Below are 72089 nucleotides of genomic sequence, written 5' to 3' on the forward strand. Positions count from 1 at the left end.
CACAGCCAAGACATTTACATTAATAGAGTCAAAATATGGACTATTTCCACCACTGCAAATATCCCTAATGTCACCATCTTATAGCTGCGCCTACATCTGTCTCTCACTCCTGGCAATTATGAATCTGTTCTACCTTTCTATATTTTTGCCATTTAAAAAATATTATATAAATGGATGTAACCTTTTGGGACTGGCTATTTTCACTCAATACATTTCTCTGGAGAGACATCCAGGTTGCTGTGTGTATTAATAGTTCCTTCCTTTTTATTGCCGAATATTATTCAGTGGTATGGATGTAACATAGTTTGGTGTGAAGGTCACCTGAATTCTTCACAGTATTTTGCCCTTAGGAATGAACTGGCTAGAAATAGTCTGCAAAATTTTGTGTGAACCAATGAGTCATATGGCAATTGCATGTTTAGTGTTTTAGAAATTGCTAAACAGTTTTCCAGAGTGGCTGCACCTTTTCTCATTCCCAGGAGCAATTTATGCATAATCCAAATTCACTTAATCCACACAAGCATTTGTTGTTAGTATTTTTTTGTTGTTTATTTTAAATAGGAAGAGAGTTGTATCATATTATCTCTTTGTGGTTTTAATTAGCATTACCCTAATGACTAATGATATTGAACATCATTATCATGTGCTTATTTGTATTTCTATTTCATCATTGTTAAAATGCCCACATGTATTTACCCATTTTCTAATTGCATTATTTAATTCTTTATACTAGTTTGGATATGCAGTTTGTAAATATTCACTCCTAGGCTGTACTTTTTGTTGTTATTGTTGTTGTTTTGTTTTGTTTATTTTCTAAATATGGTATTTGGCATAGCAAAGATTTCTTACATTTTTAATGAAATTAAGTTTATTAATTTTCTTTATGAATTCTTTGCCTTGTAGGAGTTCCCAAAGATTTTCTCAACAATCTTTTGTATTTATATGTGGTGCCGGGGATTGAACTCAGTGCCTTTTGGATGTGAGGAAAGCACTCTATCAATTGAGCTATATCCCCAGCCCCTAAAGACTTTCTCTTTGGATTGTTTCCCTCACAAAGTTTTGTAGTTTTTACATTTTATACTTACATCTGTGATCCACTTTGAGTTCATATTTATTTGACAATTTTATAAAATATTAAATTTTATATAATTTCATGTGATAGTAGTTGAACTTTTTAAATTAATTTTCCTTTAAGATATCCAGTTCTACAACAACATGTGTTTGAAAAAAAAAATTCCTTTCTTATATTGAATTACTTTTGAACCTTTGCCAAACTTTTGGATATATTTACTTGGTGTACTTCTGGGTTCTTTATTCTGTTCCACTGATCTGTGTATGTCTCCTTCCACAAAAAACACAAAACACACAATCTTGAAGACTATAACACTGTAATATGATTTCATATTAAGTAGACATTTCTCATACTTACATCATTTTTTAAAAATTAATTTGGCTATTCTAATTCTTTTTTTTTCAAAAAGTTTACCTATTCTAGTTTATGTGCCTTACAACATAAATTTTAAAATAATCTTGTCATTACTTACAAAAAGCACTGCTGGCATTTGGAAAGGGATTTTGTTAAGTAAATCTGTATATGAATTTTTGAAAAATGGACATCTTTACTGTTGTAAATCTTCCAGTACATATGAACTTGAAATGGTCTTCATTTATTTAAATCTTCGATTTTTTTCATCAGTGTTTTATAATTTTCAGTGTATAATCATTGTATAAATTTATTGTATTTGCATCCATTACATATTTACAAGTGTGAACCTTTCTAAGTAGTTTTATCTTTTCAATTTCAGGGTCCATGCATTAATAAATACTCTTATAGAATATTGTTGAACATCTGTCCTGTGACCTTGCTGAACTCAATTAATTTCAGGAGTTTTTGTGTAGATGTCTTGGTATGTTCTATTGTAGAAAATCATGTCATCTGCAAAGAGGGAGCGTTTCATTCTTCCTGTTCAAGCTATATGGCTTTTTTCTTGTCCCACTGTCCTGAATAGAATTTCATTCTGGACCCTCCACTAGGCCTTTTCTGGGACCACCTAGTGGGTGGTTGAGAAGCATCTACATAGCCATTTGAGGGTAGAAAATTTTTTCCTCACTAAGCCTTTGCTTAGTGATGAGGCCACCATTTTTCCTGTGATACTTGACTGGAGTAGATATGAAAAAACCTGTAAAATCTTTGTGTCTTGTTTAGACTGTCTCCCTTTCACTGTACTTTTTTTGCCTAAAGAAAACAAACTTTTTGGGGGGATGCTTTCTTGTCTGTGCTGTCAGCTTTCCCAGCGCAAAAAGACAAGAAGGAAATCCAGGGAACTTGCCTCCATGTTACTCCTAGGTCCTGAAGTCCCTAGTCAGCCTCAAGCTTTCAGAGTCTTCATGGGTTTGTTTTATGTATAGTTCAGGACATTTGTTGATACCTAGTATTCTTAGTGGGAAAGAATAGGGAAAAAAATATTTATCCCATATCTTCCTAGAATAGGTATCACAGAATTAAGAATATTTTGAAGATACATTTCTAGAAACATATAGTTTTATTTTCTCATTACTTTTTCTCAAAGATGAGTCCAAGTAAACATAACCCATTTGGCAGATAATTTAGTGATGTAAGTACATAAAACAGAGTGATTAATATTACTCATCAGTACTGCTTATTATAGAATATTTTGAGTACAAGAGTTTCAGTAAGTGCTTATCTAAAGATTAAAAACCCATTACATGTACAAAATGTGTTTCTTGCATAAAGTATTATTCTTTGCACCCATTAGATAGGAAAATGTTTGATAATTTAAAATTTATAGACAAAAGGCAATTGAATTTAAAAGCATAATAATCAAAATGGAATTCTGTCTTTTGAGACTTTTTACAAATTAATAATGAACTTGTGGTTGGTCTTTTCATCAATATAACAAGGTATATGTTGACTCTTATATAGTAATTGCTTTATAATGTAAACTCATGTTATCAGAAATCTGCATTGCTTTAAAAAATTATTGCAACCATTGTTAATATCACAATTTTCCAGCACATATACTTATCTTTTAATAAAATTATAATTTCAATGTTCATTAAGAGATAAGAAAATATATATTAACAAAAAATGTCATGTTACTGTCACTGCAGAGACATCAATACTGAACCAAATTCTCTGAACCGCTAATATAAGCAGAGCTACAATATCCTATATTATATGTGATTGATTGCATCTTCTGTTCATGTTGACATATATCCTTCCAAGACCACTTTAATTTTATTTCTGAAGTTGGCAAATGGGTACATGAATAACTTTTTTCAAAATCTTTGAATTCTGCACCTCCTTTTTTACTTTTTATTCACATTGCATATGGAAAAGCTAATTTCCTTCCAGGAGTTAATTGTAACAACACAGGTTTACCCAAGAGGGAGGAGGAATGATATAATAACCAATAGAAACCACTGTTCCTATGCTGTAGCTATGAAAATCTCTGATACCTACATTCACATAAAGAGGAAAACTTTTAATGTGCCCTGAGGAAACATTAAAAATAGAACAAGAGTCAGGATAAAAGCACTGCAGAGGAAAAGAGAAGAAAAAAAAGATGATCAGAAGTGAAAACACACTTGGTCACCTGCAAGGAAAGAGAGGGGGGGGAGTGGTCCCATATATAAGCCTGGAAAGGAAACCAGAAATCAAGTTCCTGAGCTGCTGAGAGGAGATGGGAAAGGAGAAGAAAGTGGTTCTGAGGAGAGGGTAACAATAATGAGGATATATCCAGATACCCTAGAGTGACAGGTACACAGAATTTACTCGTTGGGGCAAATTTCTTCCTGGGATTATCCCAGGGTATAGGTGGCAAGGATACAGTTCTCACTCCTAGGAGAACCATTGAAAAAGATTATTTTTGTATCCATGTCTCCTGGTCAGGTATGTTAGAGGTCTCTCAATGTGATTGATATTCTTGGCCACGCCCCTCCCAATCCAGCTCTGGCTTTCTCCAAGTCCCCACACCATGCAATGACACAGGATTCCTTGATGTGAGGGTCAGGAACAAATTTCAGTAGAACTTATTGTTCTGACTCAGAAAAATACCATGTTTTTAGTTAGTTACTCAATAACTTTACCAGGTGATATTTAAAAAATGGCTGATTGAGGAAGGCTGAATTTTACCAGTGGAGCACCCTACCCCATTCCATGTTTCTAGTGGTGAAAAGTGGGGAGCCTGGCTTTTACCAGCCCTACTCAACCAAGGAGGATAAACTTCTAGGAAAAAGGAGGATACAAGGTCAGAATTCTCCAGAGTTTGGGAGGACTTTAACTACAATGGAGACAAAATAAAAGCAGACTTAAAAATCAGTAATAATAGTCAGTGGCCTGTGTTTCTCACACTCTTAAATATGAAAACATTGTGAAGATAAAGAACACAAATAGGCATATAAGGGGTTTTATCATTTGTACATGGTCTGTCTCCCACGAGTTCATGTATCAGGAGCTTGGTCCTCAGTGTGGAGATGTTAAGAAGGGTGGGACCTTTCAGAGGTGGGCTGAGTGGGTGTGTTTTAGGTTATTGTGTTATGTGCTCAGAAGGGACCAATGTAGTTCTCTGGGACACTGATTAGTTATCATGAGGGGGTCGTTATAACTGGCCCCTTATTTGTCTTTCTGGCTTCCTATCTTATCACGTGATCTCTCCCTCACAAATGAGCTACTGCCATGAAGTTATCTGCCATGAGCCAGTGCCATTGCTATTCTCTCAAACCTCTAAAACCATAAACCAAATAAATATCTTTTCTTTTTAAAGCATCTAACCTCAGGGATTTTTTTAATAGCAATGAAAAGTGTATTAACACAAGATGCTATCTCATACTTTATGTTAGCTGAAAGTCTTGAGTTTTTAAGTAAGCACTTAGCATCCACCCACCAATTGAAGCATACTTCTTGAACATCCCTATTTATGAATGTCAGATTCCAGATAAAATTGAACTAGAAGAAAGAAATTAACAGTGATTTATCCCAACTTGAAATATGTAGTCTAGTATATTGGGAGGTACAAATACATATAAGGTATAGATTTTCATGTACTGAATTTTGGGGAAAATTGGAGAATCCCTTATATATTTAGCATACTGGTTTCATTTCTCATCAGTGAACTGGGTGGTAAACAAGATTTTAATTTGTGACACATCTATATTCTAAAATTGTGAAAAAAATTGAAACTAACTTTTTTTTTATAAAATAAAACAAAGAGACCAAGAGCACATCTCTTAGTATGTGGTCCCTATTATTCCTTGAAGAGGCATGGTTGGTTATAGCACATCAAATTCACTGTGCATTTGTACTCCATGAGAGGGACACCAGGATCCTGTAGTTTCTTTTTTGAGGAGCAAGCCTATCATTGATCTGAAGAGGGATGTTAGACATTCTGAACTCAGATACAAATCTGTATTATTTTAGATGGCTCTTCGTAGTGTGGGAAGTTACAGGAAGGGCAGTCTGTTTCAGCAGCTCATTTCTCAATGACGAGTTTTTTGAAATTATCCATCAGACATCATTTATACATTCCTTCCATCCCCTCATCAAACATACTATTTTGTATTACATCCACATGTTTATTAACTTCTTATATAAAGTAGGAAGAGAATTATTGGTCTCATCCCACCTCTGCTCCCTGCATGAACCAAGTGGACTCTTGAGTTTGTGTCTAGTAATTCAAACATCATATTCCCAGCTGTTAAACATGCAAGACCCACACCAATTCTTGCCTGAGCAATGGCTGAAAGGTAGGCTTTGCCTTCTGGGGAAGTAGCTCCTGATGAAAAACTAAGGTGAAAATAAATTTAGTCCATCCACATTGAAAAGCCACATCATTTTCTTCCCATTGCTCTCAAGATTCTGTTTTCTGAGCCCCTGGTACACACATCCCTTCTACAAAAATCAAAGTCAGTGCTTTACACATTGGATCATGATAGGAGCTAAGATAGACATATAGTTGGAGCTTTATTTTCTATGCTACATAGAGGGCACTTGGTTTTAAGGTTCAGGCTTCTTTTGTTGGTGAAACAGAATTTTTCGCTATGACCAAATTTCAGAGACTCCACATACTACTGAGAAGGTAACTGAAAGATGGCTTAAGCAATATCATCATATTATACAATGGATGTATTGGACTCCTCTCTCCCAGCTAACTGAAATCTTATATCTTTTGTCCAGCATCTCCCCAATCCCACCTCTCCTCCTCAGTCCATGGCAAAGACCCTTCTACCCTCCATTGCTATGAGTTCAACTTTTGTAGATCTCACATATAAGTAAGATCATGTGGACTTGCCTTTATGCGCCTGGTTTATTTCACTTAACATAATATTCTCCAAGCCCTTCTAAGACATTGTAAATGAAAGGATTTCTTTCTTCTCCGTACTCCCAGGTCACTTAACTTCTCTTTTCATCCTATTGGACTCTATCTGATAAGTAAAGAAGCTTACATTGGAATAGTATATACTAAAGATTATGAGAAGGAACCCCAACATTCCAGTTGCTCTAGATGAGATAACCAATTTCTGACTGAAGGCAACTTGAATTTTCCAGTTGAACATTCATCTGGAGACCTCTGTGAAGGTGAGTCTTGTTGATACCAGATTTTAAGAAATACTGCCTTACTGAGCCCAGAAAATACACAGAAATAAAGAATTGGCTAACACCGTTAAGTTTGGATATAGCATGTTATATAATAAAAGCTAACTGATATAGGAGGTTATATGAAGAGGAAGTGGAAAAATTAAACAATAAGGGAAAGCAATCAAGGAAAGTAGTGTTGATTAATGTATTTCTGCTGCATCCAACTGAAGCTCAATCATGCTTGAAACTCCAACAGAGAATGCCAAATATGCCTCCAAATTATCCCATCTGTGAAAATAGAAAGTGAATAATTTTTCCATCAAGTCCCATTGGTTATTGTTTGGGGATACTACCTACCTGAAAGATTAACTCCTCAGTGCATTTGTCCTCTCCAGAAAGAACAGAATCAATGAAACACTCAAACAGAGAATCATAAGTGGTAGTAGGACTGGCTTGAACTTGTAGGGAGAGACAGCTGAGCATCACCTGGAGATTTTGCAGGTGTGGTCCCAGGGGAATATTCAAAGAAGGATTGCTTTTATTTCAGCTTATTCATTGCTAAAGAAGACATAAAGTATCTGAGACCATTTTTCTTGTTCCACAATGATTCTGATGTAGAAACACAGAACTGAACTGAGAAAGATACAACTTTATGAGAACAGATACATTCAAATGTGGAGGGAGGATTATTAATCTGGATGGGCAAGAGGCAAGACCAGAAGGATTTTTTATAGTATTTCCTTGTACCCTCAGATCACATAGTTCTCATTCAACCTATCACTAGAAAACTGAAAAATGATTGTACAACAGCATGTGCAGCACTGGCAAATCAAGCCTAGCCCAAAAGAATCAGAGACATATACACAGTCTTTTGTTGCAGCATAAAAATCTCTGTTTAGCAATTCCTGTAATGTTGGCTTAGTGGGGATAAATTCTCACAGATTTTGTTTGTCTGGAAATGTTTTTATTTATCCTTAACTTTGGAAGATGCCTTTACTAGATAAAAGATTACTGTTGGGCATTTTTTTCTTCATCACTTAGAATACACTATCTCACTCTCCCCTGGCTTGCAGGGTTTCTTCTAATAAATCCACCATAGTTGTAATTGAGTCCCTTTTGTATGTGATGTTTCTTATCTCTTGATGTTCTCTTTGACTTTTGTTATTTTTATTTTTATGTGTCTTGGTGACTCTTCTGGGGTTGGATTTGGAGACCTCTGTGATTCCTATACCTACATGTTGGCATCATCTTACAGATTAGGGAAATTTTCAGTCATTTTTTCAAAAATATACTTTCTGGCCCTTTTTCTTCACTGTTTTGAATGTCTATTATGACGAGGTCAAGTCTCTTGATGCTATCCAATAATAACCAATATTTCTTACTTCTTTTAAGTTTATTATACATTTTGTACCTCTGATTTTATAATTTCAAAATTTTTATCTTCAAGCTTTCTGAGTCTTTCCTCTGCTTGATAGAGTCTGCTAATGAAACTTTATATAGAATTTTTCAGGTCAATCTTTGTTTACTTCATCTCTAAGATTTGTATTTTTAATTTTTTTTCTTTAATTGTTACTACTTCTGACTCAAATTTCTCATTGAGTTTTGTTATTTTCTAAATTTCTTTTTGTTTTCTGTATAGTTGTATAGTTCACTAAGTTACTTTACAAGTATTAGTCTGAATTCTTTGTCACTTCCCCCAGCTCCCTTTCTTCAGACTGCATTCTTACAGCTTTGTTAGTGACTTTTGGAGATGTCATGATCTCCTGCGTCTTGGTACTCTGTGTGTCCTTGTGCTGCTATCTGCATTTAAGGAGACAATCCACTTTTTCCAGCTTTTGCAGTTGTTCAATAACAGAGATAGAACTTGACTATTTAGGCTAGCTTGTGATTCTAGACGGTTCAGCTAGTACTGACCTTGGAGAGGCAGAGCTTACTTTCAGATTCTTTGATGGTTCTTATCTTTGTAATGAGTTCAGGAGGGGGAACTGCTAGATGTGCACTGGAATCACCTCAAGTCATATAGGACCACCATATTTATATCCTGGCCAGGTGGTACTACTATTTGAGTTGAGCCATTGGACAGGGTCACAGGAGGCGCCTCATGGATAGGTACAGTCACTGATTACAATGATGAGGGCAGCTACCATGCTAACTAGAAATACATGGTTGAGATTTGTATCTCTGCTAAGTTGAAGTGTTTGGGTTGCCTTTGAGGCTGGGTTGAGCCCTGTTTAAACACTTAGGTAGAGTACAGCTAGGCCATGCTCTTAGTCCAAATTTGCTGTGCTAGTCGTCTCCCTCCTTGGGTGGGGACCCATGATGGGGTTCAAGGGTGGTTCTTTCTAGGGTTTCAATCCAGGTAGAACATCCCTCTACTTCTTATAATAAGAAACTCAGATTCTAAGTGGTCTGTGTTACTAGCTGGTACCTCTGATCAGACACCATTGTTGTCAAATACATAGAGTTACACCAAGATCTGTATGTTAGTTGTTATGGGCTTTACCTTCTTGCTTTGTTTTTACCTGACTCTATCTGTGCCATTTTCCACCATGTTCCTCTTGAAGCAAAACTGATGTAAGCCTGCTAGGAACCATCTCAGAATGCTACGGAAGGTAGATGTCTACCTGTGTTTCTCTTTTCCCTCTGTAGTAACTGTAGTCCCCAAGAAATCCTTTGTCTAGCACTGTACTGACTTGAGGGAGGTGGAGGGGAAGTGTGATCAAATTAAGAAAATTTATCTTGCTCTTTCAATGTAGTTTTTATTCCGTTTGGCAGAAAAACAGAGATGACTAAAGTTTATTCCAAGTTTGAATAGATTTCACCGAAGTATTCTGGTTTGTCAATAACTGTTACTTGAAATTTCGGTGGAAGGTGGTGAAACCCGGAACCTCCTATTCTGAAATCTTGTTAACATCCTGTTTTCACATTTGTAAAGGGATATACCATTATCCACCTCATAATACTAAAGTACTCACATGTACAAAAAACTATGACAATTCCTGGAACATAGTAAATGTTAAAGAAATATTAGCTCTTTGGTACAATAGTTGGTACCCCATTAAGTTTAGAATTCCATCAACATTAAAATGGGTGAGTATTCCAGTGGTGTTTTGGCTGAAAATATTCTCTATACCTTCTGATACACTTTTTTGAGACTCTTTTTACAGCAATGATAATATTATTATGAATATTTTAATAGGAATGTCAGAGAAAGTAATTAAACATATATTGTCTGCTATTAAGCTTATCTAGACTTCTCAAGCCATGTTTTAAGTAAATAAATTAAGTAGGGGAGACTTGTCTTTAGTATGGTATTATACTAACCCTTCACTTACATATCCATCCCAGAATGGCATGTATGCATCATTTTCTGGCACATAAGAGTTTTGTCTGCTATGTAATATTAAATTAGCTGAGAAAAGTCTTTTCTATGCTATTTCCAGTTGAAAAAGTCACCTCACATGTCAAGGAATCTGCATGAAGACACATTTCTAGGCTGAATGCCTAGGACAGAACACAGGCAAATGAACACTCATAGATGGATAACCTTGTCAGTCAATAGAGCTGAAAGTGCATCTTCCCCTCAAATCCCTCACTTTGATATCCTTCAGGATCAAATGTCTTTTTATGAGTTTATTGTCTTCTATTCAGATTTTAACACAGCTCACTTATTACATTCTATTTGCTATCATTTTAATCAATCTCTTAGTTAACATAAAACTTTATTATTCCTCATAAAATTACCAGGACTCAATATTTATTTAGCTAGCTTATTATGGCTATGAATTTCACAAGGTGACTATCTGTTTCATGAAGAAATATTTATCTTACTATGTTCTAAATTTACTACCCTATTAATTTCCCTTAGTGACTCCATGACAAACTTTATACTCAGGCATTTGGAAAGTTACACTCATTTATTCTGTTGATCATAACTCACTTAAAAACCATAATAACATTTGTGCTTTTGCCAACCATTGGAGTGCTGCCCTGGACTTTAGCAGATTTAAGTGCCAAATTTTAAAGCCACAATCAAAATATTTCATTAACTCATAAGGCTTATATTGTCATTTCTTATAAGTTCTCAAAGTAGTGTGGTTCTTTGTTTTTGGCCATATTCTGAACATTTTGTTTAAACACACTAACACATGAGATGATTCAAATAATTGTTCATTTAGATGCTAAATTATGCTCAACATAATCAAAGTAAACAAATTTACACTACATTTTTTCATGTAATTTACATAATCTCATCTTGGATTCATTTAAAAAGAAAATCATATCAAACAGGAATGATGGTTATACCTAAAACTATGAATTATAGCTATTTCTTGGAAGTATTTCTTTTGAATTATTTCCAACTTATCCTGTGTATTCTCATAACAATCTTATATTTTAATATCAATTTAAATTGTGTATAAAAATGTTATAAATTAAAATTTTCATTTGTGAAAGTGTTATATGATAGAACTGGATATTTATTTTAAATTATTTATCTGTAAAAACTGTTCATGCCAATTTTCTTATATTTTCTGCATTAATGAAATATATATATTATATACATATAGATATGGATCTTATATATATTATATGTTAGATATAGATATAGGCTGTTTACTGAGATGTTGTTCATCCATTTGAAATGTACCATTCAAGCCTGGCATGGTGGCACAGACCTGTAATCCCAGCAACTTAAGTGGCCAACCTCAGCAACTTAACAAGGCTTTCTGAAAATAAAATAGTGATACCCTCTCTCAAAATAAATGATAGAAAGGATTGGGAATGTATCTCAGTGGTAAAGCATCTCTGGGTTAAATTCCCAGTACCAAAAATCTAAAATAAAGTGTACCATTCAAAGGATTTCAGTGCATTCAAATAATTGCATAGTCTTCATCATAATCAATTGTTGTCATTGTTGATTCCTCCTCCTCTTTTTAGAAATCCATTCTCTAAACCCAGCATGGAGGTACGTTCCTACAATCCCAGCTACTAGGGAGAAGGATTGCAAGTTCCAGGCCAAACTGGACAATTTAGCAAGACACTGTCTCAGAATAAAATGTAAAAAGATCTGGGGATGTAGCATATTGGTAGAGTAGAGTCCTCCTGGGTTTAATCCCCAGTGGGGAAAAAAAAGAAAATAATTTTAAAAAGGAAAGGAAAGAAAATAAGTTATCCTATACTCTGAAAACTGATTTTTTTTAAAAAAACAAAAACCTTAGGTATTCCTTTGCTTTAAAATCTTACACCAACTATAAGATGCAGTCCAAATTTACCTGGACTAGCCTATATTTCTCTTCAATGCCCTTCCCTGTTCAAGACCTGCACAACATTATTATAACTTTTGGTTCGTAAATTCCATCTATCTCAATTTACTTGGCATAAACCTTGATTCCTTTATTATTTCATTTAATTTTTGTCTACAATGTACTAGGTACATTAAATTATTTTTTAAATTTAATCCTAATGTACTTCCTATAGATAAATAGATTCGCCTTAGTCCAAGTTCTATCATGTAGGAGGAGAAATCATGTGTATTTAATTCCATATTCTGTGTTATCTCCACTGCAGTGCGTTGTCTTCTGTGGTTAAAGTGGGCTCAATTGACTCATTTATCACAAAGGGAATGGGGCAGAGTATATAAACTGCTGCTGAAGTTAACTATTTCATAGTGTAAGCTATGATTCTTTGTATTTATTAAGCAGAGAATTAGAGGTTAAGCAACCTCTTTGACTATGAGATTGGCCTTTCTCTCTCTCTCTCCCTCTTTCCTCAGTTTTGCTTTACAAAATAGCTGTTACCTGTTTCCATTCTTTTATTCTATATCCCTTGATTTGGCTTTTTCATATCTAGAACACTGATAAAATTCTTAATCTATATTATCAAGAAAATTATGAAAATAAAATAAGAAGTTATGAATAAGTGGCTCCTGAACTATGGAAGTGTCTACAAAATTAGCTGTTATTATGCAGAATACTTAAATAATAGGAAAAGAACAGATTTTCAGTAAAGACAAAGTCAAACACACAGCATGAAGAACATGCAGCTGTACAAGATTATATCAGGGAAAAGAAGATATCAATGTTTTCTCTAGATTAGTTGTGGATTAAATTTTTAAGTTCCTTAAGTACAACTAATCCCTCCATATTTTAAATACACTTTTTCATTTTTAAATAATGATTCTTTAAAGAGAACATGAAAGACAAAGAATTTACATAAGAAAATTTTAAAAATTTAAAAATGAAATTATAATTTACACTATTGAAAGTTCCCACAATTTTTACTTATTATTTACATGTACATACTATTCAATTTTTTGTCTGGCTTTTTGAATGTAAGTACACATAATTTCAATATCCTATCTAAACATTCATTTAATGACTGCATATAATTTTACAATGAATATTTTACTTTTCTTCTAAATTGTGTTTAATACTAGTCTGTTCTTATTTTATCCAGCTTAGATATCCAAAGATTTATTTAACCTTAGCTCATTGTTTCTCATTCCAGCCTTTTCTCTATAGTGACTCCTTATTGTTGGATTGAGAAATATATTCCTTATAAATATCCAACTCCTGCCTCCTGTATTACCTGTTGATACATAGAGGGAACTAAAGGTGGTGGGGAAATGCCTCCATAAAGACACACACACACACACACACACACACACACTTTGTTCTTCCTTGGAGGTCAGCATTGTACATCTCTATCAAGTTCTTCTCCCTTCACAACTTATCTGGAATGGTCTAGCAACCAATTGCCCCGATATGATTACCAATGACACCTCTGCAGCTGACATTCTTTCTTGGGAACTAGGGTAAGACAGAGGACATAGTCACTATCTCCCAGGTACTCACATGATCTAAAATTCCCAGGGTATTCTGAGAGCTTCTTCTCTGGTTCCCCTCTGGCAATGGACCCATTTCTCTCCCTTCCTCCATCATCAGACATGGATTTCCCATGAAAAACTGGAAAGTTGAATCATGATGGAGAATGCTTAGATACAGGACTGTGGACATCCCACATGTAGAAAGTGCATGGCTGTTTGATTTGATGAATCTATAAGCTGGAGTTTTATAAACATGGAAACACAAATCCTGTCTTTTTCCAGGACTAGGCATTTTCTTAGATGAGGCTGTGTCCCTTGGGAAGCTACTTATATTGATTGCTTCATTTTTCTCTGACCTTTCTCTTAGTGGAAATCTTTTCCAAAATTGAGAAATAAGGGGCTGGGGTTGTGGCTCAGCAGTAGTGTGCTTGCCTCGCATATGTGAGACTCTGGGTTTCATCTTTAGCACCACATAAAAAAATAAACAAGTGAAATAAAGGCGTTGTGTCCAACTACAACTAAAAAAATGGATATTTTTTAAAAATTGATAAATAAGTACATTGGTAATATTTGCAATTTTTCTTGTTGTGGCTATTTTACTTTATCCTGTCTGTTTATAAGTAGAATGTTTTGAGAAACTTTTGCTGTCCAGATAGATTTTATCCTAGAAGTCTAAATCATGCTTGTATGTGGGGAAAAAAAAAAAAAAAAAACCTCATTTGTCTGGGAGAAGGGGTGAACTTGATGCCAAATATTTAATATGGTATAATTTTTAAAACATTGCAACAAAATCAATAATTTCTTAAAATTACTTTTTTATGTCACAAATAATTTGGCACAATGGCATAAAGAGCAATTCAAAAATAAAATTGATTAACAACATAGCATTACATTTTATTGAAAACATAATTATCTACTTTAAATAAGTACTGATTTATTTTAAATGTAAATTTATACATTATCATATTGCAATTCTTTTCCTTGCTATTGATTCACAAAATATTTAAGCTATGCATTCGAATATTATTTTCAAGTTCATACAAGAGCATGAGCATTCATTACCAAGTCAAAATAAAAATGAATTGGTACCAGAAAAATATATCTTCCTGTGGGTTTCATAAAACTCACTTTAAAATTTAACACTCAAAGAATAATCAAAAGAACTACCATTGTATATTCAGATTCCAATTCCCTTGTCTGTTTGAAATGTGGACAGATAAAATGCCTTCCAGGAAATGTTTGTAATTATTCTACTAACAAGCTTCAGTATTCAACATGTTAAGGGAATGCAGCAAAACCTTAAATAATAGAGTTTCAAAATCAAAGTTACTTTTCCTCTATTATCAGCATTCTAATGGTCCCTTGCCAACAATATACCAGGACATTTTAAAAAGCTTTGCACACTGTAAAAAGAAATGAATGCTTTTCATCACTACTAAAAGAGAAACCCAAGAAAAAGGTTAAAATATCCAAAGTAAATTATATATAGAAATCATGACTTCCATAATAACTCTCATTATTACCCGGTTTATAAAAACAAATGTATTTGGTATTTTCAAAGGAACAAGAAAGTTTAGATAATTTTTGAAATCTGAACACAAAATATAGCTTATATAGTTACAAAACAATTTTTTGCTTGATGTTTTTTAAAACCTCTAAATTCTTCAGTATTTATTAAAATGAATTTTAGTATGACTAATTTTTCTATTTATTTGGACTAATTTTAAAATAAACTATTTAAAATATTGGTACTGGCTTTTTTCTTATTTCACAAATTACCTAAATGCAATTATATTGAGTGATTAAGACATTTCCACCATTATCAGCATTCTAATGGTCCTTTTTGCCTAAAAGTTTAAATGTTATTTTTCTATTAAATTGTGCTAATTATAAACCAGAATGAAATTTATTGTATTTCTATCAATATTGTCTATTATTGTGTCCCCATTAAATGTTTGCACTGACAATGTCAACTATTTTGTTTATAAATATCTTGATTTTTAAAATTAATAAATGAATAGGTTATTTTTCATTATGACTTTCCCCATCCCCATCCATCTGCATTCACCTTTGTTGTATACTATGGCAAATTGCAAGTGTTGTTACAGCAAAGAACACAAGTTACAAAATTATATAATTGATTAGAATAATAAAATTTAGTTGGGCATAATGGTACATGGTACACACCTGCAACCCCAAGGACTTGGAAGACTGAGGCAAGAGAATCACAAGTTCAATTAAGGCCAGTTTCAGCAACTTTGTGAGAGTCCATCTTTAAAATTGAAAAATTTTAAAAAGGACTGGAAAAGTAGCTCAGTAGTGAACATCCATGGGTTTAACTATAGATTATTTCCCACAGTTGACAAATAACTACATCCATATAAACTTTCTTGGGTAGCTTGCTAATGTGCATTATAAAAACAAAACAAAACAAAAATAACATATTAAAACATATAAATTTTTAAAACACGCTAAGCACATTAACACATATATGCATAGAAATTTGTCTGAAAATGTTACACTAACCTTATGTGTATAATGAGCTCCAAAGAATCAACATGTGACAGAAATTGCTTTGGAAACCAAAAGAGAATTATCTACTGCCTGTAGTGGATTTTGTGCTTATTTGTATTTCTTTATAATTAATTATGTAATTCAAACTTCATTTAAAAATAAATGTTGGTGGCATAAATTTAAATGAATATGCTTTATTTGTACCTGAAATCAAATTTAGCTCTTATACTGTTTATTTTATTAGAATTACTATGAGCCCAGATGTAAAACTCTTGGTGTAGGATGTAAAGTGTAGGCAATCCTGAGCTATGCTGCTGATAGCATACACTTGTGGTTTGTACTATAGTAGGTTATGTCCTTCAACATGCTCAATATTGAATGAGTTGATTAGAGGAGGCAAAAGAAAAAGGCAATAGGAATACACAAAGATATCAGGGGAGTGACTTTCACTGTTACGGATGCTGACTCGGTAAGCAAGATTTCTTTCTTCAGTCTGCACACAAAAATAGGAGTTGCCACATGGTATCTGTGTGGTGGTTCACAAAACCCCTGTTTCACACTTGAAATCAGAGACACTGATGCTTTGTCAGGGTTTAAGATAGTTGGTGAAGTTTTTATGCTGCAACTGCTCAGGAGAGCTGAAGAGTCTTCTCACAGAGCTTTTTCAGTGCTTCAGCTGTCATTCAAATTCACGCAGCTTGTTTGCATTGGCTTGCTTTACAACAACTTATAAACAGGTTTTAGGCAAAAATATGTTTAGAAACCATCTTTTCAAAATCAACTTAAAATCAAATATTGTGTGTCTGTGATATTTCATGAGAACTATCACAATTTTACAAAGTGGGATGAAAACACTATCAAGAAAGTCTGCTTATATGAATGAGGCATTCTTTAATCATATTTATGTAAAACATACATATGAAATGGATTGATTTATGTATTTTCCCTTTGTCTTGAAACCCCCCCCCCTTTTCTTCATTTCATGTTCTGATCTGCTTCCCTTGCTGTCTTTCAAGCTCAAGCAACTTGTTTACATTGGTTTTCATCATAACTTGTAAACAGGTTGTGGATATGTTTTTCATATTAAAAATAAAATATTTAGGGCTGGGGATGTGGCTCAAGCAGTAGCGCGCTCGCCTGGCATGCGAGGGCTGTTGGGTTCCATCCTCAGCACCACATAAAAATAAAATAAAGATGTTGTATCCACCGAAAACTAAAAAATAAATATTAAAAAATTCTCTCTCTTTTAAAATAAATAAATAAATAAATAAAACATTTAATCAAAACTAACTTGATTAAAATTATTAATAAAATTTAATTGAAATTCATGGGGAGAATGTCCAACTATACAATATATAGTTGTCAGCTTTCAAAGGTAGAGTTTGGAGTAAAAAAAGGTAGAGTGTAAACCCAAATCAACAAAAAAGAGAATATTCAGTGCTTATTCTGAGTTTGAGATTCCAACTGGATTCCAAGTCACATTTGATAAAATTTAATATTGTACTTTATAAAATTTTATTTATGATACCTACTAATGACATGGCGTAGCAGGTTCAGAGACTCCTGTCACTTGTCTGTTCTACTTCAATGTAAGATGGGTAGGCTTTTATTTTGTCTTACAATAGTATTTTCATGTGGAAATTGTGTTCTGTGTATTCTTTCTATGGTGCAAGAGGTTTATATCCTCCCTCTCTTAACCTATTCCCCAATTGAGCCTAATTCCAATGTACATGTCAGGCCTTTATTATAGTTGGAATGTTGAGTGTTTCCTAGTTTCAAAGAAGTTTTCTAATTTTTTGCATGAGTTAGTTTGAGTGAACTAACTAAGAGGAACAGAATTGATATTCTTCTCTATTGTTTTCTGGAAAGTTTATTATAGTTTCTTGTAGGTATAGACATGAGCTTTATTTATTGGGAAAATTAAAGAAAAATAATTTGTTATGAGTTGTAATATTTTGGCAAAAACATTGTAATTGACTAAGAGCATGTGTTTGTTTTATGATGTTGTTATGGTTTTGATATAGTTTGTTGCTCAAGGTTTTGTGAATTGGAAATTTGGTCCCTAATGTTATAATGTTAAAAGGTGGTGAAATATTTGGGAGGTGGTATCTGGGGTAGACTGAGAGATCATTGGTGGTGCTGTATTAAAAACTGTATTTCCTGTGGAACACTAGTTGATTCTCAAGAGAGGGTTATTTGAAAAGAGCAAGCTGTCTCCTGCCTGTCTTTCTGTCTTCTTCTCTCACCACCATGTGATCTATTCCTCTTGTACATACTCCTGCTGTGGTGTCATCCACTGTGAAATCCTCAGCAGACCTAAGCCAATGTTGGTGCCATGCCTTCAAACTCCAAAACTGTGAGCTAAGTAAATCTCTTTTCTTTATACATCACTCAGCCTCCTCTATTTTGTTATAGCAATTGATAATAGACTAATACAAGTATATACATCCTTTTTACTGTGCAAATAATTAGTGTACTCAAATGTAACTATAGAATCTGATCTATGCATATGTGAAATTATGCAACAGAAAGTCAATAGTTGTCTACAGTAGAAAAATATACTTGATTAATTCATAATTCCTAAAGGCTTTTGTTGATTATTTATAACTCAAACTGACATCTTAATTTCTGAATATTTTAGCCATATTATCTAAAGTATTTTACATAATTTTCAATATTTTATTTGCTTTCCTGTAAAAGTCAAAACTGTTTTTTTTGACTAAAAGTAATTAAATTTTATTTAGTTCAACAAAAGTAATTATAAAATAAGACTATTCACACCATAAGGTTTTAACTCTTGTGAGTTATGTGCATTGGCAGATTTAGTGATGACCAACATTGCTTTGAATGAAGAACTATCTACTTAGATATACAAAGTTTGCTGCTTCCTATAAAATTTGAATAAATACAATCATACACCAATCTCTGCTTCTAAATACAAAACTGATGGAATATTATTATACTTATTTTAGAATCATATTTGTTTTAAAACACAATTAATGTAATGGTAATCTTTCTACTTTAGTAAGTACCATTTCCTAGTGCGATGAGCTCTGTGTTAATATAATGAATAATTGGGTTTCTCCAGTAGATAATCAGGACTCACACTTTTCTCCCTGGCATTAAAATTTCTAGCATTAACCATAGCTGGAAAATTTGAATTGTCTTATCAGAACAAGAAAAGTTGTTAAAATTCATGTAACTTGTATTGAAGGTTGACCTGGCCTTGAAACAAGGTATACAAGTTACACAAGATTTCCTGAGAAAGATCTCACTCTCAAGCAAAGCATTTTCATACTATAGAAAACTATGAGCCTTAGGTTGTTCCATTATCTTACTAAGATCTCATCTGAGGGTGTCATGGAATTTTAGAACCAAACCAAAATATCCATATTTTTGCTGCACAGTTATTATTTTACTCCCTAAATATTTGATTGGTTTAGAAGATTATATGTTGTTTAAATTTCTAAGATTATTTTCTTGCTCACTTCTATTCTATTTAGCTTTATTTTTTTCCATTTCTTTTTTTCTTTAAACTTTAGGTTTGTTAATAATATGTGCTCTCACTGACCTTTGCTTTACAATAAAGAGATAAAAACCACAGAAATCTGAATTCTCTTCATGATTTCTTGCTTTAAAAGTTGAAAACATATGCAGACTTGAATAGAAAGGAGCTAATTTAGTTAATCCAATTAACTTCATAATGCAAGTGCAACATATCATTAATGCTATTTCCTCCCATTTGTTTAATGGATTATCTAATTGGTTTAATATAAAAGAGTAAGACAGAATTAGAATCAAATGTTGAAGGATTTTATTAAGAAATTGTGGGAGAGAAAAACAACAAAGAATTCTGTAATGACAAAGTTAAGTTATAAAACAAGTTTGCTACATTCCACAAATCTTTAATTAGAATTGGTTTTAATAGAACTAAGTTATGTTGTTAATACAAATTGTTTTCAATGTTATCTCTGGATTATCATGTGCTCCCCTCTACAGGATCTCAAAGGGTCTTAATGCCACATTTACTTGAATATGAATAGACACTATGTCAAATTGGAGGTCTTTGCCTCATTTATATGAATACACACTATGTCAAATTGGAGGTCTTTGCCTCATTTATCCTGTTCCTTTGTGCCATCACCAAATTAATGCTCTATCTTGAAAACTATGCTATGGGAAGACTCTCCCAACAAACCAATCAGTATAATAGAAATATTCCTGTACCATACCTCTATCTCTCTCTTTCCTTTTCTTTCTTATTTCCTTCATTTTGAAAATGAAAATACATACTTGTGCAGATTGATTTTAAGCTTTCAGAATACAAAATATTGTACATAGAAAAAACTTTCTATTTTTTTGACTAAACAGAAAATGTCTCTCAAAACTTTGTAGTTAAAATGTAATATTTTGTTTTATGGAGAAAAAATACAAAGGGTATATTTTCTGGGTGCTTAATTGCTAATTATGTCTCTTTGCTATTTAACTTTGTTTTAAAGATAACTATTGCATAGAGCATATAATATTTTTATTCAAATAGAAATTTCTTGTCTTTAAACAGAATAATTATGTACATCTTAATTTGTTCTTACTTTAAATTTTAAATATATTTTATACTTTTAATTTCCCCATATAACAACTTTTTATTTGTAAACTAATTTTGTTTGTTTGTGATTTTTTTTATTTACCTAACAGGTGTCCACCATATTTTAAAGATAATTATGAGTCCATATTTTTCAAATAACCACAAGAGTCAGAGAGTATCTGCAAGAACAGAAAGATATGGAATTATTTTTCTCCCCTCATTTCCTGTTGTAAAGGTTTCTTGAAACCATCTTAAATTTGAATTTCAAATCATGGTTTACATTTATGTCATTTCACTTTACAAATCTTAACAAATGTATCAATCAATCTTCATACTCCTCAAAAATGTGTTATTACTTTTTTTTAAAAAAATTGACTCATAAACACATGAACTAATTTTGTTGTTATCTGAGATTCAAATTAAATCTGAACATATCCTCCCATGTGTAGTGAAAGCATTTTGTTGAAGGTACTGGAGGACAGAAGTGGTGGCTTACCTCTCTGATCCTCCTGAATCAAATCTATAACTTATTGCCAGATCATTCTGTGTTGAACTCACCTTGTCATTTTACCTGGCACTCCAGTTCTTCATCATCTCACACACAGAATATTGCTTTGATTGACTTACCACCTCACAATGATCCCCCAAATGAAATCTGTATGCATAAAATACTTTGCTAATTGCTTAATGTGATAGTGTTTTAAATAGCCACAAAATACTATTTCACCTTACACTGGAGTCTATTCATTTTCAACTATTATTTTATTCATTTTCACCTATCCTTTTATTATGCACAGATAGCACTTGATTCCAGGCCGTATGTGTCTCATATATGTACTTTTCAAAATCATGTGTACCAAATCCTATTCTTAGTATGAACAACCCATCAGAGGTCTGTAAGATTTTTATTTTACTTCTTTTTTTCACTCTGGTATATATAAGGTAAAATTATAGTACATATGTCATAACTCATTTATTATGACAAACCTTTGATACTTAGAACTGAGAAGTGAATATTATCGGTTTGAATATTTTTTCTCTTTATAAAATTATGATTTCCCTTTATGTTTTGATTTTAAAATTTATTTTTCATTTTGCTTCCTTTTTTACAATGATGTTCAATTGATAAATGTATCTCTAATTTGCACATTGTGCCATATATTTTTAGCCATCATATGTTTTAAGCTCACACTTAAAAGAAAGTTTAGGGAGTATAGAATAATAATTTTAAATTATGAAATTTTCACCATTCCTTCTATATAATTTTTTCATTGCTTTATTGACTTTGTCCTGTGCCAGACCTGTCTTTTCTCTGCAGGGGCCTCTTCATTTTCCTTCCTTTATTGAAGTTTGTAAGAGGTTTTCTGCATTTCCGTTATCCTATTTCATCTTCCTTCAATAATCAGCATATATTGAGTACTAAATCTTTTCTTTAATTATTCTTCTCTAGTTTCTTTGATTTGCCTTTCTTCCATCATCTTTGTGTTCTCATGTATTTTATTACAATATTTTATATACATATATGTGTTTATATATAATATATGTATATACATATATATAATATCTTGCATATATTCTACATTTCTCTTTTTTTAAGTTTGTCTTCTAATTGTGAAATTTGTCTATTATTTCAACATCTAGTAGACTGACTATGCTTGATTTTTCCCACTTCTAATCCAAATTCCAAAGAAAAATCAATGTTGATTTTTTTAAATTAATGTTGTTAACATGTAAAATATTTTTACTTCTCTATTAAAATTATCTTCCAGAAGTCCCTCCAGTGCTTGGTCTGAGATGTCACCTTCAAATATTTTCAAAACAAGGTAAGATTAAAAATTTTTCAAAAACATTTTTATGAAAATATATTACTGATATTAGATTCCAATCCAAAGCATGAATATTTTCATAATATATAGATTAAATCAATTATTAGCAAACTGATTCCAGATAGCTGAATATGGAAGCCTAAACAAGAGAAATTTATTCCAGAAATTAAAAGATATGTTGATGTTAAAAATTCTCTTTAAATGATTTATCATTTTAGTATATTAAATAACATTAAAGAATATTAAGAAGTCATTAATAACAGTGTATAACTTTAAAAGACTGGAAATTAAGATGTCTTTGTTCAAAAATATTTAGATTACTGATGCTTTTGTTACTGAATTTTCTTCTATGCAAACAGAGATATTAATGTCATCTGATATTAATATTAATATCAGATGACATTAAATATCCCTGTGATGATGTCTTCTTTACCCTGTGGTAAAGATGACATTAATATCATTAAAGAGTAAAGAAGACATCATGAACACATGATGTTTAGCATTTCTAACACACTGTAAGGACTCCATAGATGCTAAATTGAAAAGTAACTACAATTATAAAAACAATGAGTTTGGCGGTCAATTCTGATTATTTAAGCCAGAATTCACTCTATTCTCTCTTTTCCCTTTGTGCCACCATATTTAAGATTCAGAGTAGACAGAAAGTAATTTATTTTTCTTCTGATGAATGTGGCACCAAGTCTGAATAACACAATATAATCAGAAGTTCAAAATTTTGGGAAAAAAAAATTTGTTTATGTCCTTTCTTGTGTTTTGTACATCAAGCATTCATGGGAAGCCAGATTTGTGGCAGTCCTTTTTCACACAAAGAAAGACCTGAGACTGGCATGGTGTCAAACACCAGTAATCCCAGAAGCTAGGAAGGCTGAGGCAGGAAAGTTGTGAGTTCAAAGACAGCCTCAGCAACTTAGCGAGACCCTGTTTTGAAATAAAAGACAAAAAAGGGCTAGGGATGTGGCTTACTGTTTGAGTGCTACTGAGTTTAATCCATGGTACCACAAAAATAAATGAATAAATAAATAAATTAATTAATTCTGAGAGTCACGTTCCTGGTATTGTTGAGCCATCTGACCTATGCCAGCAGCATTCTGCCTCCTAATTTCTAAGAGGAACTGCTTCTAAGCAAGTATATTGAGTTTCACAGGAAAGCATGAGTACTCAACTGACAAGGAAGACTAGATTACTGAACAAATAATACCAATGCAGACAGGTAGCAAACAAGTAATACACACATACTCACTCACTAATATATACACATGGTTACACTGTCATGGTAATGCTATCTCACAGTACACAAAAATACCAAATTAAAAATACAAAGTAAATCTGAAATGGCAAGGTGTTGTTCATCTATAAAATTGGCAAAGATTCAAAATGTGGTCTCCATATGATAATAGAATCCAGAGAATTTGGGACTGGCACATAAATAGATGCAAACATTCTGGAAGGCACCAAATACATATCTTAAAGTGTGTCACCCATTTGAGACCATAATTTTACTTTTAGGAAATTATCATAAAGAATACTTGGATAAATATGCAGAAAAATACATATAAGGATATTTTTGGAGTATTATTTTTAAAGTATAATTTGAGGGAGAGATATTACCTTTCAGTTTTTGCTAAAATAGTTAAATATGTAATAGTAATTAATTCTTATAACAGAAATTCTCAATATATAGTATGCTTAACTACATTTCTAAACCATAAAGAATGCTTAAATTGTTAAATTTAAAAATTAGTTAAGTATAAAATAAATATCTATGTAGCAATACTGATACAAATAGATGGGTTGAATAAATGAACAAAAACAAGTGGGGAAGAAATAACCTACATATTAAAATTTCAAATAACATATTCCCAACTTCTTAAGTGTGACTTCTTTCTAAGGAATATAGTATTAAAAAATAATTTTTAAAAAATGAGTAAATATAGAGAATAATACTGACAAAAAAGCCACCTCAAGTTTTGCCCCTAATTAATCATCATAAGAAATATTCAAATTCATAAATTTATACGTATATATTTATAAAAGATATACAGACAATATTCCTTTTTTAGTTAAAAAAAATCCTATGTTTTCTTCTCCTTTTATACTAAAAGAGCAGTAAATTGATGCTTTCTTGGTTTAAAATGTTGGCATGTATGATGATTTTTACATTGTCTGTGAAATATAAGAAAGAAAACATTTAGATGCCTCATTCCACTTTTGAACTTTGCATATATAAAGAATAATATTAAAGTATCTGTAATATGACTGGTACTTTATCAATCTTTGATTCCACAGAAAGTAATCTTAACTGCTTCTCTGGACATATGGAATCTACAGTATGGAGTAGCCTTTGGACAAGCCAAATATTTATGCTGCAATAAAATATTGCTAATATTTTGGTATAATTCTCTTAAAATTTGTCTCTAAAATACCTAACAATATTGTGAACTGTCACTGCAGTGTCAAAAGGTTGAAGCAATACACAAATTTTATATGCAAATGATAGAGAAGACTCAGGACATACAAGTCTAAGAATTGTACACATTTTAGAGAAAAAGTCTCACAAACTCATCCCATTTAACTCACAGTTCTATATTGGAGTCAAAACCCAAAGCCCGTCTGTGTTTTTAAAAAGGTCATGTTCTGATCTTTGTCTTGTGTAACTGTATTTTCTTTCTTGTATAAAATGGACAAAATTCAGATATTATGGAGCTGCAAAAGTTTTCTTTAAATTGCTACTTTCCCTGAGCAATTTTCCTGAGCAAGGAACCTCCCCCACAATTTCACTCTATAAGTTCACTGGAAATATTCTGTACAATTTCCAGTGCACTGTTACTTATTATTTAACAAACTCAATTAACATACAATTTTCAAGGAGAAATTTTTGAAAAGAAGACAACCCATCCACATTTGCATTGTACTCTAAAATTTACTGTTCCACAAATTTGTTTTGAGAGACCAGAAGAAATCTGAGTGGTTTGAGCAAATCACATTGACCTTCTGGAAAATTAATTTTATGCAATTGCAATTTGATTTGTTTCCAGCATTCTTATATTCGTGATTTTTAAAAGAAACCACCCAGGGTTGGGGTTGTGGCTCAGTGGTATAGCGCTTGCCTAGCATGTGTAAGGCACTGGGTTCAATTCTCAGCACCACATATAAATAAATGAATAAAATAAAGGTCCATCAACATCTAAAAAAAATTTTAAAGAAAGAAAAGAAACCAACCAATAAAACTAACTTGTATTGACAGCAAATATTTATAATCATTATAACATCTTTAGGAAGTTTTTCATCTGAAGATGTCCCATTGATTTCTATCATTGATATCACAAATTAAACCACCATAAGTTTAAAGCCAAATCAACATCTCATGTTTTGCATAATTTGCAAATCAGCATGTTATACATTTTAACTTCTTGAGTATGAGCTTCACTTCTAAATTCTGTCTTATCTCTGTTAATGTTCAGTACAAGTACATTTTAGTTGTTAGTAAAGAGAACTGAAAGAATTGATTTCTTGGTGAAATTATGATAGTGAGGGGATATATGTGGGTGTATGTGCACATGTGGGACTGCGTATTTATATTGTATAAAATTCTTAAAACATGTTCATGACTGGGACTTAATAATTTAATGTCTCAGAACATAGCCTAAGAGTATAATCGAATATGCATAGGATGATTTATGAGCCATGATTTGTTATATATTATTGAAAGTAGTTAAAATTATAAAATATGCCAGGACCAAATACCAGGAGAATTGTTAATTAAATTCTATGCTACTAGTTCAAAACTAGTTCTCATACTATATGTAAATACCAGGTAAAGTTCTCATAGTATGATGTTGAATGAACAAAGCATAATGTAGGTATAAAATTATAAAGCACTTCGGTCTCAAATTTATGGAACCATGAGTATTTAAAACCATGTAAAGTTCCCACAAAAAATCTCTTCACTCTGAGAATATTTTTAGAAAATTTGGAAAATAAAGAAATTATCAAAAGCCAATGTTTAATGATTGAATAATTTGCAAATAAGTATGTCATACATCTTAGCTTCTTGACTTTAGGCCTCACTTATAAAATAGATATGTATTAGAAAATGCTTATTTTTTTTGAGGATTAAATTACCCAGTGGATTTTTATCTTTGTTTGTAACTGCTTTTCCAACCAACAACAACAAAAAAAAAAATTTAAAAGACACATATCGGGCAGTTGTCTCATATTTTGAATGATTACATTTTTATAAAAGTCTAGTGAATTATTTATGAATTTTGAGTATATTATATAAAATTGTCATTTGCTAAAATGTTTTCTGGGAGCTATGCAAAAATTTAAAACACAAAGTCAATCATAATTAGGAAAATTACCAAGAAAAAGAGACTTAGATAGAAACATTACCATTTCAATGACTGACCAGGCAGGGTATATGACACTTGAGCATTATGTTTTAGAACTGAAGATTTGCAACTGGCCTTAGTAATATCTTTAAAAAATAGAAAGATAATAATTTCGTAACCCTGCCTCAACACATAAAATTACTTACCTGGAATTTAATAAGCTAGACGGGAGTGTTGATAGGCCCTTCTGTCCATGGCTGCTTCTGAGCAACTGAGTTTCATTTCTGCATCTCAGACTAAAAAACCTTCTCTCAGCATGTAAGATGCTACACGACAGGCTATGTGGGAAACAAAATGACATACTATATCACTTCCTATATGTTAGCCTTAAAGGCTAAAATCAATAACCAAAGGTCAAACAAGAAATTTACATATTGCATGAAAAAATAAATGTGTTTACCTGTCCACTCATGCAAATTCAAAACAGTTTACAGATAATGCGTCTTCTTAATGTCAATTTTTATGTTTTTCATAAATAAACAACCAAAATGGATATAGACTAAAAATCTAGAGCATTTTCAGAAGTTACATGAGAAGTATTTTACCAGTAGGAAAAGATGAAGAAAACTTACTTTATGATCCCCAAACTTACAAAGCAATTTCAAAATATGGGAAAGAAGAAAAACCACCAACATAATCACAAAAATTGTTTTGTTTTTGCCAAGCATGAGCACACTCCCGTAACCCCCAGAAGCTCTAGAGGCTGAGGCTAAGGCAGGAGGATGGCAACCAACTCAGCAAGACCCTAAGCAACTTAGTGAGACCCTGTCTCAAAATTTAAAAATAATTTTTTTAAAGGGCTGGGAATATTGTTCAGTGGTTAAACACCTCTGGATTCAATCCCCAATTAAAAAAAAAAAAGTTTGGTTTCTGTATTACTATTTTTAAACCCATATCTTTAGTTCTTCATGATTTAAAAACAAATCTCTCTTGGCATACACATGACCAAATTACTGTATTACCTAGCACCATAGAGTTAAAAATGTAATTATAGATTAATATGCAAATAACTTAGGAATAAATTTGCATTAACATCATTCAAAATCATGTATCGTTTTTTTGTTTGTACAACACAAACTACAAATAATGAAATGAGAATTCTTTTTATAAGACTGGCAAGCAAGTAGAGCTTAGCATATAATAAATGTGTTCTAAAATACTTTCAAGTAACTGACAATGTTTTAGATAATAACGAATATTCTACTCAGAAGTTAGTTAGATTCAATAGTTTAGGAAATATACTCCAAATTCAAAATCATTTTAACCCCATTTCCATGTTATGATGACATGCTCTTATGGGTGTCAGCAATGTTTTCTCCTGAAAATTGGAGACATCCTGTATTCTACTCTAACTATTGTGCTGCCAGGGTTCTTCAGATTATTAAAACTATTGCTTGCTGATAAGAATAAATTATAGATCTTCTGTTTTTATAATTGCACATTCCTTTAAACGGAGTAAATATATTTCTCAGCCTCCTTATAAATATACATATGCTAGACACCTAGAGAAGGCTCACATCTTTGACTCACATGATACGCATCTAAATGTTTCTGGGAGGACCAAAAAATTTATAGTCTCAACCCTAGAAATGCAAAAGAAACACTGAATGCCCCTTAACTCCTTTACGTAGTACTGGCCTATATAGTTGGCTGCTGAGAGCCATAGCAGAGTCCGAATGATGCATGGCATTTTTGCCAGAATGGAGTGGTTGAGCGGTGATGCCAGCAAGCCATTGAGATGATAATGGTTATGTTAAGCTGTGTATATTAGACCCCTGCTGTCCGCCTTGGCCTGCTACTTTGGAGTTCCTGCAGGAATTCCCCCGGAGAGTTCCCATTGGTTGGGGGAGTGCCAGAGGAGGGAATTCTGGTTGGTGGTTCCTGGAGGAGCCGCGTGGGTGGCGTTTGAGAGAGTTCCCGGGGAGCGTGTGTGGAGTGTGCTGGTGGAGTTCAGAAATAAAGTTTGTTCCTGCTTCAGTGGCTCGTGATTTGTGCCCATCCAGACTGTGGCAGTTGGCATGTAACTTAATTCAGGAATTCAAGAAAAATGTATATGAAAGATTCCAATGAAAAACATAGTAATGATAAGTTAATTCTTAAGGAAAAAATTAAAGCAAACTTTTTAAAAAATTTTTTCATACTTTCATTCATATTCACTTTACCTAACTCAATACTGCACCTTTGGTTCCCAATAGGTATGTGGGGATTTCTCCCCATCAACACCAACAATTCCCTAGTAGACAACTGGGTATCCTATAATTGAAATTAATTCCAACATTATTTACTAGAGATAGCATTAGATTGTATTAGATAATATTAAATAGTATTAGGTAGTATTAGAGTCAGCAGTGCTCACTCCCAACCACTGTCTCCCTCTTTAAGACTAACGAGCTATAAATCAGCGTTCTCACAATCGTCTCAAGTTCAATTAATTGGCTAGAACAGCCCACAGAACTCAGTGAAAAACTTTACTTACATTTACTTGTTTATCATAAAAAGAATATCTCCAAGGATACAGATAAACAGGCAAATGGAAGAGATGCATGAGACAGGCATGAGCTTCCATGATGTCTTCAGGGTGCCATGCTGTAGCACCTCCATGTGTTTAGCATCTTGAAAGGTACCTGAGCTTAGTCCTTTTGGTTTTCCATGGAGGCATCTGAAAATTCACATCCTCTACTCACTTGGCTGGTTCCCTTGATCATGCCCACATATATGTTAGATACACTTTATTTATATGCTTATCATCATGTTACCTATATCTACATTATATTTTAGGGGTAAAATGATTGTGATTATCTATGCATATATAAACATATAGTAATATACAGACATACACATACACAAATCTACTTACAATATTTTTAAAACATTTTTTCTAATTAAAATATTACAAGCAGAAGTTTAATAATTGGGAGTAAACAAAAAGGATTTTCCCTCACCAAAGGTTATCATTTCCATAATAAAGGGAGTTCAAAATCCTCAATTTTCTCTAGGCCCAGATTTAAAAATATATATTATTTAATAGAAAGTATTTTGAAAGTTTGTTTATAATGTTATACAGACTTCTAAGTTATATTAGAAAAACAGCAATGGCTGTAATGAGCCTGACTATGCTTGTCTTTTTAGACTGATGATAGCTATTTAAACAAACAAACAAACAAAGCCTCAAGGCAGCTATTGAAGTAGACAAGTAGTCCATTAAATTACTTTAAGATAAAACCATAGTAAATGTCTCAGGTCACAGATTATTCATAGGCGATTCTTCTTCTTTTGTTTTCATCAAAAGAAAATTACACACTCCAAAAAGTGTGAGGTTAAAAACATAGTTTTCATTAACTTTTCATTTTATTTTGAACCATTTTACAAGCTGCAAAGCAGGAAACAGAGCTAAGTGTAGGTCACACAAAAATTAATACATGCAAAAAATAAATAAATTCTGAAACTAAAATTGAAATTGTTAGTATATATCATGTTTTGTGATTTCATAAGACCATCATAAGAAATACATAACAAATTGTTCATTAAAAATCTGTATCAATAATTGTTGAATGGCAACAAAAGGGTACACTTTTCTTTTGCATCTTAATTATCATATGATTTTATTCCACAAAACTGAGATCCTATCATTTTAATTACAGGTAAGAGAGCAAGCTCTCACTCCCATGTTCCCCCTTTAACCTACCTTCAAGCACAAATTTAAAACCAAATGATTACTTGGGACATTTCAATCTAAACTGCTTTCACTTCTGGGTCTCTCTCAGGAATACCTCATTTACTACTGTGTATCTCTAAAATCATTTTAGAAATTGTCTTCAGGGCAATAAAGAATAAAAAAGGAATGAAAGCCCATGAGCTGCAGATATTTAACATATAAATATGCTATTTATAAGCTACAGATTTTTGCACTCTGGAATTTTAAGATAGGTAATGGCTTAAGATAAGAGATACATATTTAAGCAAAAGGATCCAAATGCTTTGAGAGACATAATATTCCAAGATGTTCTGCTTCAGAGAATACTGTTTCTGAATATTGCTTTCAAGGAAAAGGTCTATTCTGGCTCAGTGTTAAATGATTGTGTTTCTGGTTCATTCATCTGACATCCGCAGGAATTCTAATGTGAGAAAAACTGAAGCAAGCTTCAGTAAATATCTCAGCCAACATAAAAGAACATGGGTGTCCACTAGGTCTATCCAAATCTAAGAGTATGACCAAGAATATCTGGAAACTGTTTATTATGCAAAGAAAGATAATAGTTTTCTGAAAGCAAAGAGTTTAAATACTTAGAATACCACAGGAAGGGAATAAAAAGGAAGCATCATCCTCAGCAAGAGGACAAAGTTCATCTACTGAATTTCAACTTGAATTAAAACTCATCTGCAAAGGTGTTCTAAACTTTGAAGCCAAATCTACCAGCAATTTTTTTTTTTTGTCTTTACAGACATAAATAGTGACAAAGCCATGGTGATGTAGTAATGATGTTGTAGAAAAACTATCTAAGTAAACTTTTTTGAATAGCTTCTACTTTAAAAAATTATTCAATATGTAAAGCATATAAAATATTACAACTAAGATATTTTAAGCTTAAAGAATGATGCTGGAACTGATACATCCATCTAAGGAATACTTTCACCACTTCCTTCAAAACCTGTGTTCCTCTACATCCCATCACCCCTCTCCCCAGCTGAGATGTAGGTATCTATGATCCTAGATTCCTGTGAAACATTTCCTTAAATTTCTTTAAATCTGTTACTGTCCTTGAATGATTCTCTAAACAACCTGTGGTCAAAGTCTGGCTGGTTTGATCTTTCCATTTGAGCAATCTTGCTGTGTTGTGTTGATTTCTCTACAGAGCTAAGTGTAGGTCACACAAAAGCTTTGCTTTTACCCTTCCCCAAATTCGGTCCAGGCTGACTCCTTTAGAAGTAATTCACCATTTTTCCCTTTGAATTTATTATGTGAGTAAGACAAGATTTATTAATTCATTGATGGATGCTTGAATTGTTTCTTTTTTTTTTCCTTTGGAGAAAGAGGAAAGGAATTTTCAATATGTCTATGTCCTTTCTTTGGAGCTGAGCAGTTCATAGTGTTTAAATGATTGATTAGCAAACATGCTATACTATTAATTGATTTTTTAAATTAAAGAGATTTTGATTAAACATGAAAAGACAGATTATAAAGTGGATCAAGCAGAATTTCTATAAATACAATAAAAAGTTAAACAGCATATGAAAATAATAAAACACACAGAGATACACACACACACACACACACACACACACACACACATATTACTACATCTGAAGACAACTTTGAAGAAATAACCTAAATATATAAAATAGAAATATAAAATAAAGGTTAAAAGCCATAGAGAAAAAATAAAAAGTTCAAATAATACTTCTGATCAATTCAAAGATTGGTGATAATAGAGAGTTAGTGGCCAGGGTTTGGGTCATATTGTATAAGATAACAGCTGAGAATTTTTCTAGACTAACAAAACGAATTTAGACTCAGGAAAGCCAACAAATGTAAAAGCAGATACATATAACAGAGTAAAATTGTAGAACAGGAAACACAAAGAAAATAATTTAAAACACAGACAAGAACAGAGATTTCCTATAAGAAAATGTGGTTAGACCAATGAACAATGATTTCCCCAATGCTTTCCTTTCTCTATGTAGATCTAAGTTTATGACTTCTATCATTTTTCTTCTCTCTAAGGAACTTTTTTAAAAAACATTTTTGACAGGACAAGCCTACTATCAACAAATTTCCATAATTTCTCTTTGTCTCAGGTAGATTTCATTTCTCTCAATTTTCTTTTTTTTAAGATGTTGATGGACCTTTATTTTATGTGGTGCTCAGACGTGAACTCAGTGCCTCACACATGCTAGGCAAGTACTATACCACTGAGCCACAACCCCAACCCTCATTTCTCTGAATTTTCTAAGAGTTTTGCAGGCTACAGAATTCTAGGTTGGTGGGATTTTTGTTTTGTTTTGTTTTGTTTTGCTTACTCTCAACACTTGAACCCATTCACTTTCTTCATTGTTTTATGGTTTCTGAGGAGATATCAGATGGAATTCTTACATTTACTTTTCTATAAATTTCTCTTTCTCTGGATTTTATTAAGATTTCAAAAAAAAATTCTATGTTTTTGCTACCATTTGAATATGATATGACTAGGTGTGATAGGTTTGTTTTGGGCTTGGGGTAGGATGCATTTATCCTACTTGGTGTTTTCTCAGCTTACCAGATACATGGTTTTGTGTTTGACATTAATTTTGGAAACATTCTGTCCTTAATGTTTTGAATATCTATCCTGGTCTTTCTTTCTTCTCCTTCTTTTATTTCCATTGCATGTATGTTACACCTTTTGTAGTTATCCCACAGCTATTTCTTTTTTTTTGCCTTTTACCCCTCGGCTTTCCAATTTGGGATTTTTTTTTTTTTGACATATCTTTAAGTTCAGAGATTCTTTCCCTAGCCTTGTTCAGCCTACTAACTCCACTGTATTCTCATTACTACAATAAGATAGCCGACACAGGCTATTTATGATGTAAAGGCACGTTTACTTATACTCATAGTTCTGGAGGTTCAAATCTAGGAGTGGGAAATCCCAAGGGTTTAGACCTTTGGCAAGTGCAGCATATTGATGGTGATCACTGCATGAGCACATATTTGAGTGAATTTTCACATCTTAAGCTAAGAAGCATTGAGAGAGTGAGAGAGAGAGAGAGAGAGACCGACCAAGATCCCACAATCCCTAACAAATTCCTTTTAGGTGACAGCCCTGTTGACTTCAAGGCCTTTGAGGAGCAAGCCTTTATAAGATAACCTTTGCAGAATGAAGCACCACATCCGTAAAAGGCATTTTTCATTTTAGTTGTGGTATTTTTGATTCTAGAATTGGATTTTAATTCTTTCTTAAAATTTACAACGCTCTCCTCAAATTTCCCATCTATTCTTGAATGCTGTCTACTTTTCCCAATAAAAATCTTTTATAATGGAAAAAAGTTTTATATTATCTTATATATCTTACAATTACAACATCCTTGCCATATCAGAGACTGGTTGTGATATTTGCTCTGTCTCTTTACAATGTAACTTTTGCCTTTCAGTATGGTTTGTAGTTTTTGTTGTGGAAAACCTAACATGATATCCAAATACTATTTTCTGCAGAGATTTCTACTTCAGAATTTCTGCTCGGCCAGATTTGGATTCTCTTTATGTGCCTGTCTGTCCAATTTGGGGGGAGGAGGATAGATTTTCCCTGTGAGCTCACTTCTCTGATGGGGACTGAGTGGTTGATGTACAGGTTCAGTTTGTTCTGTTTTTCACTTGTTAGGTCAGAGTAATGACTTCCAAACTCATTATATGCTGGACCAAAGGCCAGAACCACACTTTCTTTGAAAAACATAAGTTATAAACAGTATAATTTGTGACATTACTTTCTTTATGTCTCTCATGCAGTTCCAAAGGACAGAAACGATGACCCTTATCCCTACTACTTATCTCACTTCTAAGTATATATATTTGAATATTTGTCAATGTTTCATATTTAAAAAAATTAGACCTTATTTTTCACTGTGGTAAATATATGCTACTGTTTTTTCATCATTATATTTGAAGAGTCTCTACAGAGATGCAATTTTTAAAACAGTAACTACAAACAAAAACAAAGTAAATTTCATTTGTGTCTAGGTGTACTTTCATTACCAGGTTTTGCTCATGGGGATAACCTAGTAGTTTTTGAAATGTATTTGCAGAAACTACTATTTCCTAGATGGTGTTTACTTATAACAACACCAGGCAATGTGTTGTAATCATTGCCTTAAGGTTTATAGTGGGTTTGACTCTTATTAACATTAATAAGGATTGCTAGGTTTCCTCTGTGCATGAAGCACTAGGATCCTTTCCTTAGGTCATATCGCCTTTGGTTATGAATGACTAATATATGACATTAAGCTATAATGGTAAATATAACTAGTTGGAAATTACATTTCACCTTTTCTGCCTGCAGATCTCCAATCAAATTGAAAACAATTAGTTGTGCTTATAACACTTCTGCAAAGTACATTTGATAAGCAAAACATGAAGATAATCTATACTATTTCTGAAGTTTCAACTGAAGAAAAGTGATAGCTTTTTTAAATAATATTTTTTAATTCACAATACATATATGGAAAGAAATATAAGTATGACCTTCAACAAAATTAGACAAAAAAATTGGCAGATATATTTAATTCATAAAAATGCTACCTGGACTATATGCTTAGTCACTGCAAAGTATTCAAATACAGATTGAATTCAGTTTTTATGTCTTACTATGAAGCTTTTCATGAGTTACAAATCATTTGTATCATCTTCTCACATCTTAGGGATTTGGTGCACTATGGTAAGAACTCATCACTGCAGAGAACACAGAAGACTTATCTGGGTGCTTGACCATGGCATGGGAAGTGGTACTGCCTACAGCTAGAGGAGACACTGGATATGTGGGCCAGTTCTTAAGGGGATATGGTGAATTAACATTTGATTTTTAAGCATGGATAGCTAAGGAAATAACTGTCAGTGCTATATGCCAAGAACTATCATAGGCCATGGAGATAAAAGCAGAAGCACAGTCTCATGATTCCTGCATTCTAGTAGGAAAGAAAAAAAAAACAGTTTATAAATAAGCACTGCTCAAACATTTTGCACTCAGGACCTCTTTATGCTCTTTAAAATTGAGAACCCCCCAAAACTTTTGTTTTTGTGAGTTATAGCCACTGATATTTACTGTAATAAAAATCAACGAAGACATGTTAAAATAATATTATAAATAATAAAGTTATTATGTGTATACATGAAAATTGTTTTTATAGAAATACTTTTTTAGTAGGAAATACTATTAACGAGAAGTATGGGACTGTTTACTTTTTACTGTAATCCCTACTTTCATAGAAGACAACTGGATTCTCACATGTGGTCTACATTAAATGCTTTGATATGTTGTTTCAATGGAATATCTGAAGAAAATCCACCTGAAAGAAGACAGGATTATTTCAATATTTTTTCAAATACTCTTCTTTGATACAGCAGTAAAAACCTACAAGTTGTTGCTTTTATAATGAAATCATGCAATGTGGAATCTGAAGTCCTTATAATTAACTTTCCGTTATCTGTATCACAAGAATCCTTTCATTTTGCACTGTGTATAGCTAGGTCTTTTATTATTCATGATTCTGTTCAATAACGCATTAATCATTTGGAATATAATATACCATAGATTTATATAGATCTTCCAAATTTGACACATTTGATTATGACTATTACATTGTGATTCCATATTTCAAAAATCATATTTATTAATATCACACCAAATATCAAAAAAGACATTTAAGTACTGGGGAGTTGTCAATGGTAGCAGATACAAATTTTCCAAAGGTTGAATTTTTGCCTCAAAGCTTTTATTTTATTGGCCACAAAATACTATCAGTTGTATGACAGGCACACTTTATTTTCAAGAAAATAAAGTGTCTTCATTCATTTATTCAAGTCAAGATAGTTCTCTAAGTCTGTAGTCCAGTTCATATTCCACATGAGCGTTTGCTAAAGAACTCCATCAGATTCTACTCTGCCACAGATGTGCTCAAGTTGAATTTTCCACTTCATAGCACAGTATACTAACAATACATGTACTAATGGCTCAAAAGATAGCGAAATTAACTTTTTGTGCTTTATTAAGGGACATTCTTAAGTGAAAATGTTCTCTCTCTCTCTCTCTCTCTCTCTCTCTCTCTCTCTCTCTCTTAAACTACAAGTGATAGCAATAAAGAATTTCATCACTGGTAATTAATTTGTAGTTGCTGCTTTCATGTTTGCTAAGACATCAATTTTACTGACAATTACTTTAGTACGTACTATCAGTGAAAAAGCAACATTTGCACTTGCAAATGAAATTTCAGTTATTAATGCTAAGAGCAAAAAGCAACTTACTTAGTATTATTATCATTTTTTTAAATTTCATAAACCTACCAGAAGGGTTATGATGGGTCTATGGTCTATATTTTCTATGTTTTCAGAAACAATGGAGAAAGCAAATGAATTATCAAGATAATTAAGAGATCATAAAGGCTGTAATTACTATGCTGATCACTATGCTGTATCAGATCCAGGACACTGTCAATAAAGATCACAAAATCTTACCCAGAAATACAAAATTTGTCAGAATAATACTGAATGCACTAAGTTCTGAAGTCAGCAATAATAAGCTTGCTTCCCAGTAAGAAAAAAAACATAGTGTGACAAGAAGTTAGTAAGAAAAAAGAAGTGTAGAAATGCTAGAGAGAGATGGGCAGGAAAAAGGTACTGTAGAAGTTTGTAAACCATGGAAACAATTTGATTTATATTGTAGTGTTGTAGATGTTATTATACAGAATTTTTAAAAATAATATAATGTAATGTGTGAGTTTTGAAGAAAAGTTTATATGGCATAGACTATGGAAAGCAGGAGTAAAAATGATAGCAGCAAGATAAAATATCAAAAATAAGAGAATACAGACTACGGTAACAGCCATTAAGATCAAAAGAATTAAATATATATTATGCATATATATTTACATAGATACTTCATTATTTATTTTGTTTTTTTTTTTTTTTTTTTTGATACCAGGGACTGTATCCAGAGGTACTATCAGTGAAAAAGCAACATTTGCACTGAGCCACATCCCCAGTCTTTTTATTTTGAGACAGGGTTTTGCTAAGCAACTTAGGGCCTCCCTAAGTTGCTAAAGTTAGCTTTGAACTAGCAATTCTCCTGCCTCAGCAGCTGCACTGCTGAGATTATAGGTGTGCTCTATTGTACCTGGCTATATAGTACATTGTGCTTCTAAAAGTTGTATGTGGATTAGATCTGAGAGATGAGCATGAACTATGGTGCTATTTATTAATTGTTTTTAAAAGATGGAAGAGAACGTGGTTTGGTGGTATTGGAGGAAAGTTCTTCAAGGAAATCCTTTGGAGAACACAATGGGTCTGTTTTAAACATATCAAGTCTGAAACACATACTGGATTTTCAAGCAGAGATATAAAATGCAATTGAATATTTCACTCTGAACATCAGGGGAATGGCTAGTGCCTATATATGTGTAATATATATATATATATATATATATATATATATATATATATATATATATATTCATTTATATTTATATTTATATTTATACACACACACACACACACACACAATTGGCATTTAGGTGGTAAAGTCCTGGACTGGAAAAATCATATGGAGTAAGAAAGTGTTTAAATCCAAAAAGAGAACTTAATACTAAGTCCTGAGCATGACAATGTGGAGACAGATGGTGCATGGCAAGTTATTTTCTTTGTTATAGACAACCTTTTTACCGAGCTTATGTATTGATGTAGTTACCCTTTCCCCACTGACCTGCACTGCCAATTTTTATATATCAGAGACTCAGTATCTGGACTTGCTATTTTGTTTCTATTGTCTATTTTCTATTACTGCTTTCTGTGTTAATTAATTGAGTTATGTAAAATTGTGAGATCCTCTAAATCAAGTTCTGCTATTTTTCTTTTTTCAAATTGTCTTGGAGATTCCTGGTTCTGATTTTAGAATCAGCTCATCAAACTCCATAAAACAAAATAAAACAGAAAAGAAAAATGTACTAGAATTTTAATTAGGAATTGCATCAAATCAGTAACCCAACTTAGGGGGAGAAATGACATATTTACAATAGGGAGTATTCCACACATAAGCATGGTACCTCTTCATTAACTTACATGTTTAAAATTATTTTCAAAATATTATTTTAAGATAGTATGCAACCAATCTGGAAATTTTTTTATTACATTATCCCTAGGTATTTGTGTTTGTGATGCTATAGAAATTAGGTTTTTTTTTTTTTAAATTTGTTTGTTTGTTTGGATTTTTTGTTTGATTTTTGCAGTGCTAGGAATTGAACCCAGGGCCTCAAGCATGCTGGACAAGCACTCTACTGCTAAACTAACACCTAAAACTAAGACATTTTTATTCCATTTAGTATTTGTTGTTGTTGTTATATAGAAATAATTTACATACTTTGTATGTTGAACTTTAATTCCATGAGCTTCATAAACTCTTTGTTAATCTTATAATTTACTAATAACTTTTGTGTAATTCTATGAATATATCATAATCTTTAAAAACTTATCTTTGCATTCTTTTTTCTTTTCAAATTCTTAAACTTTTTGTCTCATTTCAATGACTAAAACATATAGTACTATAACACTTATTGTTTTGCTTGTTGAAGTTCTTTAGACTTTGGGGGATGAACTAGATACAATTTTATTCTTTATATGAAATTAACATCTAGAACTTATCATCATAAATCAAAATAGTTACCAGACTGTAATTGGGCATATGTGAATATTCCCATTTAAAAATAAAACTGTATCACCTCTGTTTTAAATAGTGTCAAATTTTATATGAATACTGTAGCAATTTTATATATTGCATCTTCTATTAAAAGCACACTAAATATCTATAATTTAGCATTATTCTCCTTGATCTTATATTTCTGTTCCATTATCTACTCAGAATTTTATTTTCCTGAAATGTTTTAGTCATGGAAGTGTTTTACTAATCATCTTACAGTATTCTGAACAAAAATACACATATTAATTATTTAATCTTTAAATTTTTTATTATGACCTTAAGTCAATTGAAGAAAAAATACTTTTACAAATTTAATAATAATAATAATAATGAAATTATTATTATTACATAATTAATCAAAGCAAATATACTACAAATATTTTTGAGAAAGGAAAAGAGAGATGGAGATAAGATTAGGCCATTAGTGAAACTTCAAAATAATATTAATGACCTGCTTAAAGATTTCAGGACAGAATAAAGAATTGAAAAGAATTAAAGAAAACTTGAAATACAGGAAAAAATAGAAGTGCCAGTATCAAATTCCTCTAATAGGGACACTAGAAGGAGAGAAACAAATGAAGTATACCAAAAAATATTTTAAATAAAGGGTAATGGCTGAATTTTTTTCCAGAAATAATAATAATATGTGGAAAGCAAATTTTATTATTAACATTTTGTGCCAAAGAAGGCACAGGAATGTGTGATTAGGAGCATATAGAGAAAATATAAAATGTGGTTTACTGGAAAACGTAGAGGAGACCACAGAGTCCCCACCCTTTTCTCCACCATTCTGTAGAGAGTAACCCCTGAGTGAGGGGAAGGAGGTAGCCAGACTTCCATAAACAATAGTAAAAGAACTTGGACCTGGCAACCTCACATGCTAGTATAAGGATGAAAGGTTGGATATAACCAGGAAAGTAAAAACAATAGGAATTTTCTATTCAAGGTGAGCCTTCTTGGAAAATGAAGTTTGTGAGACTCAAGGTAGGAAACAGCTTTTTTTCCATTGAGTTAATTCAGGTACTACCATGAGCTCTTTGTTAAGATACTAAAATAAACTTCAGGTCTGTCTGGATCATCTATCATTATTATGATTATAATTGTCATGGTCACATTTGCTTTCTAACTTAAATGCACTTTGATCAAAGAATATGGTCTCTATTATAATGACTTTTTAAAATTACTTAATAAACTATAACCTTGTGAAATTTTGTGAATATTTTATGAGATTAATTTATCCAATATTCTGTTCACTTATTTAACTGCTCCCTACTTCTAATTTCCTCCATCCAAATCCTAATAATCCTGACTTTGGAGGATGAATATGACTCATTAAAGAGTTGCTCATTTACCCAAAGTCAATCCCTAACAATTTGTTTGCTTAGTTGTTCAGGGATATGTACTTGACTTGATCAAGTTTGATTAGAATTCTGTAATTCAAATCATTTATCACAATAGTCGTTGATAGTTTAGTGAGGTTTGTTCTTTTGTTTTTGTTTTGTATTTTTGGTACTGAGCATTGAATCCAGGGGCTCCTTATCATTGAGCTACATCCCCAGTTCATTTTACTTTTCATTTTGAGACAGGCTCTTGCCAAGTTTCTTAGGGCCTTGCTAAATTGCTGAGGCTGGCTTCAAACTTGCAATCCTCCTGCCTCAGCCTCCAGAGCTACAGGGATGGTGGTAGTTTAGTACTTTTGTGTGGCACATATGTGTAATAAAGTAATAAGCTCCACAAGTGTGTAACTTTTCTTATTCAACTTCTATTTTATTATATATATATTTTAGTTATTGATAGACCTTTATTTTATTGATTTATATGTGGTGCTGAGAATCAAATCCAGTGCCTCATACATGCCAGGCAAGTGCACTACTGCTGAACCACAACACCAGCCCCTCTCTCTTATTCTCTGTGTTTTACTCTGGATTTGGTTTGGAGTTCAATATAAACATAAAGAACAAATGAGTGAATGAGACCATAGATACCATAAATTTGACAAGAAGAGTTGGAGATGAGCTACATTTTCTAAATCATGAAGATGGAAGGAGTCTGGGACATCCACTCAGGAAAAGCCTAGGAAATGGTGAGGTATGTGTGACTGGACCTCAGGAGGATTTCTGGACTGGAGGTGTACATTTGATACTCTCACCTTAGTATAGTTGGCAATCGAGACATGGGATAGAACAATCTTATACAGACTTTATTATGGTTTGAAAAGAAGAAATAGCAAGGGATCCTGAGAGAAACAGATATATGAAGAATGACTGAAAAATCCAGAGAAGAAATTTCACATCATTTCTCACATCATTGATGTTTCCTCACATCATTGCCCTGAACCAAGACAATCACTTCTACACAGAAATGGTTCTCTTCACATATCTCTTTTTGAAGAATCATCCTTTAATCATCTTCATATCCCTGGCAACTACCACCTAATACCGTTAAGTTCAATCTACATTGTGAATCAGCATTTCAATGAACACAAGCTTACCATGTAATTTTATTTTTTTTAACTCACAATTTCTTTCATTCCAGTTAGGAAACAAAGAAGATAAGATTGTTGTAATAGAATTATCTCCAGTCTTCCAATAGTTTGATTGTTCTCTAACCTGTAATTTGCAGTATTTCTTTAAAAAATATTCTTTCTTGGAGCGGGGTGTTTTGATAAAGTATGGTTCTCAGTTGGTAAGCAACAAAAATGCAAGCAAATGACAACATCTTTGGGAGAAAACTTAATAGGATTCTGCTGGTCATTTTACTTTATTCTTCATACTCTTAAAACTCTTGTCCTTAAAATGCAGGTGATGAAGCCATCTAGTGAGTCAATAACAAAAGCACTTAGAGATTTTTAGAACTATGTTTGATGAAATCCATCTCTGCCTTTCAGAAATTGTTATTTAATGCCAGAACCCAATTCTCTAAAGGTCTATGGTCTATATTAAGGATATTAATTTCATACTTTACTTTAAAGTTGTGGATAAAGGAGTTACCCTTTGGATTAAGAAAACCATATCTAATTTTCAGTGATATAAAGTTAAGAAACCCTGAATCACACTGAGCTAAATATTTAGAAAATAAAAAATATTACATTTTATGAATCAGTCTGATGTAATTAAGACTCTTCTTCCATGGAGATATAAAACTCTCACAGAATATGTAAAAATAATTACAAAAGTATCTGAACTATTCAGTGTAGAACCTGTATCCACCTGCACATATACATATACTCACACACAAATATCACATACTCACACAGAGAAAAAAAGCATATTATGTAATAGCGATTTTTTAAAATTTGAGCTTCTTTCAATAATGAATGAAAATATATAGAATTTGGAACATTAAGAACTTTGAAGGTTTGTATTTTAATTTAAAATTATTTAAAGTAATTACACATGTTTATTGATATAATGTGATATTTGGATATTAATGGATATATTGCATAAGAATCAAATCAGGGTAATTACCATATCCATCAGCTTAAACTAAATCATTTCTTTGTGGTAATAGCATTCAGAATTCTGTCTGCTAGCAATTATGAAATGTGAAATGCATTATTTTTAACTATATTTACCCTATTCTGCAATAAACAGCAGAACTTATTCTTCATATTTAAATATAATATTGGATCCATTAACTTACTTTTCCTCACCCTACCCATGTCTATCCCTAGCCTCTGTAATTACCATTATGCTTGCACCTTCTATCAAATTTTGGAATTCCGCATATGAATAAAATTATGTGATACTTTTCTTTTTGTATCTGGCTTATTTCACTTAACATAATGTGTACAAAGTTCATATATGTTTTTGTAAATAATAAGATTTCATTCTTTAAGGATGAGTAGTAGTTCATTTTCTATCCATCCACTGGTGAACATTGATTATGTGTATTAGCAATTGTGAATAGTGCTTTAATAAACATAGAAGTGCAGTTATTTTAGTTCCTTTGGATATATGGCCAGGAAAAGAATTGCTATATCATATGGTAATGCTATTTTAATTTTTCAGTACTATAAATTGAACCCCAAATCTTACACATAGTAGTCAAGCATGCTACCATTGAAATACATCCCAAGTCCAATTTTTCTTTTTTTGAGGAACATTCTTAATGTTTTCCATAATAACAATAATAATTTACATCCTCATTAAAAATATGAGTTTTCCTTCTTTGCATCATTACCAATACTTATTATTTTTTATCTTTTTTGATAATATTCATTCTAACTACAGCAAAGTGACCTTTTATTGTGATTCATGAGGCTGAGTATTTTTTCATATATCACTTGGCCAAATGTATGTCTCCTTTTGAGAAGTGGCCTTTTGTTTGCTTGTTCTTTTGTTGACTATGCCTTTAATGTTTGATCTAAAAAAATATCCAGCCAAACCAATGTTGGCTGGATTTCACATTTCTTTCATCTTCTAGAAATTTCATTTTCAAGCCTTAGATTTATATTTTTAATCCATATTGAGCTGATTTTTAAGTATTGTAAAAGATAGGGACCTAGTTATATTCTTCTGCTTCTGGATACCCAGTTTTCCCTGCACCATATATTGACAAGACTGTCCTGTCCTCATTGTGTGGTCTTAACTATTGTTGAAAATCAATTGGTTTATTTCTGGATTCCTTTTCCTGTTCCATTGATCTGTGTTCAATTTTATAAACCAATACCATGTTTTTCTGGCGATTATATTATTCATCCTTTTGCTGCTGTGACCAAAAGATCTACAAGAACAATTTTAGAGGAGGGAAAGTTTATTTGGGTCTCACAATTCCCGGAGGTCTCAGACCAAGGATAGCTAACTCTATTGCTTTGGCTCCAATGTGAGGCAAAACATTGTAGTGGAAGAGGGTTTGGGAGTAAAGCTGCTCTGGACAGGACACCAGGAAGCAGAGAGAGAACTTGTTCAACAAAGACAAAATATACATCTCAAAAAAACACCCCCAGGGATCCACCTTGTCCAGCCACACCCTATTGGCCTATATAGTTACCACTCAGGTAATCCTATCAGAGGGATTGTGAGAGATTTTGCAAGACAGTTTAGAGGTAAAATGATTGAGTTATGAGGGCCTAACCTAATCAGCACATTAATCCCCTAATAGGGATTCACTAGGTGATAACTATAGGCAGGTAGGGTCACTGGAGGAAGTGGATCACTGGGGGTAGACCTCCGGGTTATACATTTTGTCCCTTATCTGCAAATTTTCTTTCTCTGCTTCTGGGTGCCATGTCCTGAGTGGTTTTCCTCCACCAACTCTTCCACCATGATTTTCTGCCTCAATTGGGCCTAGAGCAATGGAGCCAGCAATCTCTGGACTGAGACATCTGAAACTGTGAACTTCCTCTCTAAAATTATTCTTGTCAGGTCTTTAGTTGCAGCAATGAAAAGCTGACTGAAAGAGGTATGATTGATAATTAAATTTTTGAGGAGATATTTGTGCTGTTTGGGATATAAATCATCTCCACAAAAATATGAATGCTGACCACTCCGTGGAATTTTACTTGCGTTCTCCTGGCCACAAAATATAAAAGGAGATATGAGTCCATAACTTAGTAGCAGGTATTGAACTAATACATTTAAAATACCAATTTGAACTTTGAGATTTAGAACTGCTTCATGGTGTCTTCTGCACAACAAAAGAGATCATTAAGATGAAGAAGAGAAAGTCTATAGAATAGGATGAGATCTTTACCAGCTAATGAAATTAAAATCCAGAATATATGAGAAAGAATGAGGAGAAGGAGGAGAGGAGGACCAGGAGGTAGAGGAGAAGGACCCAATCAATAAATAAACAAAAGATCTAAACAAATATTTCTAAAATAAGAAAAAGAAAGAAAGAAAAAAAAGAAAAGTGGTCAACAAATACATGAAAAAAAGCGCAACATCCTTAGTAATCAGGGAGCTGTAAATCAAATCTACACCAAGATTTGATCTTACTCCAATTAGAATGGCATTAATCAAGAATATAAAAATCAGTAAGTTCTGGTGAGAATGTAGGAGAAAAGGTACACATATATAATGTTGGTGAGACTTCAAATTGACACAACCACTTTGAAAAGCAGTATGGAGACTCCTAAAAAGACTAGGAATGGTGGCACCATATGGCCCAAATATACCACCCCTTGGTATTTATCCAAAAGAACTAAAATCAGCATAGTATGTGTAATATGTGCAAACCAATGTATATAGTGTGAAAGTTCACAATAGCCAAGTTATAGAACCAGCCTAGGGGCCCGTTGAAAGATAAATGCAGATGAATGGACAAAGAAAAATGTTATATATATATAAACAATAAAGTTTTATTAAGTCAGGTAGAAGAATAAAATTATGTTATTTGCTAGTAAATGAATGGACCTGGAAAATATCACACTAAACGAATGAAGCCAAAATCAGAAAGTCAAGGATCACGTGTTTTCTGTCATATGCAGAAGATAGAGAAAGAGCTTTATATGTAAAAGAATGATAGAAGGGGATCTCATGAAAATAAAAGGGAGGGCAATAGAGTGGGAAAAGGGGAGCAAGAGTGAGGGAGGAAGGAAGGGCATGGAGAAATACTGGGGAATGAAATCTATCACATTTGAACATACCACAATGGATCATATATATATGACTATTATATATATTTAATTAAATATATATATTTAATTCTATATATAACTAATAATAACAACAATAGAAAGAGATCAGTAGAGTAAAACAGACAGATTGGAGGGAGGGAAAGGGAAAGTACAGGAGAATGAAGTTGATCAAATTATGTTATGTTCATGTACAAATATGGCATAATGAATCCCAGCATTTGAATAATTATTACACATCAATAAAAAATTAAATCATGTCAAGGACTTGATACATGTGTCTTAACATACTTAAAAAATACTTCAAAACACTGGAATAAGCTTTGAATTTAATAATGGAAAATGATTTTTCATCTAAATTGACCATAATTTCACATAATTGAAAATCTGACTATCACTTTAGTGTGGCCAAGAGTCTCAACCCAGTGTTGATAACAATGTCAAATAAACTTAAGTTATAAAATACATTATCCCCTGAGTCAATGTCATATCTTGTCTCAGTAAAAGCAAGCTGTTAATAAACCACAGGTGTGATTGTGTGTCTCTGTGAGGTGGCAATTTGACAGGAGTAGTTTTAAACTCACCCCTAAAAATATCATCTCCTTTCAAGAAACATGTGACAGTCTTCGGGGCTTGAATTTCAAATAATTTAGAAACTATCTTTTAATACTGGTATAGAAAAATAAAATGTCTAACTTTGCAACCACTGGCTTCTGTATATATACTGTTCTAGTCTTGTTCCAACACTTCCAATAACTCCATCATTACATGGGGCACATTCTCACTACCACACCACCTGTGATTCCTGGCCTGGTTACAGTCACTTGCTCACTTTTGATCATTTGTGAAATCATTGCCTCAAACTTACCCAGAAATTTCTAACTTCCAAATATTTGCATTGTAGGATTTTGCATATTAGGGTGCATTGATGGCACACCACAGTACCTTTCATTCTGTGATGCTGATTTCATACTACTTTATTGGAATCTTGTCAATCATAGGAACCTACCAATCCCCTCTGAAGGAAAGAATCTGGCCTCATCCAACTGAACAGAAATGCCTGAAATCTGGCATTGCAGAGAGTTTAGCCAAATGCTGAACACGTTCTCTTAATGTGCCTTGTTAATAGTGATGTGTGTGATCTTATTTAATTACTTATTGTTCCACATGAATACATGCAGTTTCCTCTTCCTCTGGGACTATTGGCTTTACTTCACAGCCATGTCTTCCTCTGGCTGGCTGCCTCATGTTACATTACTCAGGACAAGGCAGAAGAAAACCAAGGCCTTAAGCAATTATGTCATTAGCTAAACCTTGGGCAGGACATTCTCCTGGAATGTACTGCTGAAGAAACATAACGCCAAACCTTCTCCATTTAGGTTAGAAGCTTCTTCTTTTTTCCATTTTTTCTCTCTCTTTAGTAAAATTCTTTTCTTAAATCAATAAAAGCTCATTATTGACAAGCTGTTAGTACTGAAGAATAGTAAACTCTTTTAATAACCAAATACAATGTTATTCTATGCCAGGCAATATCCAAATGTATCTCTCAAGATAATCAAATATGTTATTTAAAACAATTTAGAAAAGTTAGTGTAACATACAAAGAAATGTTATTTTCAACATTTTAATGGAAGTTTGCACAGGTTTATAGTTTCTTTTTTTTCTTTCTTAATATTGTTTCCATCAATAGCCTCCTTGTTCAGTAGTGCCCCCATATCTGTGAAGGACACTCTTCCAGGGAACAGAATTGAACCCTGTATTTATACTGTTTTTTCCTATACATACATACAGGTGATAAACCTTGATTGATAAATTAGATAGAATAAGAGGATAACAATAATAACTAATAATAATATAGAACAATTATAATGATATACTGTAATGAAAGTCATAGAAATATACCTTCTCACCTCCTCACAAAAGTCAAGATAAATATTAGTTCTTTCTTTTTTTAAAACAGGAAACTGAAATAGTGGAAAACAAAACTGAACAATAAGTGGGGATGTTTGCAGATCAGCTTACATGATCTTCAACTCTATGACTCTGCAGAGGGAGATGTAACTCCCAATAACTTCATTTTCTTGATGTTTCAGGAATAATATTTTGGAGGTATTATCTGTACAGCTTGACAGCTTTGCCCAAAGATCTACCTCTTTCAGCAGAGCATAAATGTGATAAGGTAGAGAATTGGTGTAGAAAATGTTTCCCCTTTCCACTCTCAGTTAAAAGAAAGGGTCACAGAATATGGGACTGAATGAAAGTCACATAATTTTGCATTTCATATGGAGCCCCAAACACACAAGTTGTATACCCTTCAATCAAATGAAAATTATAGCCCTGAGCTGCATTTCTATCAAAGAAAAGCAAATGTTGTGATTTCTGAACTGAAATCAAATTTAACTGGTATGATTCAATAAAATGATGGTATCATTATGAATGTTGCTCTTTTTCTTAAGGTTTGATTAGTCTAGACACCTGAGTTGAGAAATGACTGTTGCTTGATACTTCAAAGCACACTTGGCAACTTTGATTAAATATTTATGTTAAATGTAGATGACTTAAAATAAAAATGTGTTCCAATCAAGACACTAGCATATTAGATATACATCCTTGTCAGTTTTAAAGTATCTGTTTAAGGTAGTACAATTTGGGCTTTAACCAACTTCAGTGTAGCAGCCCTAAGACTTCCACTACCTAAAAAGAGGTGATGGCAGGTCCACTTCCTATTTCAAAGCAACTCAATAGCCAAGCACCTCAATAGCCAAGCAACGCAATCTCTAGTAACTCCCAGGATTCGTGGAAAAGAATAAAAAGCAAGTAAAGTGCAACTTGTTGTTCTCTGTTTTCTCTTCTTTTAAGTCACTACAATATATCCTCATGTATCCTTTCTCTCATAAACACAATTTTAAAAGACCTCTTAGGGCAACTCCTAACTCTTAGACTTTCCTTTTACAAATGTTTTTAATTCTAGTTCTTATTTCTGATTACTTGATAATTTATTTGTGTTTGTTCAATTCAAAATAATCCTATTTCATTTTTTAATGATTCTAAATCCATAGGATATTTGCATTAATATTCCAAAAGGGAGCATTACTATCTATTAATTGACTAAGTTAGGAAATTGGAAGCCATATTTATTCTTTTTGTTTTTAATTTTTTAACACCCCATCAGGTACCCACACCCTCATATACCCAAAACCATCTCTAGATTACTATTATACCTAACACAATGTAAATTTTATATATGCATATATATAAAATAATGATACCATATTGGTTAGGAATGCAATGAAAAAAAATCCTGTGCATGTTCTATATATACACAATTTATTTTTGTCAAGTATTTTCAATGCCCAGTTGGTCAAATCCATGGGTACAGATCCATGGAAACATTAGGACAACTTCATTATTGAATCTCCCTAATCTGTTCCATACCTATTACCATCCTGCCCAGCCTCTCATCTGGACTCACTCTCCATTGCCACCACATAAGCTCAGACCCTCAGCCCTCCAGCCTAGTAGATGTCATTAACTCTACTACAGTGACCCTGCCCCTTGTGCCCCTCCAGCCAGTCAGAGTATACCCATGACTCCAGAGACAGCTTCAGTAAATCAGAACTGACATTTTATTTGTGGTGAATACAAGTTCAGATTTTTAAAGATTCTATAAGTACTTCTTATATGTTTAAATTTTAATATTTGGGGGCTTTTAAAATTTGAATTATAATACATATATATATTATTATTATTTTTATTTAATGGGTTAAGATATATACATGTTTGCTTTACAAAATTCAAAACAACACATATTTTATAAGTGAAAACTGAGAGACCCTTACCTTATCCTCATTCAAGAAGAATCAGTGTTAACAGTGTGTTATGTACCTCCCAGGAATTAAAATTTCTTCCATGATTTTCATTGCTGACAGAATAAATTACACTCTCCTTAGAATTCTATTTTGGACCTTCCCTCCCTTTTCCCTTGCAAATTGGAGCACGACTATAATGCGAGTAAAATGCGCAATGCGCTTGCACTTTGCCCATTTTTCTGTATGTGTTCATTTCTCAAATTTGAGATTTAAAACTTCTTTCTCCTGAAAAGTTTTTATTGCCTTCTCTTTTAGTTGGAGTTTTTAGATTTCAAAACAAATGTTCATGCCTACAAAGTGGCAGTTGCTTTTCAGGATATATCACTCTATTTAAACATATGAAATTCAACTATGGTCAATTTCATGGAAGCTTGAAGTAAATTGAGGTAACATCATTATTTTCTTTCATGTTGTCTCCATTTTTATCTTGTCATTTTTGATGCCCCTTAATCCAGGCTTTTTTCAATAAGTGAATATGCTTTATTCATTTTTCCCCTGTGATTTAAATATATATGTCATCTTGATTGCCTTGTTTCTGCCCTAAAGTTCCACAAACTTGTCTTTTGCCTCTCTCGTTGTTTCCTCATTTCTCATTGGAACATCCCATTGCAAATCATAGAATAAAATTTTTTTGTATGCTTTGTTTTTTTTTTTTTTTCATTTAGGTCATAAGACTTAAATTGTTCACCGGACCCTACCTTGATTCTTCCAGGATCAGGTACTCACTCCTACCCAGCATAAGAGATCACTGGCCTTTGACCTCTGGCATGACTATGGAAGAATGTGGTAGTTAATTGTATGTGTCAACATGGCTAGATTATGGTGCCCACTTATTTGTTCAAACACTAGTCAAGATGTTGCTGAGAAAAGTATTTTGTAGATGTGATTAAAATTTACAATCAGGCAACCTTAAGTAAAGTAGATTGTCCTTCATAATGTGAATGTGCCTCATTCCATCAGACCAAGATCTTAATAACAAATATCAAGGTTTCCAAAAAAGAAAGAATTCTTCCTTAAGACCTCCCTTAGTTTTCAAACCTGATCTTCTGTTGTACAAATTTCAGACTCACCAGTCACCACAACCACCTGAGCCATTTCAGTTCCTTAAAATAGATCTATCTTACTCTGACTGTCTCCCTCTATCTGTCTGAAACTCTTCTCTCTCCCACTGCTTCTGTTTCTCTGGAGAGCCTTGAAAGATCTAGGGAGGGATCTTGACTTTCTGTTGATAGCAGATTGACACCATAAAGCATCAATTTGACAGTACTCTGCTGTATTATGATGATAACATTAACTGCTGTTACGAATTAATCCCACATTTCAGCCTCAAGGATGGAAATATATATCTGGCTCACATAGAACACGCTGTATGTGAATAGTTAATAGTTAGCTTCCACATGCTGGAAGGCAGCCAAGCTTCTCCTATCCCATGACTTTTGCCTTTCCCTCTAGCCTCCATGTCCTTTCACCCACATGTTGAATGAGGAAAGGGTAAGGGGAGCAGGCACTATCTTTCACCAGGCTGCTTGATCCCAAAGGGCTGTGTGTAAGTTTCCCGCATGTTCCATTTATTTAATAAGTCATGACTCTTACTGGGTTGCCACACATCAGAGGTCAATTCATAACATGGAAGAGAATGTATGTGCATTCACTCTCCCTGTGACATTCACTATATACAGAACTTTACAATTGTTAAAATAGCGCCTTTGCTTTTATACATAATGGCAATATATTTATCATTTAATATATGATATACAAAACATTTTCCTTGCTAAGCTATATGATTTTAAATGCCTAAAACAATACATTATTCATGTCATCACTCGAGGGTCTATACATTTTAGTACATTAAACTATATTGCCAATTTTTTAAAAAAAATTGTGATCTTTTATTGGAGACCAATTTATATGCATATTAGTTTGTGTGATGATTTGAGCCAAAAGAAAACTAATACAATTTTGAGATACAATTTGTACATTACGTCATGGAACAGGAGCATTACACTCCATTTTCGGACACTGTCTTGTGCCCAGAATTTTCTGTCCTGGGCTGATGACTCAGATGTAAGAATGATGAAGTAAATTTGTTGGAATTCAGAGAACAAAGTAATGGAAAACAGAGTTGATGGGACTAATTAAGGAAAGGGCAAGAGGAACAAAACAATAGCTGCCAAGTACTAATGATAGGAACCAAGAACTATGTAATTCAGTTTTGACCACCTCTTATAATTAAACTTGATTTCAATACTCTAATAGTATATCCTTCATTACATGTGAACAACACTCTAGTAGAGTAAATCATGAAATGAGAATAAAGCCTGTAATTTTAATTAACATATTTTAAAATGTTTCCAATTTGTATGAATTTGATCAAATTCTCATTTGCAATGCACTATTTTTTCTCTTATGTAATGTTTGACATTACCATTCTTTAATTAAATACTAATATTTAATAAAATGTTACATTTTTAACTTGCTTTGTTAAAGAGTTTTTCTCTGTCAAATATTTGTGTAATGGAAACTAAAACTCACAGGAGATTCAAAACCTTGATTGACAGATAAAGGAAGGGTTTTTGTTGGTATTATTTATTTACATTTTATTGTGTGTTTGTGTGTGTGTGTGTGTGTCAAACTCTTGCTTCCTCTTTCTGTATTCTCTTTCTCTTACCTCCATGTGGCAAAAATGAATAATCAATATGTTTTAGTCAGCTATTTCACTGCTCTAAAAGATTTGACCAGAAAAATTTTATGGAAAGAAAAGTTTATTTGGCGATCACAGTTTCAGAGGTCTCAATCCACAGACAGTAGGCTTCATTCCTTGGAGTTCAATGTGAGGAAGACCATCCTGGTGGCAGAGTGTAATGGAAAGGAACAGCTCATATGATGATCAGGAAGCATAGAGAGACTGAGTCCACTCTCTAGATACAAAATATATACCCCTTTGCCACACCCCCAATGAACCACTTCCCCCAGGCACACCCCCACCCGCCTCCAGTCACCACTCAGTTAATCCCATCAGGGATTGATTATCTGATTAGGTTAAGGCTATAACCCAATCATTTTTCCTCCAAACCTTCTTGCATTGTCTCACACATAAGCTTCTGGGGGACACCTCACATCCAACCATAACACCCTCTCTCTCATCCTTGCTCTTGATTTCCTTTAGTCATCCATCCATATCTGTATCCTAGAGCAAGTTCAATTTATACAGAAAGTAGAAATGGGGTATGCAATATTGAAACTAATACTAAAACTACATAACCTGAAACATTATGTTTTAAAATATTTTCCTTTTGGCCAGACATACAGCAATTTTTAATCTATGTATTTCAAAGCAAATAGGTGTTCTAATTTATCCTGGCTCTGCTTGATGCACAGACAGACATTCTGAACTCCTCCATGTATTAGGTATTATAAGTAACCTAGAGATAAATAAAGTATATGGGCTGATATGTGCAGGTTCTCTTCAAAGACCATTTTAAATAAATAATTTAAGCATCTGCAAATTTTAGTATATGAGAGGGTACTGGACCAAGCTTCAGTAGAAAATACCCTGCAATATATCACCTTTATACGTGATCTTTGAGGATAGGGATCATTTTAATTTTCTAAGTACTCCCTGGACTGTCTAAGCACTCTATAAAGTCTATGTGGCTTTAAGCAGAAGTCAATCAGCGTGCCAGAGATTTATATTATCATTATTAATAGAACCTTACACATGATCTTCCTCAACATCCCTTCTTCCCTGCTATGAGTTCTTTCCACTATTCCATACCTCCCAGGTCTGAGACATAATTGACCAACTAATAGCCACATCCAAAGTCTCTCTTCAAATTTCATTTCACTTAACCTTTCTGCAGAATTTGTCAAATTTGGATATTCACTTTTGTCCTGATGGTACATGGGGGAGGGAAGGTAAACAGAGAGAGGAGTAAAAGAACTCATTCCTATAGGAGAATGAGAGAATGTGAAACTCAAAGTAAATTGTCATCATATGGCCCGGCAAGTTGTAATTCCTCAGAAATTGTACCAACACTATTTCTTTAGGATCATAAATGACATCTACAACATTCATGCCTCCTTGTTTCTGCCATGCAGTTAGTACTGCCTAAAATGTACTTTTGTTTACAAAATTATCTGGCAGGAAGATACTTATCTGTAAATGAACAATTGAAATGTCACTTCCTTTGATTATTTTCCTAATTCCCTCTATGGGGAAAAATATTAGTTCTTTCCTCAACTCTTCTTTCTGACGGATATAATTTTAAACTTACAGCAATAAGAAGTGAGGTACAGAGTAATAGTTTGACTTACAATCTCTCCTTTTCTCTACATAAACATTACTGGAGCAAAGAAACAAGAGTGGAAGGGGAAGAATGTTGGCAGGCTTGGTCTCTTAATTGCTAAAACACAAAATGTCAAGATAAGAGCATATTTTTTATTTTAATGAAACCAGAATAAATTAGAATTTTGCTTCCATTTTAAGTTGTATGACACTGCATGTTCAATGCATAAATTTTAAAAAACTACAAAAATTTAATCTTTAATTCATTAGTCTCTTTAATACTAACCAGAAGATTCATGATCTAAGAAATAATTTAGAAATCTGTTTAAATTTTTCTTCACAAATAAAGGAAGAAGGAGAAATTTAGACCTATATAAGGGCCTATTGTACCAGATCTCAGGATTAGAAAGGAAAGAGGTAAAAATCACAGGAACCGGCCCCAGTGAACATCACATTTGGTGGGTCACCACATTTCCTGTTAGCTATGGTTCCTGGCTTCAGCAGGGAAAGAGCTGTCGTTTTGTTCACTTAGAATCTACATTGTTTCACTTTACTACTCTGCAAGTGTTTTTTCTCCCAGTAAGTGATATAGGATCATTACAAGAAATGTGATTTTTCTCTTCATTTGCTTCCCAACTGTCTTCTCCTCCCACCTGTCTTTCATGCTGAGACTGGAGGAGTTGGTAATTTCCCTATTTCTGTTTTTGTTTCATTCCTTTTACATCACTGACAGAATTCTCTCTTTTAAGAGGTAGGTGTTTACTGGGCTCTTTCCAGTTCTGTTCCTCTATATCACCCATAGGTGACAAAAGTTCATTGCCCAGATGTCCCTGTTCCGAGCACCTGTGTCAAAAGCCTTTCCCTTCTATCTGGAATGAGCTAGGCCATTAACAAAGAGCAAACACATTTTCGTGTTTTCATAATGTCAAAATGTATTGAATAACAATAAATTTACATGCTAAATCCCTTGCATTGATTTCAGTTTACTGAGTATTCATGGATCACTTGATAATCATAAGCAGGTTCTTTTATTTCAGTCTTAATATCAATAACACTCAGGTCATTCATCACCCTTTATACAAATATATATATATATCATTATATGTACAAGATATATAAAATGATATAATATGTATAACATGTATCTTTGTGTAAAGTGTGATTCATATAATAGAAAGACTGAGAAAGGATTAAGATGGCCACTGGGTTTTAGAAGGCTTCACTGAGAGCAGAGGCAGAGAGAGGATACAAATGGTAAGGAGTCACTGCTAATGGTCAGATAAGATGAGGAACCTGCCTAAGAATTTGTTCAGGGAGCAGAGCTGTCAAAGAAGAGAACTTACTCTAGGCCAGGGTCCAGAAGACAGGCAGTTTTAAAGTGGACCATGTCAATCAGAGAAATCAAGATGAGCTGAAGCTCAGGGACAGAGTCAAAGGTTTGTCACCTGTCAACTTTATGAAGTATTCAGAAGATTGTCTGATGGTGGATCAATATGTGCCACCACAAACTGTCTGCCGATGTTTCTTCTACTTTGAGTTTCTGGTGGGGAATTTACATCTGGTGAGATTGTTAAGCTCAAAGACCTATTTTTTTCTGATATGCATTTGATATGATTTAATTTAATAACCTCACAGGTGGTGATTTTTGTTGGCATAATTTATTTATCTGTGTGTTCCTTGTGCTTGTGCCATGAAGATGGTTGTTGTACAAGCAAGATTTATTCATTCTACCTTGGTACTTGCACTTAGAATAGTGTAACTCAAGGTGAAATACTGCTTTATACAAGGAAGTTACTCAGAGCTAGGCACACCCTGAAAGCTATTATTTTACTCATCACAGAGTAACTCAGAACCAGAGATAGCCTATTCTCTGCCCCTATATTAAGTCTGATAGTTGCCCATTTTGTTTTCATTTTTAAAAAGAAGAATATTAGTCTCTCTGCACTTGTCCTTGTGGTGGTCCTCTTGGAAACTTTTGCTCTGCCTCTTGATACCATTTTATTGCCATATTTTTCCAGGATCCTTTGTTGGGTTCCTTATGATTTTATCTTTCTGTTTTTATTTTATTCTGTAATTTTCTGAATTCTTTGCATGCCTTGTGACTTAATAAAAATCATAAGATGTGGAGTCTTCAGGCTAGTATCTCCTCATTTTGCACTTGGGTGTGGTGAGATTCTCCTGTTAGTTTTGAGTCAGTAATGTAGTGGTCCACTACACAGTAGAAAGCACTGTAAGCAGTAATCTAGCAATTGTTCCTATTAAAGGACATCTATCTCTTCATTATTTCCCAGTGAAAGCATATTTTTAAAGTAATTTGCTGATCTTCCATTACATATTTTTTGAGCCCTCTTCTCTATACTGAGAAATCAGTGGGGAATATTGACAAAGTCCCTACCCTCAGGGAATTTATTTTGAGCTGGGAATAGAATGGGGACTGTCAATAGAAATAAGTTTAGAAATAAAGCAAGATAATTATAGATAGTAACAACAGTCATGCAGAAACAATTTCAGAAATGCAGAGTGATAAAGTGGGAAGTAAAATTCATTGTGAAGGATTGTGTCTTAAGTAATATATTTTAAATTATATTTTAAGGATAATACCTCCTAGGCTATAGTTCATACTGAAAATTGGATTCAAAAAGCAGAATAAAACTCAAAGAGCATTATTAATTATATGTTAAGAAAATGGAGTTTTGCATCCGTTACACAAGTTTGGGTGTCATATGAGAGAGAGAGAGAGAGAGAGAGAGAGAGAGAGAGAGAGAGAGAGGAGAAAAGGAGGGGAACATTTGAGTTTGAAAACACCTGAGGAATGGAACATTTAAAATATGAGCACACTTTTAAATAAGTAAATATACTTTTGGAGAATACAGTTAAGAATTTTCTCAGCAAGCAGAAAAGGAAATAAATGGGAAATGAAAGATAAATTCAAGAAAAGTATATGATGAATTCAGATGATTCCAAATCAGAATAGTAGAGTTCCAGAAAAAAATGAGGAAAATAGGGTAATGAGATAATTTAATAAATATAACAAAAAAGTTTTCCCAGAAACCAAAGAACTGAGTTACCAAATTGAGAGACCATCAACTGAATAATACAATTAACAATAAAGAAATAAAAGAGGATACCAAGACTTAACATAATAAGATTTAAAGGGACTAGAAATAAATACGGAATAATAAAATTTACTTCTAGAGAGAGCACTAAAGATTAATAACAGTATTTTGGAGTCAGAATATTATCAGATTTATCAATTACTATGTTGGAAGTTTTAAGATGGTTAAACGATGCTTCAAGACTTAAAGCATTTCAAGATGATCCCCATCTGTGATCTTTATCTAATCTCATTTAAGTTAGAACTTAAAATTTTTCAGACATACAGGTTATCTAATGACTTGCCTTCCTTGAATCCATTTTGGCAAGCTAATGAAGCATATGTGCTACTAAAAGGAGGAAGTAAATGATATAGGAATCCATAACAGTCAGGAAAAAACAGAACCAGGATGAAAAGCCAAGGAATTCTCAGAATAATGAGGAAAAGCTCAGAGTAGCTACTTAAGCAGAATCTTTGAGTGCAACCCATTTAGATATGAACCACACTGATGAAGAGTCCCATATGGGGGAATATCTATAAGAAATAAAATTAAGAATGATAGATAACCTTATTTGCAAAATTGCATTGAAGAAGATTTAGAGCATAACATAAGAATTTTAGTATCTAGCAAACTAAGTAAATGATTTTAAAAGGGTAGTTATTAATTCCAGAGAAAGCAAAAACTTAGAAAGGAAAGAAAATATCAACTTACCTAGCAAACATTAGTATTGATACAAATATAAATACATATAAGTGGAACTTGATTTAGCCAAAAATTGACATAACTACAAAGAGTAGACTTTGGTATGCACTTTTGTGCATAAAATATTATTTGTCAACATGGAAAAAGAGAAAAATATTCATTTTCTTGGGCAGTTACTCAATAAATTTAGTCAAAAGTCTAAATTTTAAAAAGAAAGAGCATCATAAACTTGTTATTTGAGAACATAAAGGAAAATATAGCAGAAGAAATGGCTAAAAGAATTTGAAATAGTGTTCACTAGTCAGGTAAAAGGTGCAGGTGCAGCTTTTTTAAAAATATTTTTTTAAGTATTACTTTGATAATATAATAATATAATCTGCTGAAAATGAAATTAGGAAAACTACTCCTTTAATAATAACTTTAAAAAAAACCCTAGGAATTAATCTAATGAAGGAGGTGAAGGACTTCTACAATGAAACTATAGAACACTGAAGAAAAAAATTGAAGAAGATGTTAGTAGATGGAAAGGCCTCCCATGTTTTCGGATAGGTAAAATTAACATTTTCAAAATGGCTATACTACCAAAAGCATATACAGATTCAGTACAATCCCCATCAATATACCAATAACATTTTTCACAGAATAAGAATAATCAGTTCTAAAATTAATTTGGAAAATGAAGAGTCTCATAGCAGTCAAAGCAATCCTGTGCAAAACTTAATGCTCACGACAATCACCCTGCTGGGCCTGAAATTATACTATAGAGTTATAGTAATAAAAACAGCATGTTACTGGCACCAAAACAAACATGAAGATCAATGAGATATAATCAAATTCAAAGAAACAAACCCACGTAAATATGGTTATCAGATACTAGACAAAGATGCCAGAAACATACACTGGAAAAAAAAAGATAGACTTTTTAAATAAAAGGCTCTGGGAAACTAGAAATTCATATGTAGAAAATTGAAACTGGATCTCTTTTACCCTGCAAGGAACTCAAAAGTAGATCAAAGACTTAGGAATTAAAACAGAAACTCTATAACTGTTAGAAGAAAATGTTTGCCCAACACTCCAATATGTAGTCACAGGAACCAACTTCCTTAACAAGTCCCTTAAAATGCAGGAAATGAAACTAAAATCAATAAGTTGGATGGCATCAAGTTTAAAAGCTTCTAAACACAAAGGAAGCAATTAAGAGTGTGAAGCAAGAACCTACAGAACGGGAGATCTTTGCCACTCATTCCTCACACAGACCATTAATATACAGAACATGTAAAGAATTCAAAAAGCTTAACACCAAAAACAAAACAAAACCCCAAATAATCTAATTAATAAATCAGCAAAAGAACTAAACAGACACTTACCAAAAGAACTATAGAAGACCAACAAATATATAAAGAGATGTTCAACATCTCTAGCAATTAAGGAAATGCAAATTAAAACCATATTGAGATTTGTCTCTTTCCAGTCAAAATGGAATTTTATCACAAACACAAATAATAATGTAATAATAAGTGTTGGTGAGGATATGGAGAAAAAGGTACACTTGTACACTGTTGGTAGGACTGCGAATTAGTGCAATCACTCTGGAAAGCAGTGTGGAGATTTCTCAAAAAAACTAGGAATGGAACTAATATATCCAAAAGATCTAAAATCAGTATGGATGCAGCCACATTAATGTTTCCAGGAGCACAATTCATAATAGTCAAGTTATGGAACCAACCTAGGTGCCCCACAACAGATTAACAGATACAGAAAATATGGTATATATTCATACTAGAGTATTACTCAGCTATCAAGAAGAATGAAATTATGTCATTTGCTGGTAAATGTATGGAACTGGAGACTATCATAAGTGAAAAAAACTAGACTCAGAAAGTCAAAGGTCAAATGTTCAAATGTTTTCTCGTATATGCAGAAGCTAGTCTAAAAGAAGAGAGAGTGAGAAGAAAGAGAGAGAAAAAAAGAAATGGGTATGGAGATTCCATAAAAATAAAAAAGAAAAGAAGATTGGTAGAGTAGAAGAAGGGGATTGAGGGAGAGGGAGAAGGGAAAAGAAACAGTGGAATAAATCTGACCTAACTTTCCTATACATATATGAATATACTATAGTGAAGCCTGCCACCATGTGTGTGTGTGTGTGTGTGTGTGTGTGTTTGTGTGTGTGTGTGTGTGTGTACAGCAGAAAGATCAGTAGAAAAGAGTAAAGGGAACAGGGAAGTGGGGAGGAGAAGGAAATGGGAAGTACTAGGGACACATTATATTTTATGGATTTTAATTCTGACAAAATGAATCCTAATGTCATGTATAACTAGTATGATCCCATAAAAAATGAAAAAAAAATTACTTAAATACAAAAAAGAAGTAGTCTTGAATTCTGAGGACTGTTTTGAGAAGTCAAATTGGTTGAAGACTCTGTCCTCTGGATTTTGTAACATGGAGGATGTGATGACTTCACCAGGAAGGAAAACTGAGATAAAATCAGCCGCTCCAGGAACTAGGGCTATAGCTCAGTGGTTAGAGCACTTCCCTAGCACAGGTGAGGCACTGAGTTTAATCCTCAGAACCACATACAAACAAATAAGTGAAATAAAGTGAAACGCTTGACAAAAATTCATTCTCTCAAGTTTTCTTTTACTTGTATTCTTTTTATATTTTTAGCAAAAGTTCATCATCTCAAATGTATTGACAAATGCACATCTTATCTTGCCTTTGAACAAAGCCCCCAGCTTTCAGCACAGATATAGTCGGCCCTGCTTTTTCTATTTTTGTGTTCATTTCAATTGCTGTCAGGAGAAGAGCTTAAGTTTTCCCCTATCTGTAAATCCCACTTGACTGTCAATATCTGAAGGCATCCTGAAACACTGATAATAATTCAAGGCAACTCAAACTTCCTAAAGTCAATTCTGTATATGTTAAAGCACTGACAATGTGTTATCAGCTCCACTCTGGCTTAGTGCATTCAATACGTTCTGTTACGGTTTAGATATTGGGTGTTCTCCAAAAGCTAAGAGTGAGATAATGCAAGAAGGTTTAGAGGTGAAATGATTGGGTTATGAGAGTCTTAATCTAACCAGTGTGTTAATCTCTGATGAGGATTAACTGGATGGTAACTGTAGGCAGGTAGGGTATACCTGGAGGAGGTGAATCCTTGAAGACCATGCTTTCGTGTTTGTATTTTCTCTTTTTAAAGCACAGATATTTCTCTCTCTGCTTCCTGATCATCATGTGAACTCCTCCCCTCCACCACAGTCTTCTGCCATGATGTTCTACCTCACCTGGAACCCAGAAGAATGAAGCAGGCAAAAATAGTCTATAGGTAAGAATACCTATAGACTAAGATCACCAAAACCATGAGCTCCCAAATAAACTTTTCTTTCTATGATTGTCCTTGTGAGGTCTTTTAGCCACAGAAGAAAAAAAAAAAGACTGACTAAAACAAGCTCATTATTTGAGTTTAAACTTTCACTTGAAAAAAATGTGTTAGGATGAGCCATATGAAGTTGCTATTTCTATAGGTCAAAATCAATTGCACATGGCTATTTCACATACTTTAACTGAATATGTTTTTTTTTTTTTGCATTTAGAATCTCCTTTGCCTACTCAGAATGTTAGCCATTAATAAAGGATGAATTCTTTGGCTTCACGTGCATAATCCTATATTCCCCTTTTACTCCATGTTTTTAAAACATCACTATATAGGGCAGGAAAGTCTGCAAAATTTAGAGCTACTGACTGATCCAATTTAAACTGAACTTCATTGGATAGGAAAAGAAAAGCATCTTCATAGATGTTTCCAGGAAATGAAAGAGAAGAATTTAGAACACGTTAAAGACTTTTGCTGAATTTGGAAGTAGAAAAATGGCAGAACTGGTAGCTGAGAAATCAAAAGGAGCAATTTTGGGGAAGAAAGGAACCTAATGGGCATTTTCATGCAATGTTAAATGTATACCCTTTCTTTCTTGCTTTGAGTTCTGTATTCAATTCCACACTATCAGTGATGCCCTTGTGCCCTAGAACCTGGTTGGGTGAAGCTGAAAAAGAAGATACTCTAGGCATGTGGAATTCACACATAGAATGAGGGACTCAGCTCATATGAACGCAATATCATCTTCTTCCTGTCTGCCAATGAAATATCAGAACAAGAGTACCAAATTATTTGCCTCCTAAAACTCTTGCATATCTGGATCAACATAGTTTCTAGGAAAAAGAAACTACTTTACGTATCATATAAAAGCAGATTTTCAAAGATTTATTTATTCATGAAAGAGGGAATTATTATTATTTTATTTTTCATGATCCCCAAAATAGATTAACATTTTAGAATGAACCAGAGTTTTATTCAGATGACTTATTCACAATTCATTGTTTGTCCTCAAAACAATAACTACATAAAAGCCAATGATTTTTTTGCCCTTTCCCAAGTTGTGTTGCTTGCTATTTCATTTGTATTGTGGGCATGTGCTCATATGGATACTTGTACATGTAGAATGATCTCTTGATTCAGAAGACTGCCTCGGCTCCTTTTTAATTCTTCCCTTTCCCTTTCTCTTCTTCCTCATTTATGCTTAAATCATGATTGTCACTTAATTAACCTCTTTCACAAAGTATCAAAGTTTCATTTGTTTTATTTGTTGCCAGTTCAGAGGAAATGAGAGAAAGTTGTTGATGATCATGTCACTATTCTATCTCAGCTTAATAATATTAACTTCTGAAGAATGGTTTCTATCAAGTCCTTTTGATTATGAGGGAAGGAAAGGACATGTTTCATCTCTTCTATATTCAGGGACATATTTATTTTACTTCCACACTTGCAATTGCTAGTTTAAGAAAAGATTGATAATTTCAAATTATTCCTTGCATTGGAGAAATATCAGTAGCATTTAACTGCTCTATTCAACAAATAACATTTCAATTTTTATGTAGCCAGAAACATGAAAGATGGTTAAAAGAAACTAAACAATTGAAAAGTGATACGGTATTTTTATCAGTGATCTTAGGGAGAGTACTCCATTAATTCAATGACTATGCCACTTTACTCCATATAAAATGTTATTAATCTTCATTAAAATAATGAATGGTGGGTCCAGTTGAATGCACTATCAACTCTCCTCTAAAAAAATCTAGTATAATGTACCAGTATTTTTCAGTGTGTTACATTTGATATATGAGACTAAACACAACTATATTCCCTTTTTACTCCATGTTTTTAAAAACATCGCTATATAGGGCAGGAAGTCTGCAAAATTTAGAGCTACTACTTACAAAATTAAGGATATATTAATGTTTATCTTAGTGTAAGGGAAGGGTCATATGAAATAATTTATTCAGTAAGTTGTTCTAAATGAATTATCTTAAATACAACCCAATAGCCCCTAGAGTTCAAATATTCCCTACTTATTGAAGAGTTCACAGATTCTTATAATTAAGAAAATTTAGTATGATCGTTGGCATTTTGAGATATCTCCATTTGGGTTATTGTAAATCAAAGGAATCTAGACTAGTAATCAAATGTTTAAAATATGACTGCATAGTTGGGGAAATTTGAGAATTTAGAGCACTGGCTTTGAAATGTTACCATAGTCTCTAAAATTTATAACAAAACACTTAAATGTTACATCATTCACATATTCACAGATATATTTTTTACTTGAATGTTTACAAGGTACTAAACAAACAATGGTATTTTAAAAAGGGGTATATTCTCTGCTTTTATGGAGTTCCTAGATGATTCATTATAGAAATATTAATTTTAAAAGTGCTATAAATACTATCAAAAAGAAGTATGTGGTGCCACAGCACCTATCTTGAGACTCAGACCATGAGACATCACAAGCTGAGCTAAAAGAAGTAAATCTTTGAGCTCTGTATGGGAAAAGTACCTGTCCAATGTGGTATTTGTGACTAATACTTGCCAGTCGGGCCACATTTGTTAAAATGCATACCCTGACAGAAGCAGCAGAATTGTCACAATTGAATAAAATCTAGAATCTCAACTGGCAATACGGAGATAATTAAAAATGGAATTTCCAGTCAAGAGTTTTGCCATAATTTTTTGGATTCTTGCTAGCCAATCATTTGCAATATTTGTCCATTAATATTGGAAAAATATCCACATAGATCTTAGATGTGGCGTAGATCTAAATATACCTCACTCTACATCCACTAGAGCACAAAAATTCACAGATTTGATGAATCGCTGCTGAGGATATAATCTTCTGATCTTTGTCAATGGAAGCTAGGAGATGATTTAAGAGAAAAGATGTATGGTATCACCAGGAGAAGGATAAAAGAACCATGATAACTGTCTTTCCCAAAAACAAAGAGGAGAAAATAAGAATTGCCGCAGTCCGGCTGCAGCAAAATAATCGGGGGGGTGACGAATAACTTGTGTACGTTGATACAGCAGGAGTAGGAGCCGTTCACTGCAGGACAGGAGCAGTACCTATACATTCCACACAGCCCACCCAACCAGCACAAACCAGATACATCAGTCAACCAACAAGGAATCTCCACACCCAATGGCTCGCTTCTGCCACCTCTCAAACCACTCCCCCTGGCATCCTGCCAGGCACCATCCAGACCTGCCCACAACTCCAACATTCCCCTGGCAAAATGCCAGGCGCCACCTTGACTTGCCTACAGACTCCAACAAAGAATGATTATCAAGGGAACTAAAACCAGAGTCCAGACCAGTGTTGCTTAATGGTTCCCAGTTCAGCTCCCTGGAATGCTGCTTGAGTGTTTTTCTCATCAAAGCACTTTCCCCAAGAGAAAGTGCTATTCTAGGATAACACACTATTTTTCTTTATAGAAGACATCTGCCAAAGGTAGACCTGGTCAGGGGCTCCATTCTAAAAAAATAATTTAGAAAAAGTTTCTTCAACTTATATGGATACAGCAAATAAATCTTGTTAATTTTATATATTTATAATCTATTCTCCTAACAAATTATGTTATCATTTTATTTACCATGGCGATTTTTATTTTTGCTCTTATAAGAATGTGTGTGTGTCTGAATGTGCACATGAATACCTTGTCAGCCCAGAAGTTTCACTCTTAGCTCAGAAGAGTTCCAAACATTGTACAGATTCACAGAGGAGCAAATTGGTTTCTTACCTCAGGAAGACTCCCTGGGTTGTGTTATATGAGAAGAGGCAAGGCAAGTTCAAGGCAATCTGTTAGCTGGAGATTACTGGGGCACTTCTAGGAGAGTACATACTAAGATGAGGAACTTTCTAGAATAGCAAAGAGCTTGTAAATAAATCCATTTGCAGAGGTTTTCTGTATTAAAAATCTTTATAGATCATAAACCACTGGATGGACATATTCAAGTATATGAACTTAGTATATATAAATGATTAAAAATGACCATTGGATCATTTGGGTTTGTGGGTGACATGTTAGTTAGGAAGACAAAATTTGGGAGGAAGTCAAAAATACACATTACCTTTCTTCAGATTATTAACATAGTGAAGTTTACAAAAAATATCATAGTATCTGATATTGAGTATCTATTAAAATTTTGCAGAAACATCACAACTTATACAAATTGAAGATGATTTAATTAAAAAATATAAAATGAATAAATTTCATTTGTTCTTGCCTAGAATTTTTAAGGAGATCATTTTAAAATGTTATATATGGGACTGGGGTTGTGGCTTAGTAGTAGAGCACTTTCCTGGTATGTGTGAGGCCCTAGGTACGATCCTCAGCACCACATATAAATAAAAAAGTGAAGTGAAAAATCCATTGGCAACTAAAAAATATTTTTTAAAAAGTTACATATATTACCAAATTTCTCAAATTTAAAGTTGTTTCAAAGAAATATGCCACTTATAAGCAGGATAGAAAGAGTGAAAATAAGACAAGTAAGCAAACAACACATAATTTCTTGGAAAATAAAAGCCATCCAGTAAAGGAGAATAAATAGGCATTATATTCAATTTTATTCAGATTAATGGATGGGTCCATATTCAGTCATTCAGTGATATCATAGATTAACAATTTAAATTATGTGTGTTTTGCATGGCATTTCAAATATATAAACATTTACTAAGATAATATACAGATCTCTCTCAAATTACATTTATTAGAGAGAGAATAATTGGAAAAAGAAGTCCATTTATTACAGTACTCAAGAGATTAAATTTTCAAGCACTAAACCTACACCAAAAAAAAGCTCTTATGTTTTATCCCTTGGTATAGTTTAAATCAATTAAACTAGAAGATAAATAATTAATGCTAACTGTAAATAATGCAAGCAGTTTATTTGGCTAGTACCACATTTTCTTTCTGTGAATGACTCTCTATGTTCAATATATAGCAAATACTTTAACAGCTCATAAGAAGAAAACACTTCCAGAGATGTATTCATTAAGAATATTCAAGAGTTATTTTTGTCAAGTATGTATAAACTTGTATATTTTCTCTCATTAATGCATTTATAAAATTAATGCTTCTACACATATGAATAAATAAGTTAAAAACAAATGCCTGCCCATAGAAATGTACTTATAATTAATTTACTTCAAAAATATAAATAAATCTATAAAAATTTCACTTATGCTTTTATTTGTGAGCAAAAAAGTCCAACTCATTAATCATTCCCTAAAATCCACTCTTTTATGTACTATTTTATCATATTCAGACTTAATAAAGAAGGCATTATTTAACTAGATGAGTCAAATACACACTTGGATTTAGGAAGAGAAGGATGAAAACAACTGCAATCCAGGGAGAAGGGATTGAGCAATTATATAAGGAATAATGAGTGAGTGACCTGGGTGAATTATAAAATAGTGAGTATAATGAACGCTGAAATCTGCAAAAAGAAGGTCCAGCCTGATCTTCATCTGTTTGCATGGATGCTTTTTCTTTGTTGAAAAGCACGAGGATCACTTGTAGAATTGATCAGTGATAAAGAAGCCCAGTCCTTGGAAAAAGGGTGCAGAAGGTTAATTCTCTGAAGATGCTTTGATATTGGCAAAAGGAGATCAGAACAAACAAACTTGAGACAAGAGCATTTGAACATCTCAGGGACTGGAATATGATTTTAAAAAAATAAATATATAGTATATATTATAAAGCCTTTTTCAGGCATGTTCCCCTGCATGCAATTGTCATAACAACAACAAAATGAATAATTCTTAAATCTTAACTTTAAAAATGAGCAGTTTAGTTGCTTGGAGGGCATGGTTGACTAGTACAAGCCATTGATAGACACCTCTCTTTTGGGGCCCTGCTTTCCTTCATCCTGTCAGCAATCGTGTCTTCTATGGGAAGCTGGAATCCTCTGTCAGGGCTGCTTATTTGTCAACACAGGTCAATTCTGGTCTAGGCATGTGGTTTGTGTGATATACATGCTGTCTGACAGATATTAAGGAAAGTTTGCCGGAAGGCCTCAGGAAGGATTCTCTCATTTCTGGTAGACATCAGATGGGAATTCTTTCTCTTCTTCTTTAAGTGAGTGACAATTTGAAGAGAAACCACCATCTCAAGACTGCTAGGGGACTATCAAGGTAACTGCAGAGATTGTGTCCTGGGACCAAAATGATACTGAGATTTTTAATTAAACAAGCATTGTCCTGTTACTTCCATACTTCCTTTGAGTTATATAATAATGTCTTTATTGCTTATGCAACTTTTAATTTGCCCTCTGTGGTTTATGGGCAAAGCATCCTCAGATGTACGTTAGCAGGTTATATGTGAGGAAGTAAAAGCAGGTCAAGACAGGACTGTCAAGGGTAAGGATGAGGAATTCAGCTCAATGACTGTGCCCCCTACTTGTTCATCCATGGGAGTCATTGATGGATTTTGAGCAGGGGAGTGACATGAGCAGAGCTGAACTTGAAAGGATTAATTTAGAACTTGTGTGTGGGAAGGATTTCAGACAAGGAGTGGAACATTTTACCACTTGGAAGGCTTTGTTGAATATTCATAAAAAAAAACTAGTTTATGGCTCAGCATAAATAATTTTTAAACACAAAGTAAAATACAGTGTGTGTTGCCATGGAAGTGACAAAGCCTAGGAAAGATAATGACAAGCACAAAAGACAGTGCCATTGTAATTTAAATTTTTATAAAGCTTTCTAGAATTTAAGTACGTTTTCAAGCCGAGTATTTTGAATACACTAGGAAAAGATTATGGTTATTTTATAGTTCTTACTAAGAAAGAAAATAACAAAAGAGGGGATTTTTTTTGTGCATGAGACCTATAAACCTAACACAATCAAGTTCGCATAATCAAAAACTGACTAGAGTTTGAAAGAGTGAACGAGTCAATCAATAATGAAAATGCTGTGCAGAGCAGAGTTCTGGTGAGAGTGCCATTGTCAGTGTTGGTGGTAGTCACACTCACAAAGGCTAAAAGGTATTGACCAGGATTACCTGCTAAGCTCTGTACATAATAGGCAGGGGCCTGCAGCATCTCTGTATCCTTTGCTCTCATTCCCATTCATTGGTGATTACAAAATGTAATATGGACAAAGAAGACATCATTTCTGATTTCAGAAATATGTCAAATACAAGTGAATGAGAAAAAAACGCCATAAAATATATAAATGGTTAATGCTCAAATTTCAAAAGTTATAAATTATTAAAGGGCTTGGAAAGGATGATGAACAAATGAATATAATCTAAATGAGATATATATTTCAGAGTTTAAAATTGAAAGCTTTACACAATTGCTTAAGGGCAAAATTGCTGTATGTAAAAAAGCAGAGAGAAGTTATAAAAGCCAAAGTAATATATCTTCAAACTGAGTGCACATAACGTCACATTAAATCAGTGAAAGTGAAGGACTGAAGTGGATAGAGAAGAACAAACACACCAAAATAAAAAAGAAAGAAAGAAAGAAAAATTAAACTTTTAATACACCTTAAAGCAGCAACCTCACAAAATTTTCCCATGATGTTATGACATGAAGTTTCATATATTTTAGATTTACTCACTAGTGTTTCTAGTATAGGTGGAAGTATAAAGGCACATTGGCACATTTCCATTCTCTTTTTTAATTGGACATAAATAAGTTAACAAAAGCACTGAAAATTGAGAAGGAAACTCCATCTCTTATGAGAACTTTCTCTGGCTATATTCTATCTCCATTAACCTTAAAGAATATTCTAAAACAGTGGTTCTCTAGGCTATGCCCAAGATGTTCTGATCATTAGGTCAGGTAGTGCTCCAGAACTGGCATTTTAACAAGTTCCCAGTTGATGTTGCTGTTTCCAAATGCTGAAAACTAAGGCAGAGAATTCCAAAACTACATAAGCATCCCTCTAAATATGGTCACCATTCCAACTTCCCCTGCCTATTCAGGCATTCAGAGACAAACTTCTTAAAGGAGCCTTCTAATAGTACAACATCCATTCTCTCTTTCGGCTATTTAAATTTGGATTCCATTTCAGACTTGTTAATTAGGGTGAACAAGCACCTCCGATATCTTAGTATTCCTCCCAACTTCAAGTTGCTTTGCTGCTGACCACTGCTGACCTTCTTGTTGTGCTCCCCAACATCAGTGCACTTCTGCTCATTTTCTGCTATGGTATGGGTTCAGTGTGTCCCTCAAAAATTGTCATTTGCTAGACGCTTGGTCCTCAATATGGTGTTGAAATTTGGTAGTGGATCTGTAAGAAGTCAGACCTAATGGAAAGTGATTAGATAATGGAGACACCACACTCAGAAAGGAAAAATTCTTACAGGACTGATTGGTTCTTATGAGAGCGGGCACTATAAATTGAGAGGGATCACATATTTAGTCTTTTCTGTAAGTGGCTATTTGTATTTCCACTTCTATACCATGTAATGAACTCAGAGCAGCCCTTGGCAGATGTTGGTTCTATGCTGTTGGGACTTTCCAGCTACCAGAATAGTAAACTCTTGCTTTAGACATTACACAGCATCAATTATAGCAACACAAAAACTGTCTTGTTAGAACAACTTCCTTGTCGGTTGTCATTTTGTAGCTGTTTACTTCTCTAACTACAGAAAAGATCACATGAATGTCCCGTTTAATTTCTTCTGACTTCTCTTGGGTATCTTCTTTATCAACTGCTTTCACCAGACCACCATAGTTAATTAATACCCATTCTTCAGATCAGGGATTAAAACCTCTCTTTGCATCTTATAAGTCACCTTTGTCCACTATACTTTCTAAGAGCCCCTTCAACTTTGTTTTAGTTTTCTAGTGATCCAAAACAAAAATCCATAGATCAAGTCTATTAAATACAGACATTTATTTTTTTTTTTTTTACATCTCTGGAAGCTGGAAGTCCAAGTTCAGTTGTCAGCAGGTTTGGTTTCTCCTAAGGTCTCTCTCCTTGGTTTACAGATGATCTTTTCTCAGTGTTTGAGCATCCCTGGTGTCTCTCTGCATGTTCTAATTTCCTCTTCTTATAAGGACACCAATCAGATTGCATTATGGTCAACTCTAGTGGCCAATTTTAACTTTATCCCCTTAAAGACCCTATCTTCAAACAATCATATTCTGAGGTATTAGAGTCCAAGACTTTAACATATTATTGTGGAGGGAAACACAATTCAGTCCATAACAAAATTCTACATTGCAGTTCTTATTAGAATTGTAATTAAGCTATTGTTTAACTGTCCTCTATTCTCTGCTAGGGTACCCAACACTGAACTTGGAACACCTGCATTTGTTTGTATTCTGATGAAGAGACAAGGTCAACTTGTTTCTATTCACATGAAAGGATCATGATCAGGAAAATCATGCCATGAACCTGGAGCCAGCTTTCCCTCCACTTGACTGGAAGTTCCTAAATACAGACAATTGAAACAAAATGCCTATTATCTGCTTAGTGATGTGGCACCTGGCTTCTCCCCACAAGCCAGGGACTCAGTCAAATGCATTGGGGACTACACTACCTTTCCACAAGGCCAATGCAATTCCAAGGTGGAAAAGCCAAAAAATTCAAAGAAATGTTCAGAACCTAAAAATCAACTTACTAGGCTCTGCGAAGTTGATAACCAAGCCACAGTTCCCTCCCCAGTGCCCCTTCTCACACAGCTAAATACCAAAGAGGCAAATAATCAATATTCAATTTCCCTGTTCAGGTTCTTATTATTTAATCTAATAATGTCGAAGTAAACACGGGTATGTGCAAGGAAAATCCATTCTATCTGTTATGTTGCACTCTTTGTTCTGTTCTTAGTCAAACTGAAAAAGGCATACATGCTCATGCAAAGCCAGAGTCTTAGAACTTACACAACAATTACATAAGATGAAGTTGATTCAGTTTTTCACCCCATTATAAAACATAATCACTGTTCTTTGAAAAAAAAAGAAAGAAAGTTTTCAGAAATATATAGAAGTAGAAAATGTCATTCCGGAACTAGCCACTCACATATTTTCCATATGTGTCTAATTTCATGTGCATATATCAAAATAGTCATGCATATTTTATGCAAACATTCAGATTAAACAAGAAGTGATGTTTTTCAGGGTTTTTTTATAATGATTCTTTTAATTTTGAGAAACTCAAAATCCATGCATAATTGGTTTTGGTATATTCTGTCATGTGAAAATATAGTTATTTTTCTTTATCTCTTTTTTAAAATAAAAAATAAATTTCATTCCTTTAAAATACAGCACTACTCATTACAAACTTCAAATGGTGATGTACCACCATTCCATACAAACAAGGATTCAATGGTGTAGAAAGGGATGGTGGTACATTACTCTTCCTCCACATCCTAAGCCCAAACCTCAGACTTCAAACATTTTTGATGTAGATTTTCAAACTTTCTTTTATGCATCTTCAGTGGGCAAATTTCTTAGTCTTTTTTCAGGTTGTTGTGAGCTATAAACAACAGAATTCACTGCTCACAGTTCTGGAGGCTGGGAAGTCCAAGGTCAGGACACCAGGGTATTTGGTATCTGGGGAAGACTCACTCTGCTTTATAAATGGTGACTTCTATCTGTGTCCTCACATGGTGGAAGAGGCAAGCAAAGTCCCTTAGTACATGAATGTGGGTCCTAAGCCCATTCTTGAAAGCAGAACCCTCACCTGACAAATATTCCACCTCTTGATACTACTGCATCAGGGATTATAATCATATGTGAATTTTGACAGGACACAAATATTTAGGTCATAATAGCTATTATGTCTCTTCTTATAATTTATGATTTTATTAGTACATTATAGGTTTATATGACTGTGGAGTTCATTTTGATATATTCATAAATGCATATAACAGAATTTGCTCCATTTCAATACCTAGTTACTACCACTTTCCCTCTGTACTTCCCTTACCCAATTTCCTTTCTTTATTCTACTGGTGTTCCTTCTATTAATTTTTTTTTCAAGTTGGTGTATTAGTTATAAATAAAGTGGAATTCATTGTAATGTATT

The sequence above is a fragment of the Marmota marmota genome, unplaced genomic scaffold, assembly GCF_001458135.2.
Source record: "Marmota marmota marmota unplaced genomic scaffold, marMar, whole genome shotgun sequence".
Taxonomy (NCBI): Eukaryota; Metazoa; Chordata; class Mammalia; order Rodentia; family Sciuridae; genus Marmota; species Marmota marmota.